This window comes from Ammospiza nelsoni, chromosome 25, assembly GCF_027579445.1.
Source record: "Ammospiza nelsoni isolate bAmmNel1 chromosome 25, bAmmNel1.pri, whole genome shotgun sequence".
NCBI classification, from domain to species: Eukaryota; Metazoa; Chordata; class Aves; order Passeriformes; family Passerellidae; genus Ammospiza; species Ammospiza nelsoni.
In genome coordinates this window covers 5,097,913-5,168,311 of record NC_080657.1, presented here as the reverse complement: position 1 = coordinate 5,168,311, position 70,399 = coordinate 5,097,913, and the positions used below count along the sequence as shown (strand labels likewise).

At 58.9% G+C, this 70,399-nt stretch overlaps 1 protein-coding gene across 1 annotated transcript; it reads right to left on the bottom strand.

Annotated features, from left to right (window-relative positions):
* Nucleotides 1-16,651: 16,651 nt before the first annotated feature.
* On the bottom strand, nt 16,652-61,033 carry FOXO6 (forkhead box O6). The gene is made up of 2 exons (XM_059488758.1): nt 60,589-61,033; nt 16,652-18,653 (listed from the first exon to the last, which is right to left on the bottom strand). The coding sequence occupies exons 1-2, from the start codon at nt 61,009-61,011 to the stop codon at nt 17,235-17,237; spliced, it is 1,842 nt and encodes a 613-aa protein (XP_059344741.1). The 5' UTR covers nt 61,012-61,033; the 3' UTR covers nt 16,652-17,234.
* Between the last annotated feature and the right edge of the window lie 9,366 nt (nt 61,034-70,399).

Here is a 70,399-nt window from a genome sequence, read left to right as displayed (position 1 = left end):
ATCAGGCAGAATTTCTTGACTGAAAGGGTGGTCAGGCTTTGGGAGGGGCCTCAATCACCATCCCTGGAGAAGAAATGACTGGATGTGGTGACAAGGTGGGGAATGGTCACAGGTTGGACTCGATGGTCTCAGAGGCTGTTCCAGCCTCAGGGATTCTCTGTGATTCTGTGATTCTGTTTGGGCTGGGCAGCTCTGCCTGGGCTCTGGCTCTGCTGCCCAGCAGCTGCGGCCCTGGGCCTTCCTGAGGCACTTTTCACAGCACTGATGCAGCTCTGGAAACAGCCAGAAAATGCTCTGGCACCTCTGGAAACCTCCGGGATTGATTTCAGGAAATTGTCACGAAGGCAGGATCTGTGCTTGGTCACATAAGGGCCTGATTTTGGGGTCTTTGTGGGAACCCATGATGGAAAAGGGGGCTTGGGCTGTTTCTTCTTCCAGACCCTTCTGCCCCATCCTCCTCACCAAAGGTGATCACTCTGCAGTTAGCTCAGAGAATTCTGGAATCCCAGAAGGGTTTGGATTGGAAGGTTAAAGCTCAGCTCAGAGAATCCTGGATCCCAGAATGGTTTGGGTTGGACAATTAAAGCTCATCCCAGAGAATCCTGGATCCCAGAATGGTTTAGATTGGAGGGTTAAAGCCCAGCTCAGAGAACCCTGAAAACCCAGAATGGTTTGGGCTGGAGGGTTAAAGCTCATCCCAGAGAATCCTGAAATCCCTGAAAGGTTTGGGTTGGAGGGTTAAAGCCCAGCTCAGAGAATCCTTAATCCCAGAAATGTTTAGGTTAGAAGGTTAAAGCTCATCCCAGAGAATCCTGAGTCCCAGACTGGTTTGAGTTTGAAGTTAAAGCTCATCCCAGAGAATCCTGGAATCTAAGAATGGTTTAGGTTAGAGGGTTAAAGCTCATCTCAGAGAATCCTGAAATCCCAGAATGGTTTGGGCTGGAGGGTTAAAGCTCAGGTGAGAGAATCCTGGATCCCAGACATGTTTGGGCTGGAGGGTTAAAGCTCATCCCAGAGAATCCTGGAATCCCAGAAAGGTTTGGGCTGGAGGGTTAAAACCCAGCTCAGCGAATCCTGCATCCCAGAAGGAAATGAGTACTAGGAAATGAGAGGGCTGCTACACCTCCATGTTCACTTTATCATGGTGACCCTTGGTGTTCAGGCACATTTCCAGGAGGGTCTTAGTTAAGGGGGTAGGTCCTTTCCTCAGAATGATTTGGGTTGGAGGGATAAAGCTCAGCTCAGAGAATCCTGAATCCCAGAATGGTTTGTGTTGGACAATTAAAGCTCAGCTTAGAGAATCCTGGATCCCAGAAAGATTTGGGTTGGAAGTTAAAGCTCATCCCAGACAATCCTGGAATCCCAAAAAGGTTTGTGTTGGAAGATAAATCTCATCCCAGAGAATCCTGAAATCCCAGAAAGGTTTGGGATGGAGGGTTAAAGCTCATCCCAGAGAATCCTGAATCCCAGAACAGTTTGGACTGGAAGGTTAAAGCTCATTGCAGAGAATCCTGGAATCCCAAAAAGGTTTGTGCTGGAAGTTGAATCTCATTTCAGAGAATTCTGGAATCCCAGAAAGGTTTGGGATGGAAGGTTAAAGCCCAGCTCAGAGAATCCTGGATCCCAGAATGGTTTGGGTTGGACAATTAAAGCTCATCCCAGAGAATCCTGGATCCCAGAATGGTTTAGATTGGAGAGCTAAAGCCCAGCTCAGAGAACCCTGGACACCCAGAATGGTTTGGGCTGGAGGGTTAAAGCTCATCCCAGAGAATCCTGGAATCCCAGAAAGGTTTGGGTTGGAAGTTAAAGCTCATCCCAGAGAATCCTGGAATCCCAGAAAGGTTTGGGCTGGAGGGTTAAAGCTCATCCCAGAGAATCCTGGAATCCCAGAAAGGTTTGGGTTGGAAGGTTAAAGCTCATCCCATCCCACCCCCCTTCCACAGGCAGGGACACCTTCCACCATCCCAGGCTGCTTTCATCCAGCCTGCCCTTGAACACTTGCAGGGCTGGGGGGCTGCAATTCCCTCTCATTACTACCCAGTGCAGAGGAAGGAGGATTTTTGCCATTGCCTCGGAGCGAGTGTACTCTTAAGTTTCTTCCAAGACTCACACCAGGGCCGCTTCTCTGCATGTGTGGTCTCTTGGACTGCATCGAGCTCATAAATAAATAAGGAGAAAAGTTCTTAATCTTCATTCGAAAGCTCCTGGTATCACAATGCTGCTGCACAAAAGCCATCTTATTAGCCCCAAGTGCAAAATGCTGCCTTTTCTTGCAGAAGCTCATTAATTGCAGGTCACCATTCAACAAGAAAGATGAGGCACTTGAGTTCTTCAGGCTCTCATTAGCCACCGAGCTGAACAGTATGTGTGAAATTAACAGTCACCTGAGTACCTCTATAATTTCATAATTATTAGGCCTAATGGGTTAGTCTCTGCCAAATGGTTTTAACTCCTTCCTAGCCAGAGCAGGGAATCACATGAGACGCCAAGGTTGGCGCATTTTCACGAGTTTCATAACCATTTAACAGCTTTTCTTGTGGAAATAATAATAAGGAGAGGAAGTTTCCAGGATCATGTACTGTTTGCATTTTTTAACATATGTTTAGCTTTTAATTATTCATATCCAGCGCGCCAAGGAAGCAGATAGCCTGTATCCCAGAGAGTGGGTGAAAGAGCTTTCTCTGCAAAGGGATTTTAATTGGTTTTAAAATGTGTTCTGCGTGTGTGTTTATATTTGGGTGTGCGTGTGAGAGCCGAGCCTTTGGTTTCTCTTCTCCTTGATGATTACATTACATTATTTCCCGTCTCTTACATTTTTATTTATCTTAGGCTTAAAAAGCAGAATCAGAGCTGAGATTTCTGTCTCTTGCTTTTGAACTCGAGAAGCTTGGAAATGGCACTGCCTTTTAATGGGGATTTTCTCCTACTTGAATCCAGCCTGGAGGGGAAGGCTGCCTCTCACCTCCATCACTAATTGTTTTTCTTGTGGTTTGTCTCACAGTCCACAGCGTGGGCGTCTCATTCCAGGTGGGAACAGCACAGCAAAAACCCCCCCAAATTTTGGGTGAGTTTGTGGGGGGCTGTGACCCCGTGGCAATCATATTGCACTCACTGGGCCCCCATGGAAAACCAACCCCTTCCCTCCCTGCATCCATTCAATCTGGACACAGGCACAGGGCAGCTATTCCAGCCTGTCCCAAACACTCAGATTTGACAGCTGGGACTTAAATTTGCTTTAAAAATCATATTGCATTTAAAATCACCGCACCCTCTGCAGGATGGGTTATACTGGGAATGCTGAGCTCTCCTCTGGGATATAAATCCCTTCCCCAATGCAGGATGGGTTATACTGGGAATGCTGAGCTCTCCTCTGGGATATAAATCCCTTCCCCACTGCAGGATGGGTTATACTGGGAATGCTGAGCTCTCCTCTGGGATATAAATCCCTTCCCCAATGCAGGATGGGTTATACTGGGAATGCTGAGCTCTCCTCTGGGATATAAATCCCTTTCCCAATGCAGGATGGGTTATACTGGGAATGCTGAGCTCTCCTCTGGGATATAAATCCCTTCCCCACTGCAGGATGGGTTATACTGGGAATGCTGAGCTCTCCTCTGGGATATAAATCCCTTCCCCAATGCTTTCAGCCTTGATGAGGCCCTTAGCAGTGATGAGAGGACACAGATGTGACAGCAGCAGGCCCTGCAAAGAGCTTAATGCTTGGACTGATGATCTTGGAGGGCTTTTCCACCCCTGATGACTCTGTGAGGGGCCTGAGGTCCCCTCAGAGCCCTGTTGCAGGAGAAGATGGTCTCTGGAGCAGGTATTGGTCTCTGGAGGCATTTCCCACCTTGTGCTGGGGCTGGGGGCAGGAACAGGGAGCAAGAAGGATTTTGGCTGTCCTGGCCTGCCCAGCTGAGCCCAGGTGGGACCTGCTCTCACCTGGAGCAGCACAGCACAGCCCCAAGAGTGACAAACACAGCCTTGCTTGGTGACAAATGTGGCCTTGTGATGGTGCAGCTGCTGCTGCAGCCCTCAGCTGTGCCAGCGTCAGCCCCTCTGCTCTGAAACTCAGCATCTGCAGGTTTGGGGTGGCTGTGGCTGTGGCTGGGTGGCTGTGGCTGCCCACCCAGCCTATCCCAGTGCCCTCCCAGTGGCCACCCAGCCTTCCCCTGTGTCAGACTCAGCCCACAGCCCCTCTGCTCTTCAATTCAGCATCTGCAGGTTTGGGGCATTGGTTTTTTGGCTGATGCTGTCCTGGGATTTGTTCTGATTGTGCACGAACTTAGGAAGGGGGGCTTGGGGTCTGGGTGAGGGGAGCAGGGAGCTCCCAAGGGCTGTGGAACAGCAGGTCCCTCCCCTGATGGCCAGGGCAGGAGCTCCTATGGCAGCAGCAGGAACCCAAAGGTTCTCTGCAGTGAGAGCAGGGATGGATTCATCAGGAGAGCAGGGATGGGCACAGGACAGCAGGGATGGGCACAGGACAGCAGGGATGGGTTCCTTAGGACAGCAGGGATGGGTTCCTTAGGACAGCAGGGATGGGTTCATCAGGAGAGCAGGGATGGGTTCATCAGGACAGCAGGGATGAGCACAGGACAGGGATGGGATCCTCTGCAGTGAGAGCAGGGATGGGTTCATCAGGAGAACAGGGATGGATTCCCCAGAACAGCAGGGATGGGCTCCTCCCAATGAGAGCAGAGATGAGCTCCTCAGGACAGCAGGGATGGACACAGGACAGCAGGGATGGGCTCCTCAGGACAGCAGGGATGGACACAAGACAGCAGGGATGGGTTCATCAGGACAGCAGGGATGGGTTCATCAGGACAGCAGGGATGGGTTCATCAGGACAGCAGGGATGGGCTCCCCAGGACAGCAGGGATGAGCTCCTCTCAATGAGAGCAGAGATGAGCTCCTCAGGACAGCAGGGATGGGCCCCTCAGGACAGCAGGGATGGGCTCCCCAGGACAGCAGCCATCTGGGAGATCTCCAGGCCACCAGAGAAGACCAAGGCCAGGTCAGCAGCTTGGCTGGAGCCCAGAGTCAGCCCCATGAGCCAATCCCAGCTCTGCCTGTGCTGGCAGATCAAGGCTGGGAGGAGGAGGGAGGGTCTTCCTTCACTGGAGGTGCTGGAGAAACGTCTCCTTCGATGATATTTCACCTTACCTCTCCTTGCCACATCTGTCAACTTCTGCTAATTACCGAGTTTGCTATCACCCTCTGCACTGATGTGAAGGGTAGGGAAAACAGAAAAAGGAGGTTAAGGGATTCTACAATTATAAATGATGTCTGGCAGGCTAAGGTACCATATAATGCATTATAAGCACTTAAAAAGCTAACCCATTCTGTCTTCTTTCTTTGGCATAAATAATGGCTTTTTTATGAATAAATCATGCAGCCAAGGTCTCTGAAAATAGCAGGAACCTGGAGCAGAATGTCTCCATCCTCATTTTTGCTAGGACAGCAGAGAAGTCAGCAATCCACTCCATCACCACTGATAAACTGGGGCGAGTGCAACTCCCAGTAATGAAATAGGGAGATAAAGTTTGGGGAGGGTGAGCAGGGCACTGGGATATTTCTGCCAAAGCACCGACTGCACCCGGGCTCCAAATGAAACATAATGGACTCGAGGAGATAAGCATTTTTTTCCTGCCCCATGAATAAAGCAAGACCTCATAACTCACAGACAGGCAAAGCTGCCAGCAACTTAAAAGTGCTTCCTTCTGCTTCTGGTTTGTGTTTCCTTTTAATGAAGCTGCTCCAAAGCCGAGGGGGAGCTCAGAAGTGGGGCTGGAAGCAAAGGCTGCCTGTGCTCGTGTGGAGTCCGGCTGGCTGCCGAGGGCTGGGTGGGCTGGGAGGGATGGGAAGGAGCTGGGGTGGGCTGGGTGGGTGGTGGGGAAGGCTGAGAGGGCACTGGGAGGGCATTGGGATGGGCTGGGAGGGAGCTGGGGAGGGATGGGTGGGCTGGGAGAGCCGTGGAGAAGACTGAGAGGGAGCTGGGATAGGGTGGGTGGGTGGTGGGGAAAGCTGGGAGGGCACTGGGATGGGCTGGGTGGGCACTGGGATGGGATGGACTGGGAGGGCACTGGGATGGGCTGGGAGGGCACTGGGATGGGCTGGGAGGGCACTGGGATGGGCTGGGTGGGCACTGGGACGGGCTGGGTGGGCACTGGGAAGGAGCTGGGAGGGCACTGGGAAGGAGCTGGGAGGGCACTGGGAAGGAGCTGGGAGGGCACTGGGATGGGCTGGGAGGGCACTGGGAAGGAGCTGGGTGGGCACTGGGATGGGCTGGGAGGGCACTGGTATGGGCTGGGTGGGCACTGGGAAGGAGCTGGGTGGGCACTGGGATGGGCTCTGTGGGCACCGGGATGGGCTGGGAGGGCACTGGGATGGGCTGGGCGGGCACTGGGATGGGCTGGGAGGGCACTGGGATGGGCTCTGTGGGCACTGGGATGGGCTGGGAGGGCTCTGGGATGGGCTGGGCGGGCACTGGGATGGGATGGGAGGGCGGCCACAGCCACCCAGCCCTCGCACAAAGAGCTCACTTGCAGCTGCCTGGGCAGGGTGGGAGGTCCTGGAGGTCCTGAAGGTCCTCCTGCCCTGCCAGGGTCGGAGCTCCTGGAGGTCCTGCCAGGATAGGAGGTCCTGGAGATCCTGGAGGTTGTGCTGCCCTGGCAGGGTAGGAGGTCCTGGAGGTTCTCCCAGGCTATGAGGTCCTGCAGGTCTGGAAGGTCCTGCTGCCCCACCAGGGTGGAAGGTCCTGGAGGTCCTGCCAGGGTGGGAGATCCTGGAGGTCCTGCCAAGGTAGGTGGTCCTGCAGGTCCTCCTGCCCTGGCAGGGTTGGAGGTCCTGGAGGTCCTGCCAGGATGGGATGTCCTGGACATCCTGGAGGTCCTGCTGCCCCACCAGGGTGGGAGGTCCTGGAGGTCCTGCAGGACCAGGGTGGCACCCTGCCTGTGCTCTGTGCTGAGGAGCTCCTGGGGGCACAGGGGCTCTGCTCAGCCCTGCCTGTGTCTGCATTTGGCTGTTTCCCCCTCCAAAGGGTCTCTCCTCTTTGGGTAGGTGGGCACCCACCCATTCCTCCTCCCACCTCCCTGGTGAGGCTGGGACCACCCAGAGGGACCCACGTCAAGGCAGGGCTGTGGGTTTGGAGCTGCTTTGCTCGGGGTCAGGCTCCCTGTGCTCCCCACACCCCAGCCCAGCCCTGGGTGCTGCCACAGCCCACCCTCCTCTTTCTGGGAGATCAGAGGGGAAAAGCTCATCCCCTAAAAAACACATCCCATGTGGGTGTGGGGCAGGGGAACCTCCCTGCTCACCCTGCAGCACGTGGGGATGGGGCTCACACCCACCCTGGCACCTGGTGCATCTCCTGCAGGTGCAGAGCAGGGCTGGGGGCCCCAGCACGCTCCCAAGCCTGTCAGAGCCTTGGAAGGACCTCAGGGCTGGGCAGAGCTCCCACAGCACCCCCAGAGCTGCAGCAGCAGTGCCAGAGCCTGCACAGACCATGGACAGAGGGACTCCATCCCTGCTCCTGCCCCTGGCTGCAGAAACCCACACAGGGCGAGTGGGGACAGCCCTGAGAACGCTGGTGGGATTATTCCCTTTACAGTCTAACACTTGAAAACCGTTTATAGAAAAGGATTTAAAGCAATCAAAATAATTTCTTTGCATTCAAACCAATTATTTGTCCTTCTCTCTCCACATCACACACAATTCCCCATTTGGAATGAAACCGGATATAAAATTACAGTTGTGCTTTTAGTTTCTACATTGTCCCAGCTCCGGTAACTCTTGGACACTGGGGACACTGGTGTCACTTCCTCAGCTCTGAGCAGGCCTTGTTCCTGCTGGGACACAGAATTCCCACCTTCCAGGACCTGCGGCCTTCACCTTGCAGGACCAAGGGCTGTGTTTGGCATCAAGTGCACAGGGCAGGAGAGCCAAGGAACGTCCAGGAGAGCCAAGAACGTCCAGGAGAGCCAAGAACGTCCAGGAGAGGAGCTCCTGGGTTCCCAGCAGGGACTGAGCACCTGCCAGGTGTGTCTGCAGCAGACCCCAGCCTGGCATGTCCCCTGGCACCAAGAAAAGACCAGTGACAGGAGCCAAGGTGTCTCCTGGCATAGAGCTCTGCCTTGCCCACCTGGCTCTGGCCCCACAGGTCCTGCCAGGGAAGGATTTTTGAGGGTCCAGCTTGGTGCTGATGGGTTTTGGGGAGGAGGACTCAGAGGGCATCACCTGCAGTGCTCAGCACAGTCCCAGCCTGGCAGAGCTGCCTGCAGCATGCCAGAAAAGCTGAACCCCACAGAACCCCACAGAACCCCACAGAATCCCACAGAACCCCACAGAATCCCACAGAACCATGGGCTTAATCAGCAGCCAGAGTCCCTGCCCTGGGGCAGGCATTAAATCCTGGATTCCCCAGGAGCTGCTGCTGGGGCTGGGGCTGGGCAGGGGAAGGAAGGACAAAGCTCCAGCCTGTCCTTGGAGGAGGATGAAGGGCAGATGGAGGGGAAATGAGCAGGGAAAAGGCACTTAGAAGGGACTTCAGACAAGGAGCTGGAGTGCCAGCACATCCCACTGCCAGAGGGCTGGGTTAGGTGGGAGATTGAGCTGTGGCTGCCCCTGGAGCCCTGGCAGTGCCCAAGGCCAGGCTGGGCATTGGGGCTGGCAGCACCTGGCACAGTGGCAGGTGTCCCTGGGCTGCAATCAGCTGCCATTGAAGATCCCTTCCCACCCAAACCACTCTGGCATTCACATTCCTGAACCAAGGATGGAAACCAGCACCAAAACCCATTGCAGCAAATGGAGAAAGGAAAGGAAAGAATGATTGCCTGGCTGGTTCCAGGTGCCCCCAGTGCCATTTGCCACAGGGGGTTTGTAGGCTGGCAAGGCCTGGTTAGAGAGGTTTGGGCTGTGCCAGGGTGCCCAGAGCAGCTGTGGCTGCCCCTGGAGCCCTGGCAGTGCCCAAGGCCAGGCTGGAGCACCTGGCACAGTGGGAGGTGTCCCTGCCATGGCAGGGCTGGGATGGGATGATCTTTAAGGCCCCTCCCAACCCAAACCATTCCTCTGTTCAGTGATTAAGGCTGTCCTGAGCAGGACCAAATGCAGGGACACCTTTGCCCAGGTGTCCCCAGTGCCTTGCAGGGAGGCAGCACCTAGCCCTCCACCCCTGGGCACACCTGGCACTGTGCTCCGTCAGGACCTGTTCTCTGGAACATCCTGCCAACCCAGGGAGCTCAGATAAATATCTTGGCACGTGGGTTGAGCCTTGGACTGGCTTTGCGGATCCTCGACTATCAGAGAAGCTCATGGACTGGCTCCATCAGATTGGTTGTTCACCCCTTAAACCCCTTCAGAAGGTGAGTATACTCAGAACTGATACCATCCAGAGACTGAGACATCTGGCTGATCACACCGAGGTGAATGTGGGCCTACTCGAATCCCTTGACCAATTAATTCAGGAAGCAGTTAAGGAATGGCTTCATCTTCCTCCAAGTACATGTGATGCCATGCTGTATTCGAGTTTTAAGGTGGCAGTCTGGGTCTCAGGGACACCTTTGCCCAGGTGTCCCCAGTGCCTTGCAGGGAGGCAGCACCTGGCCCTGCACCCCTGGGCACACCTGGCACTGTGCTCTGTCAGGACCTGTTCTCTGGGACGTCCTGCCACCCTCCTGAGCAGGGAATGACCCCCAGAGAGCCCCTCTGCCCAATTATTGTGGGGGATGAGCTCAGTGAGAGCTCAGCAGGGATGGGCACAGCCCTGAGCCCCCTGTGCCCACCCTGCAGCTGTGGCACACTCAGCACCTGGTGCCAGGGGATCCAGCTGGAGCTCCTCCTGAGCTGGTGGCTCACCAAAGCCATTGGGGATGGGAGGAGCAGCAGAGAGATCTGAAATCATCTGAAATCACCCGCAGGGTGTGCGGGGCAGGATCAGCCACACCTGGGCAGAGCACACACACACACACACAGAGCCACCTCTCTGTGGGGACACCGGGCTGGGCACACCCTGGGCACACCCAGGTGCTCACAGGCTGGGCATGGAGGATCTCTGCACTTCCCAAGGTCTCCACACTTCCCCTGCTCACCTTTTTCTCTCTTTTTTGCTGGGGACAGGAAACCTTGTGTGTGTAGAACACTGGGCTGGGCACACCCCTGGCACACACCAGCACACTCCTGGCACACTCCTGGCACCCCTCTGGCACATCCCTGGCACACCCATGGTAAACCCCTGGCACACCTCTGGCACACCCAGGGCTGCAGTTGTGTTCTCACAGGCTGGGGATGGAGGATCTCCGCACTCCCCAAGGTCTCCACACTCCCCCATCACACCCTTTTCTCCCTTTCCCTGCACGGCACTGAAGGTTTCCTGGGCACAGCCCCTCCTGCCCAGCCTGCTCTCGCTGTGCCAGCCCTGCAGCCCATGCCCAGGGGTGCCAGGGAGGATGAGGAGCAGCCTCAAGCAGCTCTGCCTGCCCTGGTTTGGCTCCTCCTGGCAGCCCCAGGCCAGGTGGCTGGGTTGGTTCCTTGGGCTTCATTCAGCACGAGCAGCTTGTGCTGTTTCTCCTCCTCCCTGGGGTGGGCTGCTCATTTTTGCCCCACAAGACAATGCCCTTTTTCAAAACCAAAGAAATTCTAAAGTACATATGAACATATGGTAACATATATTGCAGGCTGCCTATGTGGCCAATTCTCTGTATGTTACCATATGGTGCCAAGTATTTAGCAAAAATATAACTCGACTGTTTCTCTTTCCATATGGGGATTCTTTTGCCTTAATTAATAACATTGAGCAAAAACTCTTTCTAAGGTTTCCAAGATTTCTGCTGGGGACTATCTTATGACAGACACATGCTCCTGAAGGCTTTGCTCCTGATTTGTCTGCACCCTTCTGTCCCTGTCCCCTTCCTCATGCTCCAGGGGCAGCTGTGGGGATATCTGGGAAGGGGATGCTGCACCCTGCCTTGGCTCCTGCCCCTGATGCCTCAGGTTTTGGTTTTTATGTTTTTCAGATTCTGCTTTAGTGTGTGGGTCTGGGGTTCATATGAGAGAATGGTGAGCTCTCTGCACAGATAGGGAGACAAAACAATTCCTCCTCTAGCTCCTGCCCCTGATGCCTCAGGTTTTAGTTTTTATATTTTTCAGGTTCTGTGCTGCTTTAGTGTGTGGGTCTGGGCTTCACATTAGGGGATGGAGAGCTCTGTGCGCAGAGCAGGGAGACAAAACAATTCCTGCTCCAGCTGGGGACCAAGGACAAATGATCCAAATCTCAGCCCCAAGAGCACAAACAGCGTGGGCTGGAGAGAGAAAAACAAGCAGGGTGGGACTGACTGGGCTAAAGCTGGAATGGGACAATGAACTGCAAGATGCAAATGGAGCAGAACTGGTCACAATGACAGACCCTGTGCCCGGTTGTGCATTTTGGGGCCATTTTGGTTCATCTGGGGTTCATTTTGGGACCATTTTGGTTCATTGTGGGTGCAGCCCTGGCTGGGCTCTTGTGCTGCCCAAGGTGGATCCATGGAGGAGATCCTTTCAATAAATCCCTGCTTTATTCTTTAGCTCAGTCTGGTCTCTGTTCTGGGTCAGCCTTCCCAAGGCATCATCCCCTCAGGGATAACTCAGTGCCTGTGGGCTGCATCCCTCAGGCTCATCCCAGAGCTAATGGAACCAAGGGGAGGTGCAGAGGGAGCTGGTGCAGCACAGAGAGCATTGGTGGCCACAGGGGCTGCTGTCTCCAAAGGGGCAGAAATCTGCACACTCTGCAGTTAAACCTCCCAAGTGTTATCTGCCAGAACAGAGAAATGTGTCAGGCAGCACTGGCAGAACCAGAGCACACAGCCTCAAGCTGCACCAAAGGAAATACAGGTTGGATATCAGGAAAAGGATTTTCACAGAAAGGTGATAAAGTTCTGGAATGTTCTGCCCGGGGAGGTGGTGGAGTCACCATCCCTGGGGTGTTTAACAAAGCCTGGATGTGGCACTGGGTGCCAGGGCTGAGTTGAGCTGTTGGGGCTGGGTTGGACTCGATGAGCTTGAAGGTCTCTTCCAACCTGGTCATTCTGTGATTCTGTGATTCTCTGTGATGCTGTCAGGACAAGCCCACAGCCCATGGGATGAGCCAGCTGTGTCCCTGTGGGATGGATGGGGTGTGAAGGGTCAGTGGCACAGCCCCAGCTGGCAATGGAGACAAATCTCTGTGGCTCCAGATGTGTCCCCCGTCCCTCAGGGATGTTCTTGCCATGCTGGCAGGGCAGAGCTGGCACAGGGCAGGAGAGATACAAATCCTACAGCATTTCCATACAGCCTAGAAGAATCATTACATTCCCACACTGGGTTACATTTTAAACCCTAAAAACTCCTCTTTGGGCCCCTTCTGTCAAGCTGGCAGGGTCTGCTCTGAGCCTTGGGCCTGTCTGCAAGCAGAGGGGATTGTTTGATCCAAAGGGGATCACCTTCAGCTGGCCATGCCATTGTTTTCCAGTTGTTCAGTAACTGAGGGATCTCAAAGCTTGCTTTCATTTCAGTCTTGCTCAGAGTTTCCGTATTCTCACAATCTTTTGCCAGGCAATCGTATTTATAAGGCTTTCCTGTTTCATCTTCCCCACCAGCTCAGCCCAGCCCAGCCTCTGACCTCTCCTGCCCAACCTCTGGCACAAATCAGATCCCACCCTCACAGCAGGCTGCCAGCCGGGCTCCCATGGGGGCTGTGGGCTGCTGGTGGCGTGGTGGCATTCAGAGATGGCTCTGGGAGAAGGTCAGAGCGTGCAGAGCAGGCACAGGCTGTCAGCACTGCTGAGCCGCTGCATGGGGACAGCCATGGATGCAGAAATGGGGCTGTGCTGGGACTGCCTGGGGGTGCCCAGCACGGGGGGGCTGCAGTGCAGGGAGGAGAACCAGGACCTGCCAGAGAACCAGGAGAAGCAGGAAATCATCCTGGAGTGCTGTGCCCAGTTCTGGCCCCTCAGTTTGGGAAGGACGTTGGGATGCCTGAGAACATCCAGAGGGGGCAACGAGGCTGGAGAGGGGCTGCCAACACAAACCCTGTGAGGAAGCCCTGAGCGAGCTGGGGGTGCTCAGCCTGGAGAAAAGGAGACTCAGGGGTGCCCTCATCACTGTCACAGCTCCTGAAAGGTGCCTGTGCTCAGCTGGGGCTGGGCTCTGTCTGCAGGCACTGACAGAACCAGAGCACACAGCCTGGAGCTGCCCAAGGGAAATACAGGTTGGATATCAGGAAAAGGATTTTTACAGAAAGGGTGATAAAGTTCTGGAATGTTCTGCCCAGAATTCCTAGAATCACTGGGTTGGAAGAGACCTTCAAGATCATTGAGTCCAACCCAGCCCCAACGCTCAACTCAACCCTGGCACCCAGTGCCACATCCAGGCTTTGTTAAACACCCCCAGCGATGGTGACTCCACCACCTCCCCGGGCAGAACATTCCAGAACTTTATCACCTTTCTGTGAAAAACCTTTTCAGGAGTTGCAGAGAGTGATGAGGGCACCCCTGAGTCTCCTTTTCTATGATGATTCTGTGGTTCTATGACCTCCACAGCCCAACCATCCCCATGCTCTGGGTGCAAGCTCAGTTCCACCAAAACCCCATTTTCCCCTTGGTAACTCTCCCATGTTCCCCAGTTTCTTTGGGGGCACCATTCCCCCTTTCAGCTCACACACACAAGCACTGACACCAGCAGCAGCCCCACCTTGTAATATTTAAAACAATTTTATTCATGAAAATATGCTGTACAATGCACTATACACAGTTCTTTACATTGCCACATACACAAACTCTAATAGCACAACCAAGAAAGTTACCATTGCCTACAATAAATGTGTGTGAGAGATGAGACCCTCCCCCCCAGTCTGTACAGTTATAAATACGAGGGAAACGGGCCCAAAACCGCCAGGGGAAGCAAACTGGGGGGTCCTGGGTGTCCCTCCACACTGGCTCCAGGCAGGGCAGGGTGGGAGCAGGGAGGGAGCTCCTGGTCCCAGAGGGGAATGGCTGATGGAGAGGATGGAGATCAGTGAGGTGGGATGTGGCTTTGCTGATTGCAGAGAGGGAACTCAGAGTGTCAGGCGGTGACACAAAGCCCTGGAGGGTGTCCCCTTCCCCACAGTGACAGTCACAGGGGGGCACAGCCATGCTAGCCACCCCCAATCCATCACCACCACCCACCCGGACACACAGCCCCACCTGCCCTGGTGCTCTGTGGCAGGGCCAGCTGTGCCACCCAGCCCTGCAGCCCCCCGGGGGTGCCCATAGCCACCCTGCCGCCCCTCGCCCCGCAGGGCACTGAACACACGACTGACTGACTGACTGACTGACTGACTGACTGACTGACGTTACCAACACGACTGCACCGCACACACGACAACCCCACGGTCACGAACCACGACACAGCTTGGCCAGGGGCCGTGCCCACGCAGCGGGGCAGGGGCACGGGGCGGGCACGGCGGGCACGGGGACAGCTCCCTCCAGTGCTGGGGACAAGGGACACTCCCCTCCTGTGCTGGGGACAAGGGGGTGTTGTACTGCACTAAGGGGACACTCCCCTCCTGCTCCTGGGGACACTTCTCTCCTGTGCTGGGGACACCTCCCTCCTGTTCTGGGGGCAAAGAGACGCTCCCCTCCTGCTGCTGGGGACAAGGGGACACCTCCCTCCTGCTTCTAGGGACAAGGGGACACCTCCCTCCTGCTGCTGGGGACACAGGGACACTTCTCTCCTGCAGTTTGGGGACAAAGGGACACTTCCCTCCAGTGCTGGGGACACGGGGACACTTCCCTTCCTGTGCTGGGGACAAGGAGATGTTGTATTGCACTAAGGGGACACCTCCCTCCAGTGCTGGGGACACTTCCCTCCTGCTGCTGGAGACAAGGAGACACTTCCCTCCTCTTCTGGGGACAAGGGGACACTTCCCTCCCGCTGTTGGGGTGGCTCCCCCATCACACTGATGGCCAGCCAGTGTCTGTGACACCGGAGGGGACTCAGGGACCCCAGCATGGGAGAATCCCATCTCCAACTGCCCGACTGCTGCTCGGCATGCTGGTGTGCTGCTGGATCTGTGCCTGGAGGGCAGATACCTAGAAGAACCAGGAGCCCTTTGCTTTCTCCCATTCCTGGACGTCAGACACCTGGAGAACCCAGGACTCCATCCCTGTCTCCCATTCCTGGAGATCAGACACCTGGAGAACCCAGGACTCCATCCCTGTCTCCCATTCCTGGAGGGCAGATGCCTGGAAAAGCCAGGACTCCATCCCTGTCTCCCATTCCTGGGGGGCAGAGGCCCCAGGTTGCTCCTGCCTCTGGGTCCCTCACACCACGTGCCGAACTGGGGGTTCAGGGGTTAAAGAGCCATTTGCAATCAGTTTCCAAGGATTTGAAAGATGCCTGAAAGGAGAGGCGGTGTTTATAAAAGGAACGCGGTAATGATCCTGACCAAATAATTCTTTTTTAAAAAAAGCATTCAAGAAAGATTATATATAATAGAATATATTAAATTCTGTACATGATCAAATAATGTAAACATAATTAATTAACTTGTAAGGATGTCTTTAGAGACCGTGCCTGCCGTGTGCCCTGGGTGAAGGTGGCAGTGGCACACTGGGCTCCTCTGTCACAGCCTTGTGGGTCAGGAGAGGAGCAGGAGGTGCCACCCATGGGTCCCCATTCCCTGACACTGTCCCTGTGGCTGGCTGGGACCCAGTTCTGGGGAAGGAAGAGCTGGGCTGGGAAAATGTGCTGGTTCTGTGCACTGACCAGGGGCCGGGGGTCACACAGAGCCTGTGGTGCCCAGGAGCAGAAAAGCTGAGCAGAGACCCCACAGGACACAGCAGCAGCTCCCAGCCCCTCCATCCTCTCCAGACCAGGTGCTCACCAGCCTGACCCCCTCCCAACCCTGCTGCTCCTGGCAGCTGTGTGGAATGGCTGGGACACGCCTGGCCCTCTCCTGCCCCACAGAATGGGGTCAGTCTGGGGTCCTGACACACAGCAGGACCATGTGTGAGTTGTGGTCCTCACCCCCATGGAGCCCCAGCCCCTGGCAGGTGGGTGCACCCCTCTTGCTGACAGCTCCTGGCACCCCAGGGGTGGGCAGTGAGACACTGGGACAGCCATGGTGGCACTGACCCCCCCAGGAGCCCCCGTGGCACCTCCCTGAGCAATGTGGGTCCCCCCAGCTTGGAGCAGGATGGACCCCACGCTGCATCCAGAGGCCTGGGCCACCACATCCCTCCCTCCTCACACACACAGAGCCCCTCCTGGAGGGTGGCCCACAGCACAGCCCCCAGCTTCCACCCCAACATCCAACACCCCCATGGCCAAGCCAGGATGAGCCATGTGATGGGACACATCACCCATGGCCTCTCTCCTCTCCCTAAGCTCGACCCTCTCTTCCTTCCAATGCAAAAACTCAATGGCAAAAGAGTGCATGAAATCAAATAAATACTTCCCCCTCCCCACCCCTGCGAGCTGCCCCTGAGCCTCCAGCCCAGGAGTCCCTCACTGCCAGCCCAGGGGTCCCTCACTGCCACCAGGAGCCCCTGGAGCGTGCCCAGCCTGCTCTGGGCAGGGGCTGCAGCTTCTCCTGCACCCCCAAGGGCTGCCAGGGGCTGCTCCAGAGCTGCTGGCTGCACACCATCACCACCCCCTGCTCACTGCTCGGCCAGGAACCCTGCCTGCAGCCACCAGGACACCCAGCAGAGCTGGCCTGGGGGGTGGGCTCAGCAGAGCTCCCATCTCCACCAGGATTGAGAGGCCACGAGCCCCCCCTTGCCCTGGGGCAGGGTCCCCACTCCTGACACTTCTGCCCAGAGGACTCATTTCCCAAGGTGGCTCAGAGAAGAGCTCTTCCCCAGGGGTCCCACAGCACCAGCCACCACCACTCTGTCCCCCAGCCCAAGGACAAACCCAACTGGCACCACGGGGCACTGGGACTGTCTAGAAAGGCTTTCCCTTCCTGCCACCACCCTGGATCTGCCTGGCTCCAGCTGCCTCTCCCTCCCACCTGCCCTGTGTCCTCCAGAGGATGCTGGCAGGACCTGGCACACCTGGGGCTGGGCGTCCTCCCCCATCTCAACATTTCACCCTCCGGTTTGTGTTTCTTGTTCGACCTTAAGCTCAGACCGATGGCTCTCGCCTATCTCAACAAACAAAGGCAGAAGAGAAAGGAAAAAAAAACAGTGAGTCTCAATGTTCCCCTGGTGGCTTCCTGGTGGCGAGCCCGAGCAGGGGCAGGGTCACCCGGGCACCCAGCTCTGGTTCGTGGGCTGCGGGCCCCCGGGCAGTGCGGGCACGTTGAGCCCGTTCTGCGGCGGGAGCGCCGAGTCGAAGTTGAAATCCATCTCATCGCTGTCCATAAAGTCATTGAGGATGATGGACTCCACGTCGCACTCCAGGCTCCCGTTGAACATGTCCAGGTCCAGGTCTGCTGGGAACCTGTCCTGGCCCAGCACGGGGGGGTGGACAGCCCCCGGGTAGGGGCCCTGCAGCGAATCCAGCAGGCTCATGTGTGCCCCTTGGCTATTGGCGTAGGGATGCAGGTGCCCGTGGTGGTGCGGCACGGCCGTCATGCTGCACGACTCACTGGGCAGGCTCATAAGGCTGACAGGATTGGCTAAGGCACTGGTGCTGACCGCAGGGTGGTGGCCGGCTGGTGACGGGTGGTACAGGGCGTTGCTCTTCATCAGAGAGCCCGGGTGGGGCGGGTAGGAGGACAGGGCCTGCTCTCCAGCCCCGCACAGCAGCGGGTTGTGTCTGTGGCCACGGGCCGGCACCATGGGGCTGGCCTGCGGCAGCGGGGGCAGCTCCCCCGGGACCATGCTCTCCTTGTGCGCGTAGGAGATGGAGGAGAGCAGGTCCTGCAGCGAGGCGTTCCTGTAGGAGCTGGAGGGCGAGAAGGTGGCCTGCTTGTTCTCCTGGATGGTCTGCATGGGCAGGCGCCGCATGAGGCCCATGGCCGGCTGGCTGTAGATGGTCCCGCAGTAGGTGTTGGAGGCGGCCCCCATGCTGGAGCACTTGGAGTTGAAGGTGAAGCTGGAGCTCCTCTGCCGCAGGGCGGCCGGGGGGAGCTGCTGCGAGGGGCTCATGCTGTAGCCGTCCTGCAGGTCCTCCAGCATGCTCTCCCCCAGGCTCTCGTTCAGGCTGATGGTGCCGGTCAGGTCGGTCAGCCGGGGCAGCTCCACGGAGCAGCGGGCGCTCAGGGAAGGAGACATGGTGCTGGAAGGGCTGGGGTACATCAGCGGCGACGAGGGGGTGCCATCATCCTCCTCCAGCTCGTCCGGCTCGTGGTTGGCCATGATGGGCGAGAGGCGCCCGCTCAGCGTGCTGGCCGTGGAGCTGGCCCGCGTCCTGAAGTCCGCCCAGGCGTCGTACTCGTCGCTGGCGTGGGACGCGGGGCTCTCCGACCACTTGGGCTGCTGGGAGGACGGGCTGTCCTCGCCGTGCTCCTGCGTCACCTGCAGCTGCTTCTTCTTGCTGGCCTTGCCCTTGATGCGCAGGAACTTGCTGTTGTTGTCCATGGACACGGCGCGCCGCCGCGGCGTCTTGCCCGTCTTGCCGCCCTCGGGGTTCAGCATCCACCAGGAGCTCTTGCCCGTGCCCTCGTTCTGCACGCGGATGAAGCGCGTGTGCAGGGACAGGTTGTGCCGGATGGAGTTCTGCAAGGGGACAGCAAGGACAGGGGCGGGGTCAGCAGTAGGGAGGGCACCCCGAAGGAAAGGGACACCCACGGGGCACTGTGGGACACCGTGGGACACTCGGGGTCCATCCCCCAGAGCTGAGGGTTTGGGGCTGGGAGAGCTCAGCTAGCGGGTCCCTCCCACATCGCACAGGTCACAGCCCCTTGCTGCACCTCCCAGCTCTGTCTGTGGCACAATTCCTGCCATGGCAGCTCCCAGGGGACCACCTTCCCTGGCAGGAGCCTGCAGAGGGACAAGGCGAAGAGGGAACGAATGCAGTGATGGGGTCAGGACAACACACAGGCCCAGGGCTTCGCCATCCCTCCCTCCCAGCTCTGTCTGTGGCACAATTCCTGCCATGGCAGCTCCCAGGGACCCACCTGGGCTCCATCCCCCAGAGCTGAGGGTTTGGAGCTGGGAGAGCTTGGCTGGCAGGTCCCCCCCCCACATCCCGCAGGTCATAGCCCCTTGATGCACCTCCCAGCTCTGTCTGGGGCACAGTTCCTGCCACAGCAGGTCCCAGGGACCCACAGCAGCCAGGGGAGCACCAAGGGGACCTTCCTTCCCTGGCAGGAGGCAGCAGAGAGACAGGGTGAAGAGGCAACAATGCAGTGATGGGGTCAGGACCACGCACAGGCCCAGGGCTTCTCTGCCCATCCCTCCCAGCCCAAGGACACCACGCAGCCAGCACATCCCACAGGATGCTCCCAGCACATCCCACAGGATGTTCCCAGCACAGCCAGCGCCTCTGTGGAGATCCCAGCCCGCTCCCCACCAGCTCCACAGACAGAGGGGCTCCCTTTGGAGGGGACTCCAAGCCCTTTCCCCTGCCTGGCATCACTCCTGATGTGCTCCCCTCCACCCTCAGCACCAACACCTATCCTGTGCAGGGCACATCAGCACCATCACAGCCCTAAACAACCTGTTAGCACCATGTGAGACCTTGTCCCCAAATGCCTGTGAGGCCAGCAGGGCAAGCGGGGGATTCCTCCCCTTGGCTCTTGTGAGATCCCATCTGCAGAGCTGTCTCCAGCCCTGCCATCCCCAGCACAGCAGGGACATGGACCTGTTAAAGCTGCTCCAGAGGAGCCCATGGAGCTGCTGCAGGGCTGGAGCCCCTCTGGAGCCAGGCTGGGAGAGCTGGGGGTGCTGCCCTGGAGAGGAGAAGGCTCCAGGCAGAGCTCAGAGCCCTTGCAGGGCCTGAAGGGGCTCCAGGAGAGCTGCAGAGGGACTGGGGACAAGGATGGAGGGACAGGAGGCAGGGAATGGCTGCCAGTGCCAGAGGGCAGGGCTGGATGGGATCTTGGCAATTGGGAATTGTTCCCTGGCAGGGTGGGCAGGGGCTGGGCTGGAATTGCCAGAGCAGCTGTGGCTGCCCCTGGAGCCCTGGCAGTGCCCAAGGCCAGGCTGGGCATTGGGGCTGGCAGCACCTGGCACAGTGGCAGGTGTCCCTGGGCTGCAATCAGCTGCCATTGAAGATCCCTTCCCACCCAAACCACTCTGGCATTCACATTCCTGAACCAAGGATGGAAACCAGCACCAAAACCCATTGCAGCAAATGGAGAAAGGAAAGGAAAGAATGATTGCCTGGCTGGTTCCAGGTGCCCCCAGTGCCATTTGCCACAGGGGGTTTGTAGGCTGGCAAGGCCTGGTTAGAGAGGTTTGGGCTGTGCCAGGATGCCCAGAGCAGCTGTGGCTGCCCCTGGAGCCCTGGCAGTGCCCAAGGCCAGGCTGGGGCACCTGGCACAGTGGGAGGTGTCCCTGCCATGGCAGGGGTGGGATGGGATGGGATGGGATGGGATGGGATGGGATGGGATGGGATGGGCTTTGAGGTCCCTTCCAGCCCAAAGCACCCTGGGGTTCTCTGTCACCTGCCTCTTGCTGCTGACATGCATCTCAAGGGATGCCGCCCCAGCTCCCTGTGCCTCAGTTTCCCCAGGAGAAAAAGCCAATATGCAGAGCCCAGGGAAGAGTCTGCAGCACTGAGACCCTTCCCCAGCTCTGCCCAAAGGCTCAGGGCTGGCCAGGGGCTGCTGGAGGCTCCTCCCCAGCCCCTTCCCAGCTGCAGGAGGGGCAGAAGGACGAGGAGGAGCAGGAGGAGCAGGAGGAGGAGGAGGAGGAGGAAGAGGGGAGAAAGTTTGGTGCTGCTGTGGTGTACAGTGGAATACTAATGAAGAGGCAAGTGAGCTCCAGCCTCATCTATCATATTATGTAATGGCTTACTTCTCTGCACTTCATTTATTTGGAGATTGCTCCCAGGCTGGCTCCTCGCCAGCAGCCACCAAATCCAAGTCTACAGAAATCAATCTCGCACTGACTGATTAAGCCGTGTTTAGAACTAATTGCTCCTTCGTGTGTGGGGAGAATAAATTACGGGCTTTAATTTCACATCTTTAAAATGCAACTGCAGGTATGGGCCAGCCATTAACCCCTTCCTGCATGGCTGGGGAGGGCACCCAGGGGGTGGTTGGACACAGCTGCCCAAGCAGGGCTCACCACCTTCCAGCAGAGCAAGTCAAGCCCCAGCAGGGAAAATCCCCCAACCCCTCTGGCAGCTCTTCTTAAGCCACAGGATGATCCAAACTCCCATCCCATCCAGGACCAAACTCCCATCTTATCCATCATCGGACAGGATGATCCAAACTCCCATCCAGGACCCAGCCACCGTTCCCAGCAGGGAGAGTGCCCCTGACCCTTCCAGCAGCTCTCCCTAAACCACAGGGTGATCCAAACTCCCATCCCATCCACGACCAAACTCCCATCCTGTCCATCACTGGAATGGAGGATCCAAGCTCCCATCCAGGGCCCAGCCACCGTTCCTGGCAGGGAAAATCCCCCTGACCCCTCTGGCAGCTCTCCTTAAGCCACAGGATGATCCAAACTCCCATCCCATCCACGACCAAACTCCCATCTTATCCATCATTGGACAGGATGATCCAAACTCCCATCCGGGACCCAGCCACCATCCAAGCAGCAGGGACAGAAGCACAGCAATGGTTGTCACTGTCTGGCAGGGCCAGGCCACCATCCAGCTCAGCCCCATGGTGCTGCCCTGCACCCACAGACAGTGGGGAGCTGGGGATGCCAAACTGGGCTCGCAGGAGTGATGCCCAGTCCCTGCTGGGCCCTGCCACAGCCACAGTCCCTCCCTGGCAGCACTGCCAGCCTGCCCAGCACAGCAGGCAGGAGATGCAGCAGCAGGGCTGGAGCTGCCATGCAGAGCACAGGGACAGGGGATGGGCTCTGGGCACGTCACAGCTGCACGGGGGTGACATTCAGCATCCTCCCAGCGCAGAGGGAGCACAGGACACCCCACACTGCCCGAGGCAGGGCACAGGGCTTGCAGGGTCAGGCTGCCCGAGGCAGAGGAGACGAGGAGAGGCTGCTGCTTCTCCCGCAGCCGAGCTTCATTAGGAGCCAGAAGCCAGCAGCAATTAAGTGCAAGGTGCAGCACACCCGGCTCTCTCCTCATTAGCACCCCGACACGCTCGGCACCACTCCCTGCCCTGCATCGCTTCTTGCAGCACCACTGCAGGGCTGGCTGTGCTCTGTGCCCCGCTGTGCCACCCTGCCTGTCCCCCTGTCACCCCTGCCCATCCCCTCTGTCCCCTCTGTCCCCCTGTCGCCCCTGCCCATCCCTGTGGCTCAGCCCCTCACTGCTAATCCTGCCCCACAGCCCCCGGTGCCCAAACCCCAAACAGCACTGGGCAAGGGCATCAGTCTGGGCTCAGAGCTAGAGGTGACACCCAGCCCCTGCCAGGGGTGACACCCAGCCCATGCTAGGGGTGACACACAACCTGTACTGGGAGTGACACACAGCCTGTGCTAGGGGTGACAGCCCCTATGTGACATAGGTGACAGCCTATGACAGGAGTGACACACAACCCATGACAGGGGTGACACACAGCCTGTGACAGGGGTGACGCCCAGATCGGGCCAGGATGACACCCAGCCTATGCCAGGGTGACACCCACACCGCGGACCCCCGCCCGGCCCCGCAGCTCAGCCGAGGGCACCGGGATGCTCTGTGGAGCACAAGGGCGGGCTGGAGGTGGGCCCGGGGCTGCAGGTGCGCCGGACCCCCTGCCCGGCCTGGCTGGCACCAGGGCAGGACGCGGCTGAGCCCGTGCCAGGCCGTGCCAGCTGCCGGAGGCTCTGCCAGGCTGGAAGACACCGGTGCCAGGGCGGTGCCCGTCTGCGGGGCCGGAGGGGGGGCTGCGGGCACCCACAGAGCCCCTCACCCCCCCCGGAGCCCTCCTCCGGCGAGCCTCATTGTCAGGGGAGCCGGCAGTGTGAAATCGGTCTGATTAGCAATTAGTGCCATTGTAACGGGATTAGCCGGACCCATTGTGCGCGAGAGTGCCTCGACTGTCAATGGGCAGCTGGCAGAGACGGGGAGGATGACAACGGTGCTGCGGGGGAGCTTCATCCCCCGAGGCCGGACTCCCGAAACGAGCATCGAGCCCCGAGATGAACCCCGGACCCCAAAACGAGCATTGACCCCTGAGATGAACCCCGGACCCCAAAATGAGCATCAACCCCCGAGATTAAGCTCAGGTCCCAAAATGAGCATCGAGCCCCGAGATGAACCCCGGGCCCCAAAATGAGCATTGACCCCCCCAAGACGAGTATGGACCCCAAAATGAGCATTGACCCCCGAGACCAACCTCAGACCCCAAAATGAGCATTGACCCTCGAGATGAACCCCGGGCCCCGAAATGAGCCTCAGACCCCAAAATGAGCATCGAGCCCTGAGATGAACCCCTGGCCCCAAAATGAGCATTGACCCTCAAGATGAACCTCGGACCCCAAAACAAGCATTGACCCTGAGATGAACCTCAGACCCCAAAATGAGCCACCTACACGGGTACCAAGCCCAGGACGGGCACTGCCCATGCCCACCCCAGCCTTGGGGTGCCCACGAGTGTTGGGGTGCAGGGAGTGGGGCTGAGCTCTCCCCTGCGTGCCCCGAGGAGAGCAGGGTGGGGGGAAAGGAGTGCAAGAACAGGAGCAGGCCCTGGGCAGAGAGGGGAGAGCAAACCAGGCGCTCTGGGGCCCTCCCCATGCCTGGCACATCCCTGCACCCTGTGCTGTCCCCACCGAGCTGCCACCCCTCCCCTATGCTCAGCACCACGTGTTTTCCACGCAAAACTCAACCCCAGCTGCTCCCCACACCTGCTCTCAGAGGTCTGTCTGTCTGTCTGTCTGTCTGTCTGTCCAGGCTGCTGGGCCACCCAGCCAAGCAGCCCGTTGGTTGTTATCTGGTGTGGGCTCAGCACTGATGGCAGGAGGAAGCAGGGACAGGGACAGGGACAACGGGTAGGGACGGCGACAAGGAAAGGGACAGGGACACAGGGACAGGGACAAGGAAAGGGACAGAAACACAGGGACAGGGACAAGGAAAGGGATAGGGGCAAGGAAAGGGACAGGGGCAGAGACAGGGATGGGGTCAGGGACAGAGAAAGGGGCAGGGGTAGGTTCGGGGATAGGGACAGGGGGACAGGGAGAGGGATAGGGACAAGGAAAGGGACAGGGAGAGGGGGACAGGGATAGGGGCAGGGACAAGGAAAGGGACAGGGAGAGGGGGACAGGGACACACATGGGGACAGGGCAGAGAGGGAGACAGGGACAGGGGGAAGCAGGGCAGGGGGAGCAGAAGCAGAGGGAAGCAGGGCAGGGGAAATCAGGGGGAGACAGAGGGAGCAGGGACAGGGACAAGGACAGGGCTGGGGGAGGCAGGAGAAGGGGGAAGCAGGGGGAAGCAGGGCAGGGGGAGCAGCCGCCCCCCGGCGCGGGGTCTGGCCGGCGGCGGCGCGTTCGGGTCAGCGCTCGGGCTGAGCAGAGCGGGGCTGACGCGCCGCTAATTGAAGCAAATGCCCATTAGAGCTGCGAGGGGCAGGTGGCTGACACGCGAGGAGCCCGGGGGGCACGGCCCGAGCATCCCCGCCTCCCCCCGGCGCCGCCGACAGCTCATTAGGGAGCGCTAATCACCCGCGGGGTGTGCGCTCAGCCCGGCACAGCTGGGCACGGCTGCTGCAGCCTGAACCCGCCCTGAGCACCCCCGGACCCTGTGTGTGCCATCCATGAAAACCCCTCTGTGTGCCACCCCTCTGAGTGCCACCCCTGAACACCCCTGAACCCTCCCTGAGCACCCCCGGACCCTGTGTGTGCCATCCATGAACACCCCCGGCCCTTGTGTGTGCCATCCCTGAACCCTCCCTGACCCTGTGTGTGCCACCCCACAACACCCCCCCGACCCTGTGTGTGCTACCCCTGAACAACCCCAAGCCCTGTGTACCACCCCTGAACACCCCTGGGCCCTCTGTGTGCCACCCCCGACCCCTGTGTGTGCCATCCCTGTGCCACTCCCAACCCCTGTGTGCCACCCCTTGCCACCCCCCGGCCCCTGTGTGTGCCACCCTCTGCCATTCCTGTGCCACCCCTTTGTGCGCCACCCCTGAACACCCCCAGCCCCTCTGTGTGCCACCCCTGAACCCCCTTCTGTGTGCCACCTCTGTGCCACGCCTGTGCCACCCCAACCCCTATGTGTGCCACCCCTGAACACCCTTCTGTGTGCCACCTCTGTGCCACCCTCTGTGTGTGCCACCCCTGGACAGCTCTGTGCCACCCCCGTGCCACCCCTGAACACCCCTGTGTGTGCTGCCGATGGATGGATGGATGGATGGATGGATGGATGGATGGATGGATGGATGGATGGATGGATGGATGGATGGATGGATGGATGGACGGATGGATGGATTAGGCCTGGTACTGAGTGATTTCAGTGCTGGGGAACACCTGCCTGGTCAATCCAGCTCCCACAGCCTGCACAAACACCCCCTCCTCGCCTTGGGCTTCTCCTGATGGGGCCAGAGCAGCCCCAAAGCTGCCCTGAGTGACACCTTCTCCAGCCACAGCCGTTCCCAGGCTGGGTCAGGACAGGAGGGGCCACCAGAGCTGGTCCAGCACAGCTGGCACAGGTCCCATCACCCCACAGCATCCCCCAAACTCTGTCCTGCCCCACCACCCCGAGGTCTGTGGGCAGCAAGGGGTGACCTGAGGGGCAGAAGAGGAGCGCGGGGGTAGCACACACAGGGGGTGATGATGATGATGAGGAAGGCAGTGATCCCTGTGCAGCCTGTGTGCAGAACCACAGCCCTGCCAATCCCCAGCACCCCGTGGTGCCCCACAGGCTCCCCAGAGGGCTCATTAGATCAGAGCAGGGCTGAGGATAATGAGCAGGCACAGGATCCCCTCTGGGGCAGGGCTGGGAGCTGGGGACCCCCCTGTGGGACTGGGGGACGTGTGGGGAGATGGGGATCCCCCAATGGGATTGGGGGATGTATGGGGATGGCCCAACCTTCGCCCAGTTCCTGCAGGAGCCCCACAGAGCTGTGGGCACACAGCTGCAGCTGCCCTGGCACCAGGGGCCCACAGCCCCACAGTGCTGGACCCTGCCTGGCTGTGGGGTCACTGCAGGTGCCACTGCAGGGCTGGCAGGGCACAGCCAGTGTTGGGGAAGGTGAGACAGGAAAGCCTTATAAATATGATTGCCTGGAAAAAGAGTTTGAGAATATGGAAACTATAAGTGAGATTGAAATGAAAGCAAGCTTTGAGATCCCTCAGTTACTGAACAACTGGAAAACAATGGCATGGCCAGCTGAAGGTGATCCCCTTTGGATCAAACAATCCCCTCTGCTTGCAGACAGGCCCAAGGCTCAGAGCAGACCCTGCCAGCTTGGCAGAAGAGCCCAAAGAGGAGTTTTTAGGGTTTAAAATGTAACCCAGTGTGGGAATGTAATGATTCTTATAGGCTGTATGGAAATGCTGTAGGATTTGTATCTTGTTTGGGTATGATGGGTTAGTGAGAATTAGAATATTTAACACAGAAGAAGATTTATGGTATTGGAATGGGAACCTTGCTCTCTTACCCCTTTTACCCTCTCACCCTCTCACCCTCTCTCCCCCTCTCTTCTCTCAGCCTGCTCTGAGCTGTGGCTGGCAGCTCCCAGCAGGGCCCTGCACCCAGGCCCTTTGCAATAACCCACAAGTTCCCAGCCCTGGCTGCAGAGATCTCTGCTCTCTGTCCATCCCCACCGTGCTTCTCCCATCAATCCTACAGCCAGGACCCCTGCCCACCTCCATCCCAGAGGGCAGGGCCTGGGGCCAGCTGTGCTGCCCATCCCAGCTCTGTGCCCCTGGCATCATCCCCCTCCTTTGGGGACAAACCCACCCTGAACACTCCCTGCCCACCCAGACCCCCCCTGCAGCAGCTCAGACCCTTGGGGGACCCTTTGTCACCCCGTAATGCTCTAATGACACCCCAGAGCTGCCCACCAAAACAGCTGCAGTAAATCACCCCGAGCCGCTGCCGTGCCATTTTTGCATGGAATTACAGGATTTTCTCCCCTGGGTTCAATTTCCGCCACACCAAGTTCTCACCGCAGCCAGATCATTAAAGCAGCAGCGCTCCCTTCTCCTCGGGCACCGCTGCATGTCCCCGCTGGGACAGCGGTGTCCCAGTGCCCCCAGGCACTCGTGGCTGTGCTCAGAGAGCCCGGAGCGCTCCCAGCCCGAGGCCAGGCACATCAAACCCTGCTGGGAGCCCGGGGACACCCGGCAGGGATGCAGGAGGTGCCCCGAGCAGGATGCTGAGCCCTGGGGCTACTCCCAGGAGGAAAACCGCCCACTCCTCCTCCTCCTCCTGCGGGAGGAAGGGGGGAGCAGCACCCCGTGAGCCACAGCGATGCTCAGACACCCGTGGGAGGGTGTGGTGCCGTGAAACATCACCTCTGGGTCACCTGGAGGGACACAGCCACATGTGTCATCCCTGTGTCACCGTCCTGACAGCCCACTGAGCCACACAGCCCCCTGAGATGGGCAGCAGCAGGAGCCCCAGAGCCGAGGAGTCCAGCCCCTCCTCATCCTCATCCTCATCCTCATCCTCATCCTCATCCTCATCCTCATCCTCATCCTCATCCTCATCCTCATCCTCATCCTCATCCTCATCGTCACCTTCATCCTGCCCTGTCTGTACCAAGAGGGCTGGCCTGATTTCCAGCCTGGAGCTGCCTCCAAGCTGGGCTGGTCCCAGCGAGGTACTGGGCAGGGAGACAGCACCGGGGCACACGTGTCTCCCCGTGTCCCCCTGTGTCCCTCCATGTTCCTCCATGTTCCCTGGTGTCCCCCCATGTCCCCCCATGTACCCCCATATCCCCCCCAAGTTCCCCTGTGTCCCCCCTTGTTGTCCCCATGTTCCCTCCCTATTCCCCCTGCTCTCCCCGTGTTCCCCCCATATTCCCCAATATCCCTCCCATGTCCCCCCATGTCCCCCCCATGTCCCCCCATGTACCCCCAAATCCCCCCCATGTCCCCTCGTGTGCCCCCATGTTCTTCCCCTGTTCCCTCATTGTTTCCCTGCGTTCCCCATGTTCCCCTTGCATCTCCCCATGTCCCCTTGTGTCCCCCCATGTCCCCCCATGTACCCCCAAATTCCCCCCATGTCCCCTCGTGTTCCCCCATGTTCTTCCCCTGTTCCCTCATTGTTTCCCTGCCATCTCCCCATGTCCCCTTGTGTCCCCCCGTGTCCCCGGTTGTTGTTCCCATGTTCCCCTCCTGTTCCCCCCTGTTCTCTCCCTGTTCCCCCCATATCCCTCCCTTGTCCCCTCATGTCCTCCTGTGTCCCCACTTGTTCCGCCCATGTCCCTCCATGTCCCATCGTGTTCCCCCTGTGTGCCCCCATGTTCTTCCCCTGTTCCCCCATGTCTCCCTGTGTCCCCCCTTGTTGTCCCCATGTACCCTCCCTGTTCCCCCCTGTTTTCCCCATGTTCCCCCCATATCCCTCCCATGTCCCCCATGTCCCCCCTGTTCTCTCCATATCCCCCCTGTGCTCCCCACCTATTCCCCCATATCCCCCCCATTGTTCTCCCATATCTCCCTGTCCCCCCGTGTCCCCCCGTGTTCCTCCGTGTTCCCCCCATGTTCCCCACACTCTGCTCTGGGGGTTCCCTTCCTGCCCCACATTCTCAGTGACCCCTGCAGAGCAGCCCCCCAGGGGTGCCCCCAGTCCCTCTGAGCTGTGCCCTGCATGGGAAGGGGCTTTTTCCTTCTCAAACACAGTCAGATAATCCCAAACTGGTTTGGTTTGGAAGGGACTTTAAATCCCATCCCATCCCACCCCTGCCATGGCAGGGACACCTCCCACTGTCCCAGGTGCTGCCAGCCTGGCCTTGGGCACTGCCAGGGCTCCAGGGGCAGCCGCAGCTGCTCTGTGCCAGGGCCTGCCCACCCTCCCAGGGAGGAATTTCCTCCTGCAAGAGATTTCACCCCACCAGCAGCAAGCACAGATGGCAAAGGCTTGGGAGAAATCAGGGCTCTCATCCCTGAGGAGTGGCCAGGACAGCAGGGACATCCCCACCACCCTTGGCTGGGAGATCCTTCATGCAACAGTTTTATTAAAAATAAAAAAAAAAAAAAATTAAATCCCAGCTGCCCAGGCAAACAAATGTTTGTAGCAGTTTGCAGGTTCCAGGCCCAGAGGGTGGAGCAGGGGAGGGTTCAGTGAAGCCTCTAAGGGAGAAAATCCTCACCACGGGGACTTGCTGTGCAGAAATGTGGCAAGAAGCACTATTTAAAAAACAGCTCTGGAAATAAGGGCCAGTTTCCAGCCAGTGGTGAGGCTGAGTCCATCTGGTCGAGCCCATGGCACCCTGGCAGGCTCTGGGCTGTCCCTGCTGTCCCCAGGCAGCCCTCGAGGCAGAGCCCCCCATGCCAGCACACACTGAAACCCTCCAAAATCCTCCACACCATCCCTGGCACACTGAAACCCTCCAAAATCCTCCACACCATCCCTGGCACACTGAAACCCTCCAAAACCCTCCACACCATCCCTGGCACACTGAAAGCCTTCAAAACCCTCCAAACCATCCCTGGCACACTGGAAGCCTCCAAAATCCTCCACACCATCCCTGGCACACTGAAACCCTCCAAAATCCTCCACACCATCCCTGGCACACTGAAACCCTCCAAAATCCTCCACACCATCCCTGGCACACTGAAACCCTCCAAAATCCTCCACACCATCCCTGGCAGTGCCCAAGGCCAGCTTAGACAGGGCTGGAGCACCTGGCACAGTGGGAGGTGTCCCTGCCATGGCAAGGGTGGCACTGGGTGGGCTTTGAGGTCCCTTCAAAGCCAAACCATGATTCTGTGAACACCCCACACAACCTTGGGGTCTCCCCAAGGGGGAGGCTCTTAGGGGGTCACAGCTGGGAGGGCTCCTGTGTAGGGTCCAGGGGGTGAAGGGGATGGGGAGCCCATCCCTGCTGTGCCCTGGGGTGGCAGCCACAGCCCGGGGGGTTTCACCTGTTGGGTGCTGGGCAGGAGCCAAAGGCAAAGGTGTGGCAGGGGACAGGTAAAAACCATCCCAGGGGGCTGAAAGAACAGCCCCCAGCCCTGCAGCAGCCTGGGGGGGTCATAGCCCTGCCTGGGGTGTCCCCAGCCTGCCAAGGGGTGTCACACACTGCTCCAGTCACACCCCAACGGCACAATGGGCACCACTCTGCACAGGGCACCTACAGTCACAGCCCCCCTCGTGTCCCCCGTCCCTAGACCCTCTCCCATGTCCCCTGCCACCCCTGCTGGCTGAGCTGTCCCTTTTTTGTCCATTCCTCGGCTCCTGCCAATGACAGCCCCAGGTGGGTCCCACAGCCTGTGCTCACTCCCAGCACAGCCAGCCAGGAGGAGAGGAAGGCAGGAGGAGGATGAGGATGAGGAGGGGAGCCTTCCCCCACGCTCAGCAGCTGCCCAAGTGTGGGCTCAAAGCCCCCCTGTGCCAAAGCCCTCCCACACACCCCAGTGCCACCCAGGCACTGCCAGCACCCAGCAGCCTCCGGGCACCCACTGGGTACAGCTCTGCCCAGCACTGCTGGGGCTGAGCCCTGGTGCCACCACAGGCATCTCCGGTGTGACCCCACAGAGCCCTGATATCACCTAGAGCCCTGGTATCACCCCACAGAGCCCTGATATCACCAACGAACTCATTTGTGCTCGTGGGCACAGCCCCACTGATGGGGGGAAAAGGGCACAGGGTGGGAAAAGGGCACAGCCCCACTGATGGGGGGGAAAAGGGGCACAGCCCCACTGATGGAGGGGGAAAAGGCACAGAGTGGGAAAAGGGCACAGCCCCACTGATGAGGGGGAAAAGGGGATTTTAGGACACCCCCGTGCCCCAGGGGCTCAGCAGGACGGGGTGTCTGGATCCCCTGGGTGCTGCTCCCAAGGGATCCTGTGCATGAGAGGGGCTGGCTGCCAGCAGGGCTCCCCAAATCCACCCCGCAGCATTTCCCAGCCCAGCCCACGGGGCACAGCACAGGACCCGGGGGAAGCGCTGGCCAGCGGCGCTGCGGGCTCGGGTTTCATCCAAACACATTCCCCGGGCAGGGCTGAGCACACGGGAATGTCCTGGCTCTGCAGCCACGGCTGGAGACAGCATCGGAACAGGCTCCAGCCTGCCCTGCCCGGGGTCTGAACCCCGATCCCGTGGGGTTTAGGGGAGTCTGGGGTCCCCAGGATGTGTACAGGGAGTGGGGGTGTAGGGGAGATGGGGGTAGGACAGTGGGGATGGACAGAGAGCAGAGATCTCTGCAGCCAGGGCTGGGAACTTGTGGGTTATTGCAAAGGGCCTGGGTGCAGGGCCCTGCTGGGAGCTGCCAAACACAGCTCAGAGCAGGCCGAGAGAAGAGAGAGAGATAAAGAGAGTGGTAAAGAGCATGAGAGAGAGAGAGAATGAGAGGATAAGAGGGTAAGGGTAAAAGGGTAAGGGAGCAAAAGGGGTAAGAGAGTAAAAGGGGTAAGAGAGAGAGGTTCCCATTCCAATACCATAAATCATCTTCTCTGTTGAATATTCTCATTCTCACTAACCAATCTAGTACAAGATACAAATCCTACAGCATTTCCATACAGCCTAGAAGAATCATTACATTCCCACACTGGGTTACATTTTAAACCCTAAAAACTCCTCTTTGGGCCCTTTCTGCCAAGCTGGCAGGGTCTGCTCTGAGCCTTGGGCCTGTCTGCAAGCAGAGGGGATTGTTTGATCCAAAGGGGATCACCTTCAGCTGGCCATGCCATTGTTTTCCAGTTGTTCAGTAACTGAGGGATCTCAAAGCTTGCTTTCATTTCAATCTCACTTAGAGTTTCCATATGCTCAAAATCTTTTGCCAGACCATCACATTCATAAGGCTTTCCTGTTTCACCTTCCCCAACAGGGGCACATGCCCCATGGGGTGGGACAGGGCACAGCTGCTCCCAGGGCATGGGGAGCTGCCCTGGGCTGGCATGGGCTCATGGCATGAAGGCACCATCAGCTCCAGCCTGTCCTGGCGTGCTTTACCCACCTCCCCAGTGCCCTCCTGCCCAAACCAGTCAGCCCAGGGTGACCAGCAGAGCCCCAGCTGCCCTGGAGCCCTGCCAGCATCCCTTGGTGCTCTTCCCTTGGGAACACTGAGTGCCCACAAGCCCAGGCACGGTGCCCAGCCCTGTGTGCAGGCACGGGGTGCCCAAGCCTTGCTGCTCCTCCATCCCTGAGCTGCCCATGGCTCCCCACACTGAGCAGACCCACGAGGCACCTGCAGGGAGCAGAGTCGGGGCTGAGCTCTGTCACGGGCAGGGCTCATCCCATCCTGCAGGAAGATGTTCCCAATATTTAAACTGGGGGATTGAGGCACCAATTCCAGGTCAGCAGCTGGAAGGAGACCTCATGTTTATTGTTTTAATTGGAGTTTATTTTTTTACCTCTCTCTCCCCCCCATTTTATTCCATTATTTTATTAATTAAACTGTTCTTATCTCAACCATGGTTTTTCTTACCTGCTCACAGCTCTCTCCCCATGCTACCACGGTGGGGTATTGGTACCCAATATTTAAACTGGAGGATTGAGGCACCAATGCCAGGTCAGCAGCTGGAGGGAGACCTTGTGTTTAATGTTTTAATTGGAGTTTATTTATTTATCTCCCTCATTTCATTCCATTATTTCATTTATTGAACTGCTCTTATCTCAACCATGGTTTTTTTTACCTGCTCACAGCTCTCTCCCCATGCTACCAGGGTGGGGTATTGGTACCCAAGATTTAAACTGGGGGATTCAGGCACCAATTCCAAGTCAGCAGCTGGAAGGAGACCTCATGTTTATTGTTTTAATTGGAGTTTATTTTTTTACCTCTCTCTCCCCCCCATTTTATTCCATTATTTTATTAATTAAAGTGTTCTCATCTCAACCATGGTTTTTCTTGCCTGCTCACAGCTCTGTCCCCATGCTACCAGGGTGGGGTATTGGTACCCAATATTTAAACTGGGGGATTGAGGCACCAATCTCAGGGCAGCAGCTGGAGGGAGACCTTGTGTTTAATGTTTTAATTGGAGTTTATTTTTTTACCTCTCTCTCCCCCCCATTTCATTCCATTATTTCATTTATTGAACTGTTCTCATCTCAACCATGGTTTTTTTTACCTGCTCACAGCTCTCTCCCCATGCTACCAGGGTGGGGTATTGGTACCCAATATTTAAACTGGGGGATTGAGGCACCAATCTCAGGGCAGCAGCTGGAGGGAGACCTTGTGTTTAATGTTTTAATTGGAGTTTATCTATTTACCTCTCTCTCCCCCCCATTTTATTCCATTATTTTATTAATTAAACTGTTCTTATCTCAACCATGGTTTTTCTTACCTGCTCACAGCTCTCTCCCCATGCTACCACGGTGGGGTATTGGTACCCAATATTTAAACTGGAGGATTGAGGCACCAATGCCAGGTCAGCAGCTGGAGGGAGACCTTGTGTTTAATGTTTTAATTGGAGTTTATTTATTTATCTCCCTCATTTCATTCCATTATTTCATTTATTGAACTGTTCTTATCTCAACCATGGTTTTTTTTACCTGCTCACAGCTCTCTCCCCATGCTACCAGGGTGGGGTATTGGTACCCAAGATTTAAACTGGGGGATTCAGGCACCAATTCCAGGTCAGCAGCTGGAAGGAGACCTCATGTTTATTATTTTAATTGGAGTTTATTTTTTTACCTCTCTCTCCCCCCCATTTTATTCCATTATTTTATTAATTAAACTGTTCTCATCTCAACCATGGTTTTTATTACCTGCTCACAGCTCTCTCCCCATGCTACCAGGGTGGGGTATTGGTACCCAATATTTAAACTGGGGGATTGAGGCACCAATCTCAGGGCAGGAGCTGGAGGGAGACCTTGTGTTTAATGTTTTAATTGGAGTTTATCTATTTACCTCTCTCTCCCCCCCATTTTATTCCATTATTTTATTAATTAAACTGTTCTCATCTCAACCATGGTTTTTTTTTACCTGCTCACAGCTCTCTCCCCATCCTACCAGGGTGGGGCATTTTGTGCCACAGGCGTTAAGCCATGACAAATGGGGACACACCACCGGGCTGGTGCCTCATCCTTCCATGCCTGCCTTGGGAAGAGCAGCTCTGGGACTTGCCAGCTGTGCCCAGCAGCCCAGGCCAGCCCAGCAGGGCTGTGTGACAGGCTGGGCACGGCAGAGGCAGCTGGGGACCCCCCGTACCTGCCAGAGGAGCTCCCGGAGCTGGGTTACCCGGGAAACAGCAGCGATGACATCGCAGGGGAGGCAGGGAAGGGAAACTCTGCCCGAGGTGTGCGGGATGGCAGCGCCGCCGTTGCCAGGGAAACTGCAGAGACATCCTGCAGGTGAGGGGGTGCCGGGCTGGGGGCTGGCACTGCAGCCCGGGGGGGGCCGGTGCCCTGTGCCACACGCCCTGGGGGCACTGAGGGGGGATCTGCCACTGCCAGCCCCCTGGGGATACGACAAGGAGGGGACGTTCCTCTTGGGGACATTGCCACCCCACCTACGCTGCCCTGGCTCTGCCATTGCCGGCCCCCTGGGGCACGGGTGAGGTGACAAGGAGGGGACATTGCCCATGGGGACATTGCCGCCCCACCTGGGCTGCCCTGAGGTTGGCTCTCCCATTGCCAGCTCTGCCTGGGGCAACGACAAGGAGGGGACGTTCCCCATGGGGACATTCCCCTGAGGCTGGCTCTGCCATTGCCAGCCCCCTGGGGCAAGGACGAGGTGGGGACATTCTCCTTGGGGACAGTGCCACCCTATCTGGGCTGCCCTGAGGTTGCTCTCCCATTGCCAGCCCCCTGGGACACTGGTGAGGTGACAAGGAGGGGACATCCCCCATGGGGACATTTCCCTGAGGTTGGCTCTGCCATTGCCATCCCTCTGGGACACTGGTGAGGCAATGAGGAGGGGACATCCCCCATGGGGATATTCCTCTTGGGGACAGTGCCACCCCACCTAGGCTGCCCTGAGGTTGCTCTCCCATTGCCAGCCCCCTGGAGCACGGGTGAGGTGACAAGGAGGGGACGTTCCCCTTGGGGACATTTCCCTGAGGTTGGCTCTGCCACTGCCATCCCCCTGGAGCACGGGTGAGGTGACAAGGAGGGGACATTCCCCTTAGGGACAGTGCCACCTCACTTGGGCTGCCCTAAGGTTGGCTCTGCCATTGCCAGCCCCCTGGGGCAAGGACGAGGTGGGGACATTCCCCTTGGGGATGGTGCCACCCTATCTGGGCCGCCCTGAGGTTGGTTCTCCCACTGCCAGCCCCTGGGACACTGGTGCGGTGACAAGGAGGGGACATTCCCCTTGGGGACATTCCCCTGAGGTTGGCTCTGCCACTGCCATCCCCCTGGGGCAATGACAAGGAGGGGACATTCCCCTTGGGGACAGTGCCACCCCACCTGGGCTGCTGCAGCAGGGACACAGAAGCCACCATGCCCCAGCTCTGGGCACTCCCTCCCTGCCCTCCGCTCCCTCCCCAACAAACACACCCAGCACACATTCCCTGCTCCCAGCCTGAGGCCAGGCACATCAAACCCTGCCCAGGGACCCCGGGGACACCCAGCAGGGACGCAGGAGGTGCCCCAAGCAGGAGCTGCAGCTCCTCCCTGCAGCCCAGGGGCTGGCAAAGAGCCCACAGCACCGAGGGGGAGCTCTGCATCCCTGTGCCACCTCCAGCCCCATCACAGGGAGCTGCTGCTCCATCACAGGGAGCTCTGCATCCCCAGCTCCACCAGAGCCTCTGCTGCTCCCTCCCAGGGATTTCTGCATCCCTGTGCCACCTCCAGATCCACCACAGTCTCTGTTTTTCCCTCCCAGGGATTTCTGCATCCCTGTGCCACCTCCAGCTCCACCACAGCCTCTGCATCCCCTGTGCCACCTCCAGCTCCATCCCAAACTCTGCTTTTCCCTCTCAGGGATTTCTGCATCCCCTGTGCCACCTCCAGCTCCATCCCAAACTCTGCTTTCCCTCCCAGGGATTTCTGCATCCCTGTGCCACCTCCAGCTCCATCACAACCTCTGCATCCCCTGTGCCACCTCCAGCTCCATCCCAAACTCTGCTTTTCCCTCTCAGGGATTTCTGCATCCCCTGTGCCACCTCCAGCTCCATCACAGCCTCTGCTTTTCCCTCTCAGGGATTTCTGCATCCCCTGTGCCACCTCCAGCTCCATCACAGCCTCTGCTTTCCCTCCCAGGGATTTCTGCATCCCCGTGCCACCTCCAGCTCCACCACAGCCTCTGCTGTTCCCTCCCAGGGCTGGAAGCACCAGGGACACCTCGAGATTTTTCCCAGCATCCCAAACTGTGCCCCCAGGGATGCTCCATCCCCCGGGCAGGGTGTCCCCGTGCTCTGAGGCTGTTTGATCACACGGGGTGGCAGGAAAGCCACAGGCAGGGCCACTGCAGGGATCCCTGCAGGATCCAGGGACGCTCCCCATGAGCAGGCAGGGGGATGAGGGAATTCTGGCACAAACCGGCAGCACCAGGGGTAACAAGGAGCCAATGGGGCAATTCTGGAGCAGGATCTGCCCCCCAAGCACGGCTCTGGGAAGGGCTCAGCCAGCACAGGCAGCCCGAGGAGGAGGAGGAGGAGGAGGGGAAGCAGGCAGCCACCCTGGGGAGGCAGCGGGATCCCCGTAGGCTGCTGCAAAGCAACGGGAACACAACAACCCCTCCTGCCTGCCCCGGGGGAGTCTGCCACCCGAGGCGGAGCAGTTTGATCTGTAATGGCAAACATTGCATCAGCCAGAGCTGCCGAGGCAGAGGCAGCCGGTGCTGCCCGAGGGAGGATCGGGATCCACCCCGCACTGCCACAGCCCCTCCTGCAGCCAGGAGGAGCAGGAGATGCCCTGGGCCAGCCCTGCAGCGCCCTCAGGACTGGTTTTTATTGCTGATGGGTCCCTCTGGAGCAAGAGCTGTCCCCTACAAACTGGCAGGGGGCTGTGGGATCAGCCCCAGGGCCTTCCCCGATCTCTGGGTTTGTGTGGCAGTCAGAGCAATCAGACACTTGGAAATAAAACTACCCAAAAAAGGTGTCTGGGTGGGAGGGTGTCACAAAATGCCCAAAGACGGGCAGAAGGAGCCAGTGCTCAGAGCAACCAGCACAAAGCAGCTCTGGAGTGCACTGACAGTGCCCTGAATCTCGACCCCAGGGCATTGAGCCCATCCCCAGCCCCCGGGTGTGGATTTTGGGGTGCTCCTGGGACGTGGGGGTGCAGCAGGGCTGGGGTGGATGCCAGGGTGAGAAGGCACAAGGGAGGAGGTGTGGAAGGAAGGGGAGGTCACAGCTCCCTGCAGGAAAGCAGCTCCTCACGGCTCTTCTTCCCTCTGGAATCCCAGCCTGAGGGGTCTGAGCACCCGGGGGCACAGCTCAGCATGCCCAGGCTGTGGGCACCTGCCTGTGGTGCCAGTCTGGGTACAACACCCTGCCTGTGGTGCCAGGCTGGGTACAACACCCTGCCTATGGTACCAGGCTGGGTACAACACCCTGCCTATGGTACCAGGCTGGGTACAATGTCCTGCCTGGGGTGCCAGTCTGGGTACAACACTCTGCTTATGGTGCCAGTATGGGTACAATATCCTGCCTGTGGTGCCAGGCTCAGTACAACACCCTGCCTATGGTACCAGGCTGGGTACAATGTCCTGCCTGGGGTGCCAGTCTGGGTACAACACTCTGCTTATGGTGCCAGTCTGGGTACAATATCCTGCCTGTGGTGCCAGTCTAGGGGTTAGAAGGGACCTTAAAGCTCATCCAGTGCCACCCCTGCCATGGCAGGGACACCTCCCACTGTGCCAGGTGCTGCCAGCCCCAATGTCCAGCCTGGCCTTGGGCACTGCCAGGGCTCCAAGGGCAGCCACAGCTGCTCTGGGCACCCTGTGCCAGGGCCTGCCCACCCTCACAGGGAGGAATTCCTTCCCAATACCCCATCTCACCCTGCCCTCTGGCAGTTTAGTGGGAAATTCCCATCTTGCAGTGGCAAAATGGGGATTTTCCTGCCTGAGGGTCTCCCGGCAGAGCAGGGGTGACAGCACACCCCCATCCCGGTGTCCTGGGGCCCTGGCAGCCCCTCAGAGGCCGCCCCTGCCCGCGGGGCCCCCGGCAGCCGGGCCCGGCTCCGTGACACGGAGCTGTAATTGAATTAGCCTGAATTAGCCGCTGCTGCCCGGGCAGCGCCGCCTGCAAACCATCCTCGAATTCCTGGGCACGGCGCCCGCTCCCCGCTGCATCCCCGCCCGCGGCCGCTCCAGCGCCGGGCCCGGGCTGGCCGGGACACAGTGCTGGTACCGGGATTGGTACCGCGGTGCTCCGAGTGCCGGCCGGGACACAGTGCCGGTACCGGGATTGGTACCGCGGTACCCAGAGCTGGCAGGGACACAGTGCTGGTACCGGGATTGGTACCGCGGTACCCAGAGCTGGCAGGGACACAGTGCTGGTACCGGCTCGGTACCGCGGTACCCAGAGCTGGCAGGGACACAGTGCTGGTACCGGGACTGGTACCACGGTACCCAGAGCCCACAGGGACACAGTGCTGGTACCAGCTCGGTACCCAGAGCTAGCAGGGTCTGAGTGTCGGTACTGGGCTCGGTATTGTGGTGCCCTGAGAGCTGGTACCAGGCTTGGTATTGCGGTACCCAGAGTTGGCAGGGTCCCAGAGCCGGTACTGGGCTCAGTACCGCAGTGCTCCAAGTGCCGAGTGCCGGTACCGGGCTCGGTACCACCGTGCCCAGAGCCAGCAGGGACCCAGTGCTGGTATCAGGCTCAGTACCACAGTACCCAGAAGCGGCAGGGTCCAAGTGCCAGTACCAGGTTCGGTGCTGCGGTACCCAGAGCTGAGTGCCAGTACCGGGTTCGGTACCGCGGTACCCAGAGCTGGCAGGCTCCGAGTATGGAGTCCCGGTACCAGCTTCGGTACCACAGCGCCCAGAGCCAGCATGGAGCCAGTGCTGGTACCGAGTGCCCAGAGCCAGCAGGTTCTGAGTGCTGGTACCGGGCTCGGTACCACAGTACCCAGAAGCGGCAGGGTCCAAGTGCCGGTACCGAGCGCCCAGAGCCCGCAGGGTCCGAGTGTACTGGGTTCGGTACCGGGCTCGGTACCGCAGTACTCAGAGCCCGCAGGGTCCCATGCTGGTACCGGGCTCGGTACCACGGTACCCCGAGCTGGCCGAGTCCCAGTGCTGGTACCAGGCTCGGTGTCCAGAACCAGCAGGGTCCGAGTGTACCGGGTTCGGTACTGGGCTCGGTACCGTGGTACCCCGAGCTAGCAGGCTCCGAGTGCCGGTACCGCGATGCCCAGAGCCAGCAGGGCCCGAGTGTACCGGGTTCGGTACGGGTTCGGTACCGGGCTCGGTCCTGCGGTGCCTGGAGCTGGCAGGGACACAGTGCCGGTACCGGGCTCGGTACCGGGTGCCCAGAGCCGGAAGGGTCCCAGGTTCGGTACCGGGCTCGGTACCGCGGTAACCCGGAGCTGGCAGGGTCTCAGATTCGGTACCGGGCTCGGTACCAGCGGTACCCGGAGCTGGCAGGGTCCCAGGTTCGGTACCGGGCTCGGTACCGCGGTAGCCGGAGCTGGCAGGGTCCCAGGTTCGGTACCGGGCGCGGTACCAGGCTCGGCAGGGTCCCAGGTTCGGTACCGGCTTCAGTCCCGCGGTACCGCCGGGCCGGGCAGCGCTGCCGGAGCCCCCGCGCTGTCCCGGGGTCAGCCCGAGCCAGCCGTGCCCGCGCCAGCTTCCTGCGCTACAGAATGTCCCGAGCGCGGCGGCCGCGGCCAGGGACACGATGTGCTGCTGCTCCCCGCTCCAGGGCTGTTTTTCCTGGCCGGGCTCCTGCTCCGCTGGCGGCCGGGCTCTGTCACTCAATGCAGCTTTTGTTCGCTCCCCGCTCGCCTCCCTTCACACCTCCAGCCCAGCCCTGCAGCCTCCCGGAGCCCTCTGCACCCGCCGTGACCGAACCCAGCCCCGGCTGCCCCCGGCTGTGACCGTCCCCAGACCCGGCTGTCCCCAACCCTGATCGTCCCCAGCCCCGGCTGTCCCCGGCTGTGACCGTCCCCAGACCCGGCTGTCCCCAACCCTGACCGTCCCCTGGCCTATCTTGTGGCTCCACCGGCGCCTCAATGGGATTTTCCCCTCCCCACGAGCCCGGTCATGGATGCTGGCAGTGTCCCCCAAACCCCTCCTGAGCACAGATCCCAGTGCCAACCCAAGGAGGGAGGAGGTCACAGTCCCCTTCATCATCCCCTTCATCGTTCACATTGTCACTGTCCCCCTCATGCTGCCCCCATAGTCTCCCCCTCACCCTGCCCACATTGTCACTGTCCCCCTCATGCTGCCCCCAGAGTGACACTGTCCCCCTCATGCTGCCCCCAGCCTCATCCTGCTCATCCATAACTCACCCAGGGGTGTTATGGGGGTGCAGGGGGTGTCCCCCCCTCCTCAGTGCCAGCCCCATCACTGCTGCTCTGCCCTGCCAGGATGCGCAGGGTGACACAGGCACAGGTGACACCCACCCATCCACAGCGGGGTCTGGGGAGGGTGGGAGATGGGGCTGCCCACATGGGAGAGCTGAGCACAACCTGCACGCCTGACACCCACTGGGAAATGGGAATTTCCCACTAAACTGCCAGGGGGCAGGGATGGATGGGATATTGGGAAGGAATTCCTCCCTGTGAGGGTGGGCAGGCCCTGGCACAGGGTGCCCAGAGCAGCTGTGGCTGCCCCTGGAGCCCTGGCAGTGCCCAAGGCCAGGCTGGACACTGGGGCTGGCAGCACCTGGGGCAGTGGGAGGTGTCCCTGCCCATGGCAGGGGTGGGACAGGTTGAGCTTTAAGGTCCCTTCCAACCCAAACCAGGTTGGGATTCTGGGATTTGAGGCCCAGTACAGAAGCTGATTTCAGCTTCCCGATCTTTAAACATTTCCTATGGTAAAAGCAAGAGCCCCTATGATCCCAGTCTGCCAGAATCCCATTTAACCCCCTGGATTTGTCTGCCTGCCCTTCTCCTGCTTCCCCTCTCAGCCACTTCACCCCCTGAATCCCACAGCCCAGCAGGTCTGGCTGCTGGCAGGCAGCCCTGGGGCTGGGACCCCCCCAGATCAGCACTCCTGGGGAGACACCAACCATGCAAACCCTGCCCACCACAGCACCACCATCCCCCGAGCCCTGGCATCCTGGGAATCACCTGGCAATGCTCCTTCCATCCCTGGCCACACCCTGAGAACAGCCAAACCTCCTCCATCCCTGAATCCCTGAATCCCCAAATCCCGAATCACTTCACTCTCCATGCCCTCATCCCTCTATCCTTCACCCCTGCCCATATCCTGAGAAGAGCCAAACCTCATCCATCCCTCCATCCCTGACCCTCTGAATCCCTGCACTCTTCATGCCCCCATCCCTGCCCACAGCCCAGGAACACCCAAACCTCCTCCATCCCTCCATCCTTCACTCTCCAAGCCCCTATCCCTCTATCTCCCATCCCTGCCCACAGCCCAGGAACAGCCAAACCTCCATCCCTTCACTCTCCAAGCCCTCATCCCTCCATCCTCCATCCCTCCCCATATCGTGAGAACAACCAAATCTCCTCCCTCCCTCCCTCCCTCCCTCCCTCCCTCCCTCCCTCCCTCCCTCCCTCCCTCCCTCCCTCCCTCCCTCCCTCCCTCCCTCCCTCCCTCCCTCCCTCCCTCCATTCCTGAACCCCTGTATCCCTTCACTCTCCAAGCTCCCATGCCCCTATCCCTCATCCCCCATCCCTCCCCACAGCCCAGGAACAGCCAAACCTCCTCCATCCCTCCATCCCTGAATCCCTGAATCCTTCACTCTCCATGCCCCCATCCCTCTATCCTCCATCCCTGCCCACATCCTGAAAAACACCAAACCTCCTCCATCCCTCCATCCCTCCATCCCTGAATCCTTCACTCTCCAAGCTCCCATCCCTGAATCTCTGCATCTCTGAATCCCTTCACTCTCCAAGCCCCCATCCCTCCATCCCTCCCCACATCCTGAGAACACCCAAACCCTCTCCCACTCCCTTCACCCCATGATTAACCCTGCTGGCATCACTCCTGCATCCCCCAACCCCTCTATTTTTGCGTCCCCCCTCATTTCTAGCGGCGGCTCTCCCCCTGGCAGCGCAGGGGGGTCTCCCCTGCCTCCGTCTGGCAGCCCAGCCCCTGTCGCCACGGGGGCATTAGCACCAGAGCTGCAGGGAGCTCCCCGGGGAGGAGTAAGTGGATCAAAGGGTTTTAGCAGCAGACGGCTCCCAGACAAATCTGGATCGTCTTCAAGGCAGCCACTTGCGGCTACAAATGCACTTTGTGCCTGCGGCTCCCCAGCCAAAAGTTTCACACTGGATTTAGAGCGTTTAACCCCTCGCTGCTCCCCACCCCGGAGCTAATCCAGCCCTGCAGGAAGGGCTGAACTTGTGCAGAGACCCCGAAAAAAGTGGGGTGTCCTGAGCCAGGCAGCAAAGCCAGCTCAGTCCCCAACCCCTGGCACAGTGACAACGGGGACACTGAGGCACAGCGAGGGGGAGCAGCAGGGCAGGAGTGATGGGGGACCTGCCCTCCGTCCCCTGTCTGTGCCACCCCAACTCCTGGGAGCAGATTGTGGATGACAAACCCCCCTTTGCGCCACCCACAGAACCCCAAAACCATGATGGGAGAAACTGGGGGCAGCAGATTGTGGGTGACAAACGCCCCTCTGTGCCACCCACAGAACCCCAAGGCAATACTGGGAGGAACTGGGGGCCTGAGACAAACCCCTCTCTGTGCCACCCACAGCACCCCAAAGCCGTGCTGGGAGGAGCTGGGGACAGCAGATTGGAGATAACAAATCCCCCAGCCTGTACCCCCACCCACAGCACCCCCAAAGCTGTGCTGGGAGGAGCTGGGGACAGCAGACTGCAGTGACAAACTCCCCTCTGTGGCACCCCAGATTGTGCCCACAGCACCCACAGCACTCCCAAAGCCATACTGGGAGAACTGGGGGCAGCAGACTACAGTGACAAACTCCCCTCTGTGGCACCCCAGATTGTGCCCACAGCACCCCCAAAGCCATACTGGGGGAACTGGGGGCAGCAGACTGCAGTGACAAACTCCCCTCTGTGGCACCCCAGATTGTGCCCACAGCACCCACAGCACCCCCAAAGCCATGCTGGGAGGAGCTGGGGGCAGCAGATTGCAGGTGACAAACCCCATTCTGTCCCCCCAGACTGTGCCCCCACCCACAGCACCCCCAAAGCAACACTGGGAGGAACTGGGGGTGCAGCAGGGCGGGGAGAGGCTCTGCTGGACTCTGCTGCCATGAATTATTCAGGGCACGAGGAGAATTGCTGCAGCCCCTGGTTCACTGTCCCCACACAGGATTTGGGCTGTGGGGAGGGCTGGGGATAGGGAGGGGGTCCCAGGGAGCACTGCTGGCCCTGTCCCCCCTGGGTTGTATCACCATGGGGGTGCCCAAGTGAGGCAGGAGGGGACCCCAGGCATCTGTCTCTGCTGAGGAGCCACCTCAGCGCTTTGGCTGGGGGGTCCTGCCCCAGAGCCCTGCAACTGGGGACCTTACTGGGACCTTGATGGTTAAACTGGGAGCTCTGGGGAGCCAGACTGGACCCCTGCAGGCAGCCCCTTCCCAGTCCTGCACAGTCCACACCCCAAATCTGCCAGCCCTGCACCGCAGCCTTCCCGCAGCCCTGCATCCCACACTGCACAGGGACCTTACTGGGACCTCAATGGTTCAACTGAGAGCTTTGGGGAGCCAGACTGGACCTCTGCAAGCAGCTCCACTCCCAGCCTTGTACCCCACACTGCACAGGGACCTTACTGGGACCTTGTTGGTTAAACTGGGAGCTTTGGGGAGCCTGACTGGACCCCTGAAAGCAGCCCCTTCCCAGCCCTGCACCCTACGCTGCACAGTCCATACCCCAAATGTGCCATCCCTGCACCCCACACTGCACAGGGACCTTACTGGGACCTCAATGGTTAAACTGGGAGCTTGGGGGAGCCAGACTGGGCCCTTGCAGGCAGCCCCTTCCCAGCCCTGCACCCCACACTGCACAGTCCATACCCCAAATCTCTCAGCACTGCACAGTCCACACCCCAAAAGTCTCAGCCCTGCACCCCACACTGCACAGGGACCTTACTGGGACCTTGCTGGTTAAACTGGGAGCCAGACTGGACCTCTGCAAGCAGCCCCAAACCTCCCAGCCCTGCACCCCACACTGCACAGTCCACACCCCAAATGCCTCAGCCCTGCACCCAAGCCTTCCCAGAGCCCTGCACCCCACATGTCCCCAGCTCACTGCCCAATCCCCAGCCCTGGGGCTGTCCCCTGAGTCCCCCATGGGCACACAGAGGTGTCCCTGACCTCAGGGACGGGCACAGAGTGCCTGCCCTGGTGGTAACCCCATGTCCCCCCAGCCTGGGTCCCCAGCTCAAAGCCCCCGGTCAGGGACAGGCTCAGCCCTGGCAGAGCCTCCTGTTCCTTGGCTGCTGCTCTCAGGCTCCAGGGTGGAGGGAAAACAGGAGAGGCTGAGCCAAGAAATCCGCTCGGGGTGGGGTGAGAGGATCCTGCCGGGATCCCAGAACTGCCCAGCCTGGAATGGGCAGAGAGAGAGCTCAGCCAGGGAGGGCTGGCACGGGGGAGGACACCTGAGAACGGCCTGCTGGGAACCTGGGAATGCAGGGATGTGGGAATGCGAGAATCCTCACCCCAGGGCAGCAAGGAACAGCACAGCACCCCCAGAACAGCCTGGGATCCATCCCAGGTATCTCTGCTGGAGTGCCAGGGGGTCAGGACATCCCCTGTGACACCCCAGAACGATCTGGGATCCATCCCAGGTACCTCTGCTGGTGTGCCAGGGGTCAGGGCTGCCCCCTGTGACACCCCAGAACGATCTGGGATCCATCCCAGGTACCTCTGCTGGAGTGCCAGGGGATCAGGGCATCCCCTGTGACACCCCAGAACGATCTGGGATCCATCCCAGGTACCTCTGCTGGAGTGCCAGGGGGTCAGGACATCCCCTGTGACACCCCAGAACAGCCTGGGATCCATCCCAGGTACCTCTGCTGGAGTGCCAGGGGGTCAGGGCATCCCCTGTGACACCCCAGAACCATCTGGGATCCATCCCAGGTACCTCTGCTGGTGTGCCAGGGGTCAGGGCATCCCCTGTGACACCCCAGAACCATCTGGGATCCATTCCAGCCACCTCTGCTGGAGTGCCAGGGGGTCAGGGCATCCCCTGTGACACCCCAGAACCATCTGGGATCCATCCCAGGTACCTCTGCTGGAGTGCCAGGGGTCAGGGCATCCCCTGTGACACCCCAGAACAGCCTGGGATCCATCCCAGGTACCTCTGCTGGAGTGCCAGGGGGTCAGGGCTGCCCCCTGGGACACCCCAAAGCCCAGAGAGCACAGAGGGGACAGAGCCAAGCATAAGCCAAGGATTTGTGGGCACAGAGCCCCAGCAAGAGTGTCCCAGTGTCAGAGCACACTGGGCTGACTGGGAAACCAGGAGAAGGTGGCAGTGTCCACCCAGGGACAGGTGGCAGGATTAGGGCTGCAGGTTTGGGGTGCAGAGTGTGGGGAGGAAGGCACAGAGTGCAGGGTGCAGGATTAGAGGCAGAAATTTGGGGTGCAGAGTGTGCAGAGCAAGGCACAGAGTAGGCACAGGAGTTCAGGGTGTAGGATTAGGGGCACAGGTTTGGGGAGCACAATGAGGGGTGCAGGATGCACCTTCTGGGGTGCAGAGTGAGGGGAGCAAGGCACAGAGTGCAGGATTAGGGGCACAAATTTGGGGTGCAGAGTGTGCAAAGCAAGGCACAGAGTGCAGGGCTGCAGGATTGGGGCACAGGTTTGGGGTGCAGAGTGAGAGGTGCAGGATTCATGCTGCAGGATTGGGGAGCACAATGAGGGGTGCAGGATGCACGTTCTGGGGTGCAGAGTGTGGGGAGCAAGGCCCAGGATGCAGGGTGCAGGATTAGGAGCACAGGTTTGGGGAGCACAATGAGGGGTGCAGAGTGAGAGGAGCAAGGCACAGAGTGCAGGATTAGGGGCACAAATTTGGGGTGCAGAGTGCAGGGTGCAGGATTAGGGGCACAGGTTTGGGGTGCAGAGTGTGGGGAGCAAGGCTTGGAGTGCAGGGTGCAGCTGCAGGGCTGCAGGCTTTGGGGAGCACAATGAGGGGTGCAGGATGCACATTCTGGGGTGCAGAGTGTGGGGAGCAAGGCTTGGAGTGCAGGATGCAGGATTAGGGGCACAAATTTGGGGTGCAGAGTGCAGGATGCAGGATTAGGGCACGGGTTTGGGGTGCAGAGTGAAGGGTGCAGGATTAGGGCACAGGTTTGGGGTGCAGAGTGAAGGGTGCAGGATTAGGGCACAGGTTTGGGGTGCAGAGTGAAGGGTGCAGGATTAGGGCACAGGTTTGGGGTGCAGAGTGAAGGGTGCAGGATTAGGGCACAGGTTTGGGGTGCAGAGTGAAGGGTGCAGGATTAGGCACAGGTTTGGGGTGCAGAGTGCAGGGTGCAGGATTAGGCACAGGTTTGGGGTGCAGAGTGAAGGGTGCAGGATTAGGGCACAGGTTTGGGGTGCAGAGTGAGGGGTGCAGGATTAGGGGCACAAATTTGGGGTGCAGAGTGAAGGGTGCATGGCACAGGGAGCGGGTGCAGGACAGCGGGTGCAGATTTTGGGGAGCAGAGTGGGGGGTGCCAGGTGCAGTTTTTGGGGTGCAGGGTGGTGCCTGGCACAGCAGCTCATGCCAACCCCGCAGCCCCTGCGTGCCCGGGGCAGACACTCCTGCCACTCCCAGCTGTGCCCCCCACACCCCAAACCCACACCCCACCCTGCTGCTCCCCCACTGCTGCAGGGCCGGGGGTGCCCAGGCCTGCACTGCCATGCCCGGGCAGGCTGTGGTGCCCTGCCAGCCCTGCTGCTGCGTGCCAAGCCTGGCACAGCTCCTTGTTCCTGCTGCTGCTGCTGCTGTGCCCGCCCCAGGCACGTCTGCAGCTGTGGTGCCCTGTCCCCAGCCCAAGCCACCTGCCTGGCATCCTGTCCCCATCCCACCTGCCTGGCACCCTGTCCCCAACCCCTGCCCCTGCCCTATGCCTGGCACCCTGTCCCCAGCCCCTGCCCCATGCCTCATGCCTGGCACTGTGTCCCTAGCCCCTGCTCCCTGCCACCTGCCTGTCACCTTGTCCCCAGCCCCTTTCCCACTCCTGGCACCCTGTCCCCAGCCCCTGCCCCATTCCCACCATGTCCCCAGCCCCTGTCCCATGCCACCTGCCTGGTACCCTGTCCCCAGCCCTTGCCCCATGCCTGGCACCCTGTCCCCAGCCTCTGCCCCTGCCCTATGCCTGGCACCTTGTCCCAACCCCTGCCCCTGCCCCATGCCTGGCACCCTGTCCCCAGCCCCTGCCCCATTCCCACCCTGTCCCCAGCCCCTGCCCCATGCCTGGCACCCTGTCCCCAGCCCCTGCCCCATGCCACCTCTGCCTGTCCCTGCCCGTGGAGGAACCTGAGGCACAATGGGTACAACCATGAGGACGTGGTGGGTACCAGGGCTTGGGTGGGCACTGGGTGGTCCCCACACGTGGGCAGAGGGAAAGGGCAGCACAGGGAGGAGCTCAGCACCCTCTGCCTGGTGCCCGCACTGCTGGGGACGCGCTGCCACACCAGCCAGGAGCTGCTCCTCCTATTTTCCTTAAAAACCTGAAATCCAGAGGGAAAACGAGCTATCCCCAGTCCCACAGTGAGCTCCTGTGAGCTCCAGTGCCACACACACCTTCACCAGCCCAACAGGACCCAAAATGAATCCCTGAGACAGAACAGAGCTGATTTACCATCCAGCACCATCACTGCCTGACACCTCAGCCAGGGTGTGAGCACAAACCCTGAAAAGAGATTCCTTCTCTTGTTTTTTTTTGTTTTCCCTCCTTCTCTTGTTTTTTTTTTGTTTTCCCTCCTTCTCTTGGCTTTTTTTGTTTTCCCTCCAGCTCACAGGTAATAGCCAGGAATGGGCAAACCCTCTTTTAATGGACTCTTAATAATGCTGTAATTTCCCTTTGCACGGAAAGTTTTCCAAACAGTCAAAGATTCAAAACAAAGCAATGATTGTTCCTATTAGCATTAAATTCTACTCTGGGAGAGAGAATAAATCAAGCAAGGGGATTCAATTCAAAACAGAACTATAAAAAATCCAATAATGATTTTTTAATATTAATAAGAAAAATATATTGTTATGCACCCTTAGCATTTAAACTTCTAATCCAATCAGCGCAAAGTGCAGAGATAAATCACAGCCACGGAGGGGAAGGGAACAACCATCAAGCAGGCAGCAATAAAATGCTGTCTTACATCCCTGGGACAGGCAAGAGGTTTGACAGTGTGGAAAAAAAAGGCAAAATTTATAAGTCTGTCTCGCCAGGAGCTGGTGAATCCCTCCCCTGCATCCTGCACACACCTGGGGCAGGGAGGCCAGGCTGGGAGGAGATGATGGCTGCCCAAAGCTGGCGGTGGGGCTGGGCACAGATGGGCATTGCCCATCTTTATTCTGGTGGAATGCCCTGCCAGCAGCAGGGCAGCCCTGCTAACCCTAACCCTAACCCTTGCAGAGCTGCAAGGAGCTGTGCCATGGGATGGGAGCGCTCCCAGCAGAGCTCCAAGTGACTCTGTCATGGCATGGGAGAGCTCCCAGGGCCCTGCTAGCACTGCAGGAAGGAGCCCTGACAAAGGAGGGCACGGCTGGGTGCTAAGCATGGTCCTAAGCATGGTGCTAAGCATGGGCCTAGGCATGGTGCTAAGCATGGGCCTAGGCATGGTGCTAAGCATGGGCCTAGGCATGGTGCTAAGCAGAGCCCTAAGCGGGGTGCTAAGCAACGTCTAAGCACAGTCCTAAGCATGGTTCTAAGCAAGGCCCTAAGCAGGGTCCCAGGCAGGGCCCTAAGCACGGTGCTAGGCAGGGTCCTAGGCAGGGTTCCTAAGCATGGTCCTAGGCACAGCCCTAAGATGGGCCCTAAGCAGAGTCCTAGGCAGGGTGCTAAGCAGGGTCTCAAGCAGGTTCCTAAGCAGAGTCTAAGCAGGGTCCTAGGCAGGGTCCTAGGCAGGGCCCTAAGCAGGGTTCCTAAGCAGGGTTCCTAAACAGGGTCTAAACAGGGCCCTAGGCAGGGTCCTAAGCAGGGTCCTAAACAGGGTCTAAGCAGGGCCCTAGGCAGGGTCCTAAGCAGGGTTCCTAAGCACGGTCCTAGGCAGGAAACTAGGCAGGGTCTAAGCTGGGTCCTAGGCAGAGCCCTAAGCACAGTCCTAAGCAGGGTCTAAGCAGGGTTCCTAAGCATGGTCCTAAGCAGGACCCTAGGCAGGGCCCTAAGCACGGTGCTAAGCAGGATCCTAGGCAGGGTGCTAGGCAGGATTCTTAAGCACAGTCCTTAGCATGGTCCTAAGCAGGGTCCTAGGCAGGGTCCTAGGCACAGTCTAAGCAGGGTCCTAGGCAGGGCCCTAAGGATGGTCCTAAGCAGGGTGCTAAACAAGGCCCTAAGCAGGGTCCAGGCAGGGTCCTAAGCAGAGCCCTAAGCAAGGTGCTAGGCAGGGTTCCTAAGCAAGGTTCCTTAGCATGGTCCTAAGCAGGGTCCTAAGCAGCATTCTTAAGCACAGTCCTTAGCATGGTCCTAAGCAGGGTCCTAAGCAGGATCTGAGCAGGGTTCCTAAGCAGGGTCCTAGGCAGAGTCTTGGCAGGGTCCTAAGCATGGCCTTAAGTATGGCCCTAATCATGGTCCTAGGCGGGGTCCAGTCCTAAGCAGGGCCCTAGGCAGGGTGCTAGGAAGGGCCCTAAGCACAGTCCCAAGCACTGTCCTAACCAGGGTCTAAGCACAGCCCCAAACAGGGTCCTAGGCAGGGCCCTAAGCAGGATCCGAAGCAGGGCCCTAAGCAGGATCCGAAGCAGGCTCACTGTCCCCAGCTCTCCCACCTCACTGATGTTTCCAGCCCTGCACTGTCAAACCCATCCAGCAGCCCCAGGGGGCTCCGGGGATGCCCCAAACCTCACAGTGCCATGGAGTGGTGCCCACTCCCCCAACATCCACAGGTGCCAGTGTGGAGCCAGGGGTGTCCCCACGCCCCCAGCGCCCATCCCTGTGTGGGGACACCCTTCCCACCTGCTGGCACTGCCCAAAACCGCGGCTGTGTGCACTCTCACATCCCTGCCAGGCTCACAGTCTGGGAATGCCCTGGCCAGGCTCCCGCTGTGCCAGGCTTTGCCATCCCCAGGGAGCCCATCAGGGATAATGGCAGCACCATCCACACCCCGCACAGCCGGGCTCCAGCCCTGATTTATCAGCAGCGAGCGGGGGCGGGCGGTGAAATGCCAAGGAGCATTCAGAGAGCCTCAGCTCTCCCTGGATTCCCCCAGAGCTGCCCCTGGATCCCCAAAAGCCTCATCTGTCCTTGGATCCCCCCAGAACTGCCCCTGGATCCCCCAAAGCTGCCCCTGCATCCCCCAAAGCTGCCCCTGGATCCTCCCAAAGCCTCAGCTCTCCCTGGATCCCCCAAAGCTGCCCCTGGATCCTCCCAAAGCCTCAGCTCTCCCTGGATCCCCCAAAGCTGCCCCTAGATCCTCAAAACTGCTCCTGGATCCCCAAAGCTGCCCCTGCATCCCCTCAGAGCTGCCCCTGCATCACCCCAAGCTCCCCCTAGATCCTCCAAAGCCGGCCCTGCATCCCCCAAAGCCTCAGCTCTCCTTGGATACCCCCAAAGCTGCCCCTGGATCCCCAGAACTGCCCCTGGATTCCCAGATCTGCCCCTGGATTCCCCCAGAGCTGCCCCTGGATCCCCAAAAGCCTCATCTGTCCTTGGATCCCCCCAGAACTGCCCCTGGATTCCCCCATAATCACCCCTGGATCCCCCAAATCTGCCCCTGAATTTCCCCAAAGCTGCCCCTGGATCCCCAAAGCTGCCCCTGGATTCCCCCATAATCACCCCTGGATCCCCCAAAGCTGCCCCTGGATCCCCCCCAAAGCCTCAGCTCTCCCTGGATCCCCCAAAGCTGCCCCTAGATCTCCCAAACCCCAAATCTCGGTATTCCCGTGCCGTGCGCGATGCCGAGCCGGCAGCACCTGCAGCTGGCAGCCCCGGCCATGTGACAGCCGGGGACAAAAGCCATCCCAGGCACGCAGGGAGTTCCCGGGGACAAGTCTGGCACAGCGCTGACGCCACCAGGCAGGGCCAGAGGGCGTTTGGGGACAGGGGCTGGACACACCAGAGCCACATCCCCGCCGGGGGAAAGGATTCATCACAGCCAGGACAAGCCCAAACCTGACACATTTCGGGGCGTTTCTGCTCTGTTTTGCCTTCTGTTTTGGGCAGAGGGTTGGGGAGCAGGTGCCAGGCTCAGCTGCAGGCTCCCCAGCCTGTCTCAGGGTGGGAAAGGTGCCCCAAATGCCCTCCTGGCACTGTGCAATGTGTTTTAAGGACAAACCCAGGGCTGAGGCGGCCACACCAATGAATGGCACTGAGGGCATCAGGCTCATGGGCTGCCCCAGCCAGAGGGTGCCCTGCAGGCTCAGCCCTCCTGTGGGCACCCAGTGAGGATGAGGAGGGGCAGCCCACATCCTGTCACCCCCCATTGCCCTGCCACTCCTGCCAGTCTGGAGGAGATGCCAGCAGTGCCTGGGGCAGCACAGTCACCAGTGCATGTGGCAGGGCTGGAAAGTGCTTGGGGACCTGGAACGTGGGCAGTGCCACCACTGAGGGCAGTGGCACCACTGAGAGCATGGCAAGGCTCTTCCTTTGGGCCCCCAGCAGGACCTGGCACCCTGGCACACAGCACCCATCCCCTGGGGGCCCCAGCAGCCCCAGGGCCGGGCACGGAGCTGGCACAGCCCCAGGAATGCCCATCTGCTCCACACCCCAGGGCTGGCCTGGCTGCAGCCTCCTCCCAGTGCCCCAGGATTTGAGCCAGACTCCCTGGGAGACACGGAGCTGGGCGAGGCTGTGGGCAGTGCCCGGGTGAGGGGCTGTGGGCACCAGGACGGGCATCCCAGGGGTCACCCACAGCCTGACCAGAGTGGGGCAGGCGAGCAAAGGGGGATTTTTGGGCAGAGGGGGGGTGAACTTTTGAACCCACAGGCAGGAGATCAGTGCATTACCTTAACGCGAGTTAAAAATAACCGTCTCGTCTCTCGAAATGAGCCTGTCTGCAATTACAGCCTGGCATGTCTGCTCCGGAGCGTCCCCGCGCTGGCACCGCGCCAGCCGCCTGCCAACAGCCCTCCCTGCCTTGCCTCTCCTCCCTCACACTGCCTCTCTCGTTTTTGGGGGGTGTTTGGGGTGGTTTTGAATCCGTGGGGCGCTTTTCCCCCCATCCCAAGTAAATTAAAGGTGGTTGGGTCACCCCCATGCACCCACACACAGCCTTCGAATGCCGCAGCGCCTGCGCCCCAAAGACACGCTGTGTCTCCAAGACGTGCTGTCCCCAAGGTCCCCAAGGACAAGGGAACACTGCCACCAGCCCACCGCGACAGGAGGGAGGTGCAGCGACCACCAGGGGTTGGAGGGTCCCTCCCGTGCTGCCCTGGCACACCTGAGACGGCCTGGTGCAGGGCGTGGGCTGAGTGAGTGTGGGGAGACTGGCACAGCCCGGGCCCGGGCACAGAAACGGGGACATGCGAGGGGACACAGCGAACGTGAGAGGGAACACACGAGGGAAGAGGGAATACACAAGGGGACAGAGGGAACACACACAGGAACACATGAGGGAACATGTGAGAGAACACGTGAGGGAACACACAAGGGAAGATAGGGAACACACATGGGAACGCAAGAGGAACACACGAGGAAACACAAGAGAGAACACAAGAAACACAGGAGGGACACGCGAGGGACACACGAGGGAAAACACATGAAACCACACATGGAAACACAGGTAACACACATAGAAACACACAAGGGAAGAGGAAACACACAGAGAAATACGCGAGGGAACATGCGAGGGAACACACGAGGAACGCACAAGGAACACGTGAGGGAACACACACAGGAACACACAAGGGAACATGAGAGAACACACAAGAGAATGCACACAGAAACACACATGGAAACACACATGGAAACAAGGGAAGAGGGAACACGGAGAAACACGCGAGGGAACACATGAGGAGAGACAGGGAACACACACGGGAACACAAGAGGAACACATGAGGGAAGACAGGGAACACATGAGGGAACACAGGAAGAACACAGGAGGAGCACACATAAGAACACGCAAGGGAACACAAGAGGAACACATGAAGGAACACACACAAGAGAACACGTAAGGGAACACAGGGAACACACATAAGAACACACGAGGGGACACACGAGGGGACACGTGCCCAGGGAGGCTGCAGGTGCCCAGCAGCACCGCTGCCTGCCCCCCTGGGATCTGCCCAGCCCCACAGGAGGGGTCTGGCAGCACCAGGGCATGCGGGTGGAGCCACCCCAGTGCCACATCCTGGGAAAGCCCCTCGGCCCTACAGGCCCCAGGGGCTGCATCACTGCTGCAGCCATGGCTCAGTGTGCACAAAGGGCAAAAGCCCAAGGGCCACCCCACCCCAAACCCTGCTGGGCATGGAGGGATGCACAGAGAGGCACGGGGCTCCTGGGGAGGGGAGGAATGACAAAGGGGACCCCAGTATCACCCCTATTCTGCTGCTGACACCTACCCCCAGGCCAGCACCAGCCCCAGGGGTGGACATCTCCTGGTGGAAGTCATCCCTGCTCATGTAAGGGGTTGGAACAAGATGATCCTCAAGCCCAGACCAGTCTGATGGTGATTCTGTGACACCTCCCAGCAGCCTGGGATGCCCTGGGATGCTGGAGCATCCCTGCCTGCCTTGGGGGTCCCCGGGCTCCCCGCCCAGCGCCGGGTGCCTCCTCCTCCTCCTCCTCCTGCTCCCCACAGCAGTGAAAGCGAGCTTTGTGCCGGGGCTTTCAGTTCCCCTGGCTGGCACCCGGCCAAGGCACCACATAATAATGAACAGATGCTGTCCAAAATGAGCCTCAGCGGCAGACAGGCGAGCCTCCGCGTGTCCTTCCGTAACCCAAAGTGCCTTTCACCTCGGCACTAATCAGGCACCTTCCCTGGGAGCCGGCAGTGCCAGGATAATTAAAAGTAACCTGAGCAGGGAGCAGGGAGCCCACCGAGGTGGGTGCAGGGGCAGGGGGCAGCTGTGTCACCACAGGGAGGGGACACAGTGAGGGGAGACCTCGAGCCAGCTCCAGAGCATCCCCATGGACAAGGACACGGCGGCTGTGAGGCCTGGGATGAACCCCAGGGATGGAGGGGACAGCCTGAGGATGGGGGTCCAACCATGCCCAGACCCTGTGGATGCATGGGGAGAGGACATTCATCCCTTTCCTATAAATTCCCTGCAAGGACCAGAGCTGACAGGGGTCCAACCCCCCTCCTTCAGCCCCAAGGACCTCCTCCCACTGCCAGCAGCATTCCAATGAGGGTCCCACTAGGATGGGAAGCCTGGCCAAGGAGCCCCCAAACCACACCTGGCCCGACCCACAGCCTCCCTAAAAAATATTTACAAGGTGACAGGTGCCCAACCCCACTCCTTAAGACGTCCCACTGCCAGCAGCATTCCAGTGAGGCTCCCACTGGGACGGGAAGCCTGGCCAGCTCACCCCCAAAACACACCTGGCCTGACCCACAGCATCCCAAAAAAATATTTACAAGGCTTTTTAATCACAAAATCCATTTTCTAGCCCAGAATGCTGGTCCTCCGCCCACCCCAGCAGCAGGAAACAGAGGGAGGGATGCACACAGGGATCCAGGATGGTGAGAATGCCAGGCTGCAAACACTCTTCTAGTCCACAGGATCTTAACTGTAGTTTATATTCCAGTGGTTATTAAAAATAAAGGGGGAAGTGCAGGGAGGGGGGAGCTAAGAGCAGAGCAAGCTGTTCATTTGGAGCCTTTCCCTGGGGTTTAATAAAGCCCCACTCGCTTCTGTAGTATCATTTTTATGCCATCATAAAGCCGGACCATTTAGCAGGTTTGTGTTACTTCAGCAGTTAGCGCTGCATGAGAAGCGATTCCACAAGAAGGGAGAGGAGGAAAAGGAAGAAAAAAAAAAATTAAAATTAGAAGATGAAAACCTCCAAAAGGAGAGAGCAAAATGAGGTGGGAAGGAGGAAAGGGGATTCCTCACAGCCACACCAGCACTGCAGCACATCAGGGGGATGTGAGTGGGCTCCACCATCCCTGTGGGGAGACCCCACTCCAGTGGTACTGAAGGGTCAGAGACCCCAGCCCAGCATGCAGAGGGACCCTGCCTGTGATGGGAAAAGGTGGGGAGGGGTCTCCTCACACCAGGGGATGTTGCACCTGTGGGGACGGCAGAACCAGGGTGGGTTATCCTGGGGAGCTGAGGGGTTCCCCGAGGTGGAAGAAGCAGCAGCTCCCCCAACCCTGAATGCTCCTGGGGCTGTCCCAGCCCCTCTGCTCCCAGCCCAGCTGGCTCATCCAGCAGCACTGTGGGGCTGGGGCAGAGGGGTTCCCCGAGGGGAAGGAACCAGCAGCTCCTGACAGGGCTCTCCCAGCCCAGGGCAGCCCAAGGGGAGCATCAGGCTCCCTGTGCTGCTGGAAAAATCTCCTTATAAGGCCAGGATGGGATCCATGGCCGAGCTGAGCCCAGCCAAAGTGCCCAAGGGGAGCCCTGAGCTGCCAGCCCGCACTCAGCCCTGGGCTGTGCCCACCCCGAGCCTGGCACTGCCCGCACCGCTAACCCAGCGCAAACAGGAGCCAGCCTGGCTGCACCCCCAGAGCCAGGTCACCCCAGAACCAGGTCACCTCACCCTCCCTGTGGCTGCCCCCTCAGTGCTGTGCCACCCCCAGGGGCAGCACCCACGCCCCAGTGGGGGCAGAGCCATCCCCATCGCTCCCAGGCGCTGGCTTGGAGCCTCTCCAGCCACACTGGGCAGGGCTCCAGAGGCACTGTCCCCATCCAAGAGGGGATGGGCACCACTGAGAGAGCCACAGAGCCAGGAGCTGCTGCCTGGGAGGATCCTCGGGGCGCCCAGCAGGACCTTACCCTTGCCCATAGCTCAGGGGGGTCAGTGCAGCAGGGAGGGGACACAGCCTGGCACCCCAAACCCCCGAGCAGCAATGAGAACCCTGACCACACCACCACTCACACACCATTCCCACACCTTTTTCTGCCTAATTAATGCCTGTCCTGCCCTGCAGGAGCATGGTGGCATTTTGCAGGGGGATGTCTCTGCATGGCAGCCCCCATGCCAGGCACGGCTGCCACGCCACCAACACCACAAAATATAATCGAGGGGACACAGCCTGGCACCCCAAACCCCCAAACCCTCGAGCAGCAATGAGAACCCTGACCATACCACTGTTTCCACACCTTTTCCTGCCTAATTAATGCCTGTCCTGCCCTGCAGGAGCATGGTGGCACTTGGCAGGGGGGTGTCTCTGCACGGCAGCCCTGGCCACCACGCCACCAACCCCACAAAATATAAACGAGAGGACACAGCCTGGCACCCCAAACCCCCAAACCCATGAGCAGCAATGAGAACCCTGACCACACCACCACTCACACACCATTCCCACACCTTTTTCTGCCTGAATAATTCCAGTCCAGGAGGATGGTGGCACTTGGCAGGGGGGTATCTCTGCATGGCAGACCCGGCCACCACGCCACCGACCCCGCAATATAAACGAGGGGACACAGCCTGGCACCCCAAACCTCCAAGCAGCAACAAGAACCCTGACCACACCACCACTCACACACCATTCCCACACCTTTTTCTGCCTGATTAATTCCAGTCCAGGAGGATAGTGGCACTTGGCAGGGGGGTGTCTCTGCATGGCATCCCCCATGCCAGGCATGGCCGCCACGCCACCAACCCCACAAAATATAAACGAGGGGACACAGCCTGGCACCCCAAACCCCCAAACCCATGAGCAGCAATGAGAACCCTGACCACACTAAAACTCACACACCATTCCCACACCTTTTTCTGCCTGAATAATTCCAGTCTAGGAGGATAGTGGCACTTGGCAGGGGGGTGTCTCTGCATGGCAGACCCGGCCCGATGCCACCGACCCCGCAATATAAGTGAGGAGGAGGAGGAGGGAAGGAAGGAAGGCTGGGAAATTAAGGTTTTCAGCACTGTCAGAGCCGCATCAAACAGGCATCCACCAGCTGATGGCTTGATTGTTATATTTTGGATGTCAAAGCGGAGCAAGCAGAACCCTTTAAAATGCATCAGCGCCGCTGCCTTTCTGACGGAGGGTGTTGGTTTCCCATTAACAAGAGGAAAGCGTGAGCTGGAGCAGAAAACTTCAAGCGCTTTGGAATTGATAAAATAACAACTCCCTAATTAAGCAGAACTGTCAGTCAGCGGGCGCCTGCTGCCCTGCATTGGGAAGCAGCAGCAGCAGCTCCTGGTGCACAAGCCCAACAAGCCAGCTCAGCCCTGGGGGATGCAATTCCCCAGGATCAGCAGGCAGAGCATCCCCACTGTGCTCTCCAGCACACCCAGACAGGTCCTGGTGCTGGTCATGGATGAGGTGTTTGGGTTCTGTCCCTCAGTTTGCCTCACCAGGAGTGATGTGGCTGCCCCTGGATCCCTGGAAGTGCCCAAGGCCAGATGGAACGGGGCTTGGAGCACCCTGGGATAGTGCAAGGTGTCCCTGGCCATGGCAGGGGGTGGAAGGAGATGAGCCTTGTGGTCCCTTCCAACCCAAACCACTCCAAGATTCTGTGACTTTATGAAACCACGTAATGCAATGCGCAGCCTGGCGGGGAAGGAGAGGCCTGACCCCAAAAATGCAACTCCTGCCAACAGCCTTCCCTTTCCAGAGACAACACCAGCCTGGGGCACACATTCCTGATGGACACAGCATCCCCACTGCCAGCTGCATGCAGGGAGGGGTCTCCCTGTGAAGGTCCCCCCAGAGAGAGTTTGGAGAAGTCCAGAGTGGGATTTGAAGTGCTCAAGGCCGGGTTGAACACAGCTCTGGGCAGCCTGGTCTAGTGGAAGGTGTCCCTGCTGGGGTGAGATGCTCTTTAAGGTCCCTTCTGACCCAAAGCACTCCATGATCCTGCAGAGCCCTGCCAGGGCAGCAGCCCAGCCGATGCCCATGGGCACACTGGACCCCCAGACCCCACCATCCTGCTCTGCCCAGCACCATCCTGCTCTGAAGGAACCAGCCAAAAAGGAGTGAGACCTGCCTCTGACTCTGGCAGTGAAAAGCTGAACCTCTGCCATGCCTGGGGCCACAGGGAAAAGTGCCCAGTGCCCTGGGGAGGGGACACAGAGGAGGGGGACACAGCAGGGGACAGCCAGGAGGGACCACGGGCTGTGGGGACGGTGTTTAACCCCTGACATGCTGGTGTCTGATGATACCACCACACAAAGGGGGTCTCTGCTTCTCACTCAGGCTGCTGCCAGCCCCCGCAGTGCCAGCCCCACTTGCAGCACCAGGAGAGGCTCCTGGGCACTCCAGGGCACTTCAGGGGACAGTCCTCAGCCCAGCTGGGGGGCTCCAATTCCAGTGGAAAGCAGGGGGCAAGGCAGGCTCCAGGAGGGAAGCAGCCAGGCAGCTGAAGCACCTGCCCACAGCCCAGGCAGAGCCACAGCAGAGGAGCTGGGCCAGGAAAGGGGAGAGCACCCCAAGATGGGGCGCACACAGGGGAGCCCCTGAAAATGATCCCGGACTCTGAGCCTGTCCTCCACTCTTCACAACATGAAACCCCCAGTGACACGTGTGACAGCCTGGGAACCCCTTCACTCCTCATGCCAGCCCCCTGACACCTCTCCAGACCCCACCAGTGCATGTCCCCATGGTGTGCAAGCCCTGGCAGACCCTTTTCCTCCAGGTGGGGGTTGGAGAGGCCCCACAAAGGCATCATCACCTCCTGCCACCTCCACAGCCCTGACATCCCTCCTGCACCGAGGGGACACCAGCTGCCCCCAGGCCACCACCAGCAGTGGGTGCCAGCCTCCACACAACACCAGCCACATAGCCCAGCCTTCATGCCCCAAAAGAGCCCGGTTTGCACCCAGTGGGCTGGATCTGGGTGTCCCCAGCAGAGGCAGGACACGCGTGCCAGGGCCACAGGCTGGTGTGGCAGCCCCGGAGCCCGGTAACACACTAATCACCCTGGAGGTGACAGGGCTTAGGGGAGGACTTAGAGGAACCGGCTCCTTTTTACTGACACCATCTGGACACAGCCGATCTCATTCCCCTGCCAGCGCAGAGCGCAGCAGAGGGGCAGGGGTGACCCCAGACCCATCACCGGATCCCCACTCGCAGCATCAGAGCGGGGAACGCTGCCTGCGCCAGGGAATCCTAGCGAGCCCACAGTGCCAGGCGAGCGCAGAGCCGGGGAATGCCAGCCTGGAATGCCAGCCTGGAATGCCGCGGGGACCCTGCGCTGCCAGCCTGGCCCCCGGGGAGGGGGACGCGGCCGCGGGGAAGGCGGGGGCTGAGCCAGCGGGGACGCCCCGGGTGACAGCCAGGCTGGGGACAGCTGTTTGTTTGGGGACAGCTGTCTGGGGACAGCTGTTTGGGGACAGCCCGCCCTCCGGCTGCCCTGCCGGCCACGCCACGGGCACGCCGGGACCCGGAGAGCTGCGGCCGTGGGGTTATCACCCGCCGTACCCCGGTTATCGCCCGCTGTAGCCCGGTACCTGGGGTTATCACCCACTGTACCCCAGTTATCACCCGCTGTACCCCCGTATTTGCGGTTATCACCCACTGTACCCCGGTTATCACCCGCTGTACCCCCGTATTTGCGGTTATCACCCACTGTATCCCGGTTATCGCCCGCTGTACCCCCGTACCTGGGGTTATCACCCACTGTACCCCGGTTATCACCCGCTGTACCCCCGTATTTGGGTTATCACCCACTGCACCCCCGTACTTGTGGTTATCACCCACTGTACCCCATATTTGGGGTTATCATCCACTGTACTCCCCTACTTGGGGTTATCACCTGCTGTACCCCGGTTATCAGCCACTGTACCCCGTACTTGGGGCTGTGTTCCCACGTAATTGGGGTTACCGCCCACCGTAACCCCGTTCTTGCGGCTATCGCCCTCTGTACCCCCGTAATCGGGGTTATCACCCTCTGTACCACCCCATATTTGGGGCTATCACCCACTGTACCCCCGTAATTCCACTGTACCCCCGCACCTGGGGCTGGCACTCGCTGTACCCAGTGCTGGCTCACCCGCGACCCCGCTGCCTGTCGCTGTCCCCCTCCCCGACCTGCCGGGGGACAGCGGCACCGCTCCGACCCTCATCCCGGGTGACACAGGGACAAGCTCACCCCGGCTCCAAAACACGACACCACGAAGCGCCAGCTCTCCCCAAACTTAACCGAGCCCTTATCTCGCCAACTGCGAGGACGGCGGGGATCCCCCCAAACCTCCCCGCTAGGACCAAGCTCCGGCTGCCCCGGGAGAACCCTCCAAGCTCCGGGACACAGCTCCGGGAGAGAGGGCAAAGTTGCGCTGGGGATGGGGTCAGGGGGTCAGGTACCTTCCAGCCGGCCGAGCTGTTGCTGTCTCCTTTATCCTTAAAGTAGGGGACGTATCGCACCATCCAGTCGTAGATCTGCGAGAGGGTGAGGCGCTTCTCCGGCGAGCTCTCGATGGCTTTGGTGATGAGGTCGGCGTAGGAGAGGTTGCCCCAGGCGTTGCGCCGGGAGGTCTTGGCCTTGCGGAGCTGCCCCACATCCGCGCCGTGGGGCGGCGGGGGAGCGGCGGCCGCTCTGCGCTCCACCGGCGCCGCCGCGTTCTCCGCTCCGTCCCCGCCGGCCGCCAGCGCCGGGGTTCCCCCCGCGCCCCCATCTTCCTCCTCCAAGTCGGGGTGGGGGAGAGGCCAAGTGCAGGAGCGGGGACGGCTCTGCGGCTCGAAATCCGGGTCGATCTCCACCTGATGCGCCTGGAGCTTTTCTTCCATGGTCGCCTCCCCGCTGCCACCCCACAGCTCCCCCCGGAGTTACGGGCGGTTTCCACCCAAAAAAAAAAAAAAAAACCAAACACCCAAACACACAACAAAAAACCCAAAATCTCGAGAGGGAGAGGAGTGCGAAGGCGGGCTCCCTGCCCGGCTGCAGGGAGAAGGGAAGGAGGAGGCGCTGGGTGCGCGGGTCCTGGCGGGGGGAGCCCCGAGTCCGGGGAGCCCCGGCTCCGGCGGCTTTAGGAGGCGGCTGTGCCCGGCGCCGCGCCGGGAGCGCCGAGCCGGGGCACACGCTGCATGCTCCTCGGCCGCCTCTCCAGTCCGGCCCGAAGCTGGGGGGTGTTTTTTGGTTCGGATTTGGTTTTGGTTTGGTTTTTAGCAGCCGCGGAGCTCCGGAGCGGTTCCCGGCTCAGTAGCCAGCGGGGCGGCTGCGGGCGGGCAGGGCGCGGGGGCGGCCGCATCCATCGGGCTGGCGGCGCGGTCAGGCAGCAACAGATGAACTGGAGCGAGCGGCGGCGGGCGGCATCCTCGGCCGGGGACCGGCGGGCTCCGGGGCCGGGCGGCGGGGCAGCTAAGCGGGGAGAAGCGGGACGGAGATAGTGGGGAGCCCTCGTTGCGGCGGGCGCAGTCTCCCGCGGGCGGCCCGGCGCTAGGTCCGGCGGCGCGGCGGAGCCATGCTGGCGGGCGGCACGCACCTGACAGCGCCGGCGAGGGCGGCGGCGGGCGGCTCCCGCCCCTACGCCCCCCCGCTCCGCTTCAGCGGCCGCGCACCTGCCCGCCGCCGCCGCCGCCGCCGCGCTGCCGCCACGGCGCGGGCGGGCCACATGCTGGGGCGGCCGCGGCTCGCTCGCTCGTTCTCTCCTCGGCTCGCTCGCTCGCTCCCTCCTTCCCTCCCTCCGCCGTGCCCGTTCCCGAATGCGGGCGCCGCCGTGACACAGGGGGAGGGCCCGGAGGGGCGGGGGAAGGGCGGGGGAGGGGAGTGCCCCCGCGGCTGGCGGGGCAGCGGCGGGGCGGGACGGAGCGGAGCGGAGAGCCCCGGCGGAGAGCCCCGGCACCGCGCTGCCCCCGCCCGGCCCGGGCCGCGGCCCCCGCCCGGCCCCGCCGCGGCCCCACGTGCGCCCCGGGCGCCCCCCATTGTTGCCCCGAGCCGCCGCCGCCGCCTCATTGGCTGGAGGGGCTCGGCGGCCACGCCCCCCCGCCCGCTGATTGGATGGGCGCCGGCGGGACGCTCCGCGCGCGGGGGGGATGAATGGGGGAGAGGCCCCGCCCCTCGGGTGACGTCACGGGTGCAGGCTGCATCCGCGCGTCACCCCGGGCAACGCGGCCGCGCGGCGGGACACGCCCCTTTACTACGGGCCACGCCCCCGCTGCCTCGGCCACGCCCCCGCAGCGCGGTCGGGGAGACCCCGAGTGGGCCCCGCCCACCGCCGCGCAGCCCCGCCCCCCACTGGACACGCCCCCGCCTACGTTGGAGGCGATCCTGATGCCAGTCCCGACCCCGATTCCAATCCCGATCCCGATCCCGATCCCGGGGGCGATCCTACCCCGATCCCGATCCCCATCCCGATTCCGATCCTCATCCCAATCCCGATCCGAATCTCGACCCCGATCCCAATCTCGACTTCAATCCCTACCCCGATCCCGATCCCAATCTCGACCTCAATCCTAATCCCGACCCCGATCCCGACCCCAGTACCGATTCCATCCCAATCCCGACCCCAATCTCGATCCCAGTCCCGATCCCAATCCCAATCCCAATCCCAATCCCAATCCCAATCCCAATCCCGACCCTGTTCCCAATCCCAGTCCCGATCCCGGTCTCCTCAGGCCTGTCCTGCCCGCGGCCCATCAGCCGGGTGCCTTCCCGGTGCTGTCCCCACCGCCATGCGGTGAGCGAGGGACCGGACCCCCCTGGCCCGGCAGGGCAGGACAGGACAGCGCCGTTTCCTCCATCCGCACACAGCCCGGCACCCCCGAGGGTACAGACCCCTCATCGTGCACCCACTGGGGACACCCGCCTGACCCCAGCCCCCTGCATCTACCCCAGCATCCCCCTCCTCACCATCCCCTGGGGACACACTGCACGCACTAGGGACAGAACTGTCTGTGCTTTGTCCCCATCTTTGTCCCTTCCCCACCACCTCCGGTACCCTCCACGCTGCCCGCTCTGCCCTGTCCCTTCGCAGCAGCCATGCCGGGGAACGCTGTCACTGCGTTCCCCGCATCCTCCTGCTCTTTGTCACCCCCGGTGCCACCAGTTGTTCCGGTGACAGCTCTTTCACGCCACAATCACGGCACAATCCTGATCCTGCAGCCCCATTCCTGGCCCAAAAGGACGGCCTGAGGTTACCCAAGCAACTCAAGGAGCTGATGCTTCCAGCCTGGAAGTGCTCGGCCTGACAGCTCTAATAATATAATTAAGTAGAATATAATCTAATAGATAGAATATAATGTAATAAATATAATACAATATACAGGCGGGACTTGACAAGTGCTCTGTTTCACAACCCGCAGTGACAGTGACAGCTCCAGCTGGCCCTGGGGGCACATCCCAGCAGCGGGGGGCTTGGGGAGGGGGCTGTGTCCCCTGACCCTTGCCCGGCACCTGGGGACCTGTGACCAAGCCCCTTCTGACAGCTCCTGGTGTCCCTGCCCCGGGGAGGCTCAGCCAGGCTGGCACCAGAGCAGCCCTCAGGACGGACCTGACCCCAAAATCCCCTGATCCCGAGTGCTGCCCTGCGCCTCCCTCCTCCCCAGAGCGTTTCTCCAGGGATCCATCCCAAATTTCCCTGGCTGTGCTTCACACACCCGTGACCTCCTTCCTGTGCCCCAGGGCGCCGTTCCCTCCTCTCTCTCCGCAGCCTTTTGCCCACTTGGAGCCGGGGATGTTTTTTCCCTCAGTCTTGCCTTTCTTAGTCAAAACCCTCCCACATTTCTCACTCTCTCCCAGCCTTGTTTTCCCAGCCCAGCAGAGCCAAGCAGAGGGTCCCAGCCTGCAGAGCCTTCCCGTGGCTGCCTCTCCCTCCTGGTGCTGCTCCATTCCTCCCACTGCACTTTTCCTGCAGCAGGTGCCTCTCCCTGCCCTCACCCTCAGCCTCCTCAGCCCTTGGGGAGCTCCCTGCCCACGCTGCCAGCTCACCCTGGAGCTTTGGCAGCTCCCAAAGCTGCTCTGGCTCACCTGCTGCCTCAGTTTCCCCACCTGTGCAGCCCCTCCAGGCAGGCATGGAGAGAGGGAAAAGAGAAAAAAAAAAAAAAAAAAAAAAAAATTAGAAGATGAAAACTTCCAAAAGGAGAGAGCAAAATGAGGTGGGAAGGAGGAAAGGGGATTCCTCACAGCCACACCAGCACTGCAGCACATCAGGGGGATGTGAGTGGGCTCCACCATCGCTGCTGGGGAGATCACACTCCAGCCCCGTGGTGCTGAAGGGTCAGAGACCCCAGCCCAGCATCCAGAGGGACCCTGCCTGTGATGGGAAGGGTGGGGGGGTCCCCTCACACCAGGAGATGCTGGGGGTGTTGCACCTGTGGGGACAGGAGAGCCAGGGTGGCTTATCCTGGGGAGCTGAGGGGTTCCCCGAGGTGAAAGAAGGTGACAGGTTGGACAGCTTTGTGGCTCCTCTCAACCAAAACTGCTCCCATCCCATCCCATCCCATCCCATCCCATCCCATCCCATCCCATCCCATCCCATGCCACCCCTGGCTTGCCCAAGGCTCATCCCTGACCTGCTCACCCATCCCCGTGGATGCAGAGCAGCACATTCCTGGGTGCAGGTGTTCCCATTCCTGCGTGCAGGGCACACCCAGCTCTGGGATGCCCACGGGGGGGTGATGAATCCTCTGCCCCCGGCAGAAACTCGGGGCTGGCTCAGCCTCCCCTTCCCAAACACCTGGATAATTATCCCTCGCCCTCCTGGCAGCACCTCCATCAGCCACCCCTCCCCTTGGAGCTGCAGCCCCGATGCTCAGCCACCCCCCGTGGGCACACACAGGCCAGGGGGCAGAGCTGGGGGGCACCAAGCTGTCACCTCTGTCCCCCACACCCCAGGGTCCCAGATGCCAGGTCCCCCTGGGGAAGCTGGGGCTCTGTGGGTGGCACCTGGAATTTCAGGGATCTGATCCCAACACAGTATAGGTGGTGATGGGCAGTTGATGCTGCCGGGTCTGGGTGCACAAATCTCCAACGTCCTTGGAAATGGTCACAGACTGAGCTCCCCTGTCCCAGCACCTCTGGGCAGAGCCAAGGCTTGGTGTCCTCACCTGGTGCTGGTGTCACCTCCCATCCCACCCCACCTGTGGGCACACACAGGCCAGGGGGCAGAGCTGGGGGGCACCAAGCTGTCCCCTCTGTCCCCCACACCCCAGGGTCCCAGATGCCAGGTCCCCCTGGGGAAGCTGGGGCTCTGTGGGTGGCACCTGGAATTTCAGGGATCTGATCCCAACACAGTGAAGATGGTGATGGGCAGGTGATGATGTAGGGTCTGGGTGCACAAATCTCCAACGTTCTTGGGAATGGTCCCAGTCCCACAAATCTCCAACGTCCTTGGGAATGGCCACAGACTGAGCCCTCCTTGAGCAGAGCCAAGGCTTAGTGTCCTCACCTGGTGCTGGTGTCAACTCCCATCCCATCCCACCCCACCAGGCCAGCAGCATCTCCATCTCATTCCCACAACATCCCATGCATCCCTCTCTCCTTGCCAGCCCCAAACTGGCACCTGGGGGCTGCCCTGAAGCCCCCATGCCCTTCACCACCCAAGCAGCTCCCAAGAAGCAGCAGAGCAGTTTTTGGGTGGAAGGAAGCACCAAAGCAGCCCCAGCAGTGTGTGAGGTACCTGCTCTGCTTTGGGAGGCAGAGCCACACGTGCAGCACATTCTGTGAAATGAAAATTCCCCCAAATGCTGATTTTGTCACTGTAAAACACGAAATAAAATGATGTGGACACGCAGCTCTCCAAGGTAAAAAAGAGAACTTTTAATTTCTGATTCCAACATTTATAGATTTCCAAAAGTGACAGTGGATTGGAGGGTGACAGTGCCACCTCTCCAATGACACAGGACAAACCAACAGTCCATCAAATTTCTCCTCCTCCATAAAATAACGCAAAAAAATGTTATTTACATAAAGTGTGTGAGAAAGTTCATTACAAAAATGTGAACAACAGAAGGTTTAGAAAAACTTTAAAAAAACAGGGTGACACTAATTTGGGTGATGGACATGCCACGTGTGACCCTCTCTCCCTGGGATATGGTGGTACAAGGAGATCTCAGGCAGTGCCTATTAAAAAGCACTTTCATGGCACATAAAGTGGAAGTTAAGTGAAGGAAATGATAAAGTCAAAATGAAATATTTTTACTTTGCTGAAATGAATTTCGTGTTTTGACATGAGCGGAATAAACATTTTGACACTGCTGAAACAAGAAAGTCAAAGTGATTCTGTGAGGCTTCTTCCCGGGAAAATGGCAGCGAGATCGACAAGTTCCCAGGGAAAGATCTGATTCCAACAAACCCCTGATTTCTGATGGAAAACCACTCCAGGGAGTCCTTCAGCCCTGTGCAGAGAACAGGATTCCAGGTGACACCTGCACCTGCCTTAGTCCCCAGAACAGTAGCAGGGAAGGCAATCTGCCTTTATTTTTATTATAATTAAATTATTATTTTATTTTGATATTATTATATTATTAAAGGGAGGGATGGATGCACCTTTGGGCTGGATTCCCCACCATCACATGAGGACTGATGCTGAACCCTCAGTCCATGCACGAGGCACAGGTGTCCAACAGCAGCAGGGTTTGTCCCCTCTTCGTGTCCCCATCTTCAAGGTCACATCATGTCAAACCAAGGGCATCACACTGGGACTAAACTTTCATACTCTTATTTGGGGAAATTTCAAGAGGTTTTTTTTATTTTATTTTTTTTTTTTTAGTTTAAAACCCAAATAGTTGCATTTCAAATGGCTGGGGTTTTGCTGAAAACAGACAGATACTTTAATAGTCTCATGTAGCTGATGGCTTCATTTTTCATGTGATACCACTTGGGTGGAAAATTGCTGACCAACCTTTGATAGGAAATTTCTGATCAACCTCTGGTGCTCACTCCAGGTATTGTATTTTGCTCTAGAACAGCATTTAGGGGGAAATCTGTTCTTTAATAATAGCAATGCCTAATAATAGTTTTGAATGTTAATTCTTGGCAGCAGTTCCATGTGATTAAACACACCTTTGCTGCACAGAAAATGGTGCATGTCGTGCAACAAGTTCACTCACCCTCTAATCTCCCCTTCTGGCGCAGCCACCCTGGCCAGGCACAAGGGCAGGGAAATCTGCAGCCCAGCTCACCATTCCCTGTCTGCATTCCAACAGGATGCAGCAGCTCCTCTGGGCTCAGTGCTCCAGATTGCAAGACAAGATATGTTCTATTACCATCTGTATGGCAGTTGTCTTTGTCGAGTGGGCAGTTTGCCTTATCTCTCTCTCTGAGTGACCACATTCACATCTCCCTCCAGGCAGACCCCTGCTGATAACAGCTATGGAATGTCCCTGCATGGCTGATAAGAACTACAGCATCCCATTGGGAGATGGGAGCCCAGAGGGAGGAGCCAAGCATTCCTACCCGGATAGAATCTGGAGATTCTGCAACACCAGCACGGCTTCTGCACTGCATTGCCCAGAGGAACAGCAGCTGCCTCTGCCCCTGGATCTTCAGAGGCAGAGACTGCACCTTTCTGCAGGATCCCTGCTCCAGCAGAACCAGCCCTGACACTGCAGGAGGGCTGAGCCACAATTCCAATGGCACTGCTGCCAACAGCCTGACCCACAGGGTGTCAGGTTGGGTTCTGACTCTGGCACTGTTGGTTTAATTCACTGCATTGTTTATTTTATCCTTTTAAGTTTTTTTTTTCCTTTTCCCTATTAAAGATTTCCCGCTCCCATATTTTTTGCCTGAGAGCCCCTTAATTTAAAATTTATAGCAATTCAGGAAGGGGGTTTGCATTCTCCATTTCAGGGGAGGCTCCTGCCTTCCTTAGCAGGCACCTGTCTTTCCAAACCAAGACACTCAGCATCACCCTGGCAGTTCACAGGCATTTGTGACAGTCCTGTCCCCCCAGGCAGAGCCCCCCAGTAACTAAGGGCAAGAGACCTCAGGGGATATGGTTGATTCCTCTCTGGTGTCCCACAGGTGAGGGCATGAGGCTCAGGTCACCAGCAGGGCTGTGCCAACCCCTTTGGGAAGCATTTATCAGCAGCTGAACTCCTTCAGGACCCCCTCCACTTCCTAGGTCTGTATGGAAGAGATGTCCCAGGTTTCTGGTGCTGCTGACCTGGAGGCAAAGCCCCCAGCATCATCCACCTCCCCCAGTGCCTCCCACTGACCAAGGAGAGGTGACTGGAGAGACAGCAGGAGTGCCTGGGGGAGATGGTGCTGGGGAGGTTGGTGAAAAAGAGCCCTCAGCCTCAGCACCCCTCTAGGCACTGCATCCCCAGCATCCCTGCAGGGTGGCACTCAGGTCAGTCCTGAATTTGGGGGATGGATCCCCCCAGGGTGCCCAGCATCCCTGCAGGTCAGCCCTGAGTTTGGGGGATGGATCCCTCAGGCACAGCTGTTGCAATAGCTGCAGCCTCCCTTTGCATGTAGAGGCAGAGCCTCCTCTCCAGCCTGCATGCTAATGAAGCATCCTGGAATCCCTGCGTGGTCGCTTCCTAGTTAGGCTCATCTGCCTGAGTGAGCTGCAAACTGTTAAACACATTGAGTGTGTCAGACCAGATATTATCAGAAATAAGACTACCTTTCTCTGGCACCCACAGCTCCCAGACACACAGCAGAGAGATATTTAAATCTTTTCCTGCTGTCTCCTGTTCTTCCAGTGAGGCACTGCTCTGACAGGTCTCTTAACCCCTTCCCTTCCCTTCCCTTCCCTTCCCTTCCCTTCCCTTCCCTTCCCTTCCCTTCCCTTCCCTTCCCTTCCCTTCCCTTCCCTTCCCTTCCCTTCCCTTCCCTTCCCTTCCCTTCCCTTCCCTTCCCTTCCCTTCCCTTCCCTTCCCTTCCCTTCCCTTCCCTTCCCTACTCTATTTTGGTTTTCTCTCTGCTCTCCTGTGTTCCAGGAGTCCCCACTGCCCTGGCCCCATTCCCTGCCATCCCCACCAGCACCAGAGGTTCTTCCAGCACCTTCCACCTCCACACCCATCCCAGCGGGGCACAGCACTGGCAGCCACAGGTGCCCACACCCAGCCCTGTCCCCTCCAATTTGGGATCCCCCTCACCTAACTCTGCCCTTCCCAATTCAATTACATCCCTGTGAGAAACGCCAATCACTTGTTTTTTTAAATTGTAAAAGTTTAATAGTAATGAAATGGTTATAAAAATAGTAATATAATTAGGGTAACGATAATTTGGACAATTTGGGTTAGGACAATATGAGACAACAGAAACAAAGAGTTACAGACATCTGGGTACCTTTTTCTGGGTAAAATAAGCCCAAAAAAGGACACACATTAACAGAGGATTAACCCTTAAAAGCAACAGCCTGTTGCATATTCATACACCTCATACATGATGCATAAATTCCATTCAAACACAGGATTCTGTCTGGTCAGTGTCAACTTCTTCCTCTTAATCCTGATGGTGTCTTCAGGGCTGAACAAGGTGGGAAAAAGTTCATTTCTCCTGATAATGAAGCAATAAATTTTCTTTCTCTGAAAGATTTAGGTGTCCTGTGGCTGCTATCTGATGTGAGTCCTTTCTTTAGAAAAAGTATCTTACATAGCATAGTTTCTATTTTAACATTATATTATATATTATATTATATTATATTATATTATATTATATTATATTATATTATATATAAAACTATATTTAACCCACTACTTAAGATAATTAATACAGCATCACTTTCTAACACAACACATTCTGTCTGGTCAGTGTCAACTTCTTCCTCTTAATCCTAACCAGCATCTTCAGGGCTGAGCAAGGCGGGAAGAAGTTTGTTTCTTATGATAAGAGAGCAATAAATTCTCTTTCTCTGAAAGATTTAGGTGTCCTGTGGCTCCTATCTCAGTGTGAGTCCTTTCTTTAAAAAAAGTATCTTACATAGCATAGTTTCTATTTTAATGTTATATTATAATAATATGATATGAACAAAATATAATATAATATAATATAATATAATATAATATAATATAATATAATATAATATAATATAATATAATATAATATAATATAATATAATATAATATAATATAATATAATATAATATAATATAATATAATTAATATAATATAATAATTATATTAAATATAAAACTATATTCAACACACTACTTAAGAAAATTAAGCATCACTTTCTAACACAACACACATAGCATTCATTTGAATATTTGCAAAGAGCCAATGCTAA

Bases quoted from the DNA above. Each gene is read 5' to 3' on its own strand.
- FOXO6 (XM_059488758.1), bottom strand. From the start codon at position 61,011: ATGGAAGAAAAGCTCCAGGCGCATCAGGTGGAGATCGACCCGGATTTC. The intron at 18,654-60,588 runs GTACCTGACCCC...GTCCCCTTGCAG, and splicing joins ACAGCTCGGCCGGCTGGAAG to AACTCCATCCGGCACAACCT.